At 32.9% G+C, this 71,468-nt stretch overlaps 6 protein-coding genes and 1 long non-coding RNA gene across 10 annotated transcripts; 4 read left to right on the top strand and 3 right to left on the bottom strand.

The window, feature by feature from the left end:
* Nucleotides 1-11,284: 11,284 nt before the first annotated feature.
* On the top strand, nt 11,285-15,268 carry LOC115710249 (FKBP12-interacting protein of 37 kDa). Its single transcript, XM_030638603.2, has 14 exons — nt 11,285-11,649; nt 11,744-11,795; nt 11,933-11,994; nt 12,472-12,539; nt 12,664-12,700; nt 12,789-12,876; nt 12,963-13,027; nt 13,173-13,250; nt 13,630-13,677; nt 13,809-13,862; nt 13,987-14,148; nt 14,600-14,669; nt 14,774-14,829; nt 14,995-15,268. The coding sequence occupies exons 1-14, from the start codon at nt 11,473-11,475 to the stop codon at nt 15,160-15,162; spliced, it is 1,185 nt and encodes a 394-aa protein (XP_030494463.2). The 5' UTR covers nt 11,285-11,472; the 3' UTR covers nt 15,163-15,268.
* A 3,386-nt stretch (nt 15,269-18,654) lies between these two features.
* Nucleotides 18,655-21,969, bottom strand: LOC115709426 (uncharacterized). 4 transcript variants are annotated; one of them, XM_030637527.2, is made up of 10 exons: nt 21,830-21,969; nt 21,630-21,741; nt 21,382-21,541; nt 20,945-21,002; nt 20,732-20,856; nt 20,549-20,641; nt 20,134-20,406; nt 19,748-19,971; nt 19,228-19,443; nt 18,655-19,050 (listed from the first exon to the last, which is right to left on the bottom strand). In XM_030637527.2, the coding sequence occupies exons 1-10, from the start codon at nt 21,913-21,915 to the stop codon at nt 18,937-18,939; spliced, it is 1,461 nt and encodes a 486-aa protein (XP_030493387.2). In that variant the 5' UTR covers nt 21,916-21,969; the 3' UTR covers nt 18,655-18,936. The 4 variants fall into 4 exon arrangements, with proteins under 4 accessions (XP_030493387.2, XP_030493388.2, XP_030493390.2 ...); XM_030637528.2 differs by having other exon boundaries at nt 21,630-21,738; XM_030637530.2 differs by lacking the exons at nt 21,630-21,741; nt 21,830-21,969 and having other exon boundaries at nt 20,945-21,027; nt 21,382-21,522.
* Nucleotides 21,970-22,002: 33 nt separating this feature from the next.
* On the top strand, nt 22,003-24,469 carry LOC115709425 (uncharacterized). Its single transcript, XM_030637526.2, has 3 exons — nt 22,003-22,347; nt 22,737-22,964; nt 23,085-24,469. Exons 1-3 carry the CDS (start codon nt 22,003-22,005, stop codon nt 24,288-24,290), a joined length of 1,779 nt encoding a protein of 592 aa, XP_030493386.2. The 3' UTR covers nt 24,291-24,469.
* Nucleotides 24,470-32,195: 7,726 nt separating this feature from the next.
* On the top strand, nt 32,196-33,026 carry LOC115710462 (uncharacterized mitochondrial protein AtMg00810-like). Its single transcript, XM_030638823.2, has 2 exons — nt 32,196-32,313; nt 32,701-33,026. Exons 1-2 carry the CDS (start codon nt 32,196-32,198, stop codon nt 33,024-33,026), a joined length of 444 nt encoding a protein of 147 aa, XP_030494683.2.
* A 2,805-nt stretch (nt 33,027-35,831) lies between these two features.
* LOC115711631 (tryptophan aminotransferase-related protein 2) lies at nt 35,832-41,516 on the top strand. The gene is made up of 5 exons (XM_030640008.2): nt 35,832-37,137; nt 39,117-39,420; nt 40,317-40,597; nt 40,680-40,987; nt 41,082-41,516. Exons 1-5 carry the CDS (start codon nt 36,860-36,862, stop codon nt 41,261-41,263), a joined length of 1,353 nt encoding a protein of 450 aa, XP_030495868.2. The 5' UTR covers nt 35,832-36,859; the 3' UTR covers nt 41,264-41,516.
* On the bottom strand, nt 40,849-45,568 carry LOC133035770 (uncharacterized). The gene is made up of 3 exons (XR_009686864.1): nt 44,195-45,568; nt 41,069-41,325; nt 40,849-40,984 (listed from the first exon to the last, which is right to left on the bottom strand). It is a non-coding gene; the product is annotated as an uncharacterized LOC133035770 (long non-coding RNA).
* Nucleotides 45,569-48,148: 2,580 nt separating this feature from the next.
* Nucleotides 48,149-52,663, bottom strand: LOC115710006 (AP-1 complex subunit mu-2). The gene is made up of 11 exons (XM_030638296.2): nt 52,280-52,663; nt 51,996-52,142; nt 51,820-51,882; nt 51,561-51,737; nt 51,363-51,466; nt 50,573-50,680; nt 50,315-50,411; nt 50,094-50,191; nt 49,614-49,755; nt 49,394-49,516; nt 48,149-48,471 (listed from the first exon to the last, which is right to left on the bottom strand). The coding sequence occupies exons 1-11, from the start codon at nt 52,406-52,408 to the stop codon at nt 48,373-48,375; spliced, it is 1,287 nt and encodes a 428-aa protein (XP_030494156.1). The 5' UTR covers nt 52,409-52,663; the 3' UTR covers nt 48,149-48,372.
* Nucleotides 52,664-71,468: the final 18,805 nt, after the last annotated feature.

Below are 71,468 nucleotides of genomic sequence, written 5' to 3'. Positions count from 1 at the left end.
AGAAAAAACAACTTAGTCTCGGTAGAGTTTAACTAAAGAAGTCAATTGCTTGGACATCTCATGTTGAACTTCTTCCATTGCTGCAAGGCGATTATGCACATTCTGAACTTCGGACTTGACTTCCAGGAGTTCTGCTGCAGCAGAACTTGAACTTGCAGCAGAAGTAGCAGCAGCAGCACCAGCCTTTGGCCGTTTTAGAAACACACCATCAAAGTACTCAGAGGGTTGGAATGTAGGTCCACTGATAGGAGGCTCAAGTGTTTCATGTGATTGGGCCACATTCTTCTGAGAAGATAAAACCTTATAGATTAGATTTGGAAACACAAGTTTAAAGGTTGGCTTTTTACCTCTTCGGAAGGAGACAATCTGGTTCAGAATGTGGGAGGCCAAATCAATTGAAGTTCCAGAAGTGATGCGGTATAAGAGTGAAGCCACATCTTGAGACACTACGGTCTTGTTTGAATTAGGAACCCAATTGCTTAAAGCAAACGCATAAGAGATGCATGAGCAAATGTGAGGTGAGTGATTCGAAGACTCTCCCCTGGTTTCAATTCTGAACGAGCACCAGTGAGTTCAGAGAGCATCAACTCACGATCCATGGACATCACTGCATTGGAGACATTCTCGGGCAATTGCAAAGCTTGAGCAATATCCTTTTCAGAAAAAGAGAACCAATGACCCCTAACATAAACTCTTCGATATAGTCTAGAATTCTCATCAAGGAAATCATCAGTGAGATTAGCATAAAAATCCTTAACAATGTTTGCAATGTATTCAATGAAACCAGTGAGAGTGTTTTCCCATTGATGAAATTGAATAAACTTTACAATACCATAAACACGATGAGCAAGCAAATCATAGTTCTTCTCACTTTCAAACTTACGGTTTGCATATAAATTCCAGTCACGTTCATTATCACGATAATAAAATCGAGGGCAACCAGCAGAGATGAAGGGACATTACCAGAAGAAGGTTCTTCCATAGGCTGCTTGCCTTTGGCAGTAGGAGAGGCCTTTGCTGCAGAAGCAGATTTTGATCGAGGAGGCTCTGGCTTGAGTTCTGTGTCCTCACTGTCCTTCTCAGAATGAAGAGACACTGATTTGTCTGAAGAGACTTCCATTGGATCCTCTTCTTCTGAACTTGAAGAGGCCGAGGGTGGATTAGTCTTGAGTTTCTTCTTGGCTGGAGGGACTGTCTTATCACGAGATTGAGAGGCTCGAAGTTCCTTCTCAGCAGAGGCTTGCTGGGCTCGTGTTTGAGTAGAAGGGCCTGTTGGAGTGGAGCCAGGAATTGATGCAGCAGGAGGGGGAACTGCCAACGGAGGAGGAGATTCCTTTGAAGATTCAGATGAAGAAGACCAGGTGCGAAGAGGTCTTACCGATTTGCGAACAACTTGCTTGGGTGGACGTTTTGGCTTCTCGGTTTGAGATTCATGCTGGGGAAGCGATGAATCTCCAGGTTTTGCAACAGCAGGAGGATGCTCTGAAGCAGCAGGGGGAGCATTGGAAGGAGTTGCAACGGTTTCTTCCAACTTTTTAGTGAGCCCTAGATTCTTGGTTCTCACCATTTTGGATCTGAAAGAGAAGATGAACAGAAACAACACAAGGAACAAGAAAGAGGGTTCGGGTAGGTGGTGAGTTAAATGACAAAGATTGATTTATATAAACTTGGAAGCAAGACAAGAAAAGGAAACCAATTTTGAAAGTTTAAATGGAAACCCCCAGCCCATGAACACATAAAAGGAAACCGCCCACTCCTCAACTCCTTTCCCTTTTTTTAAAAAAAAATAAAAATAAAAGGAAACTAGAATTGCCAATAATATTTCCAAAAATAAAGCAATCTTTCAAGAATAAAGACACATTACCATATAAAGATTAATCTTTAATTGGAAACATATCAAAATAAATCAAAGAAGAATAAATGTTGATACTTACCATTTAAGCACAAAATTTCCTTAGCCCATGAATCAAGCCACACGCCTCCCTCTCCTTTTTATTATTTTTTTTTATATATTTTTTATTTTTATTTTTTAAGAAACCGAAAATAAAATAAAATGTGTACAATAAATATATGAGATTTTATACAAGCAATGGAATCAAAAATTATTGAAAATTGACAAATTAAAATACATGTTATGCTTTTTAAAGAAAATAACTAATTAGTATCTCAGGAACAAATCATACTTAACTGATGTTGAGGAAAAAGATATGCATGTTACTAAAAATTATGAATCAGGATTATCAATTTACTTCAGTAGAGGAGACTTACAAATTTGAACACACTTGTCAGACATAAGTGTGTGCAGTGAAAATAGGATCATTGTCCTTGGCAAGATTTTTCATTTTTGCCTTTTTCAAATTGATCCCGCAACTGGATGCTATCACACCATACTGAAGGTAGCCCTTTTCTATGGTAGTGCATCCTCATCATAGTTGCTAATTACAATGTTCTAGCTTACTCAACAGATGGCTTTCACACCTCAGTATGGGTAGCTCTATTCCAGCAAGGGGCCTGACAAGACTGAAACAAAAATTGCTCAACTCTGTATAAGAACATTATTTAATCCTAGACACAAATAAAGAGTAACATGAACCTTTTAACACAACATCACAAAGTATGATACGAATGAGATCCTAACTAATTATAATCCAAAAGCATAAACATGATTTGTCAAAATACAATGAGAGAAGATTAAAAGCTATAAAAGAACCACATAACAATATTGTACAAAAATATGAACAAGAGAGATTTAAACAATGCAAACTCCCAAAGACTAACTGAGGGAGTCAAAGCGGCTTGCATCTAGGGCCTTTGTGAAAATATCAGCTAATTGTTTTTCAGTATCAACATATTCTAATTGCAATGATTTATTTTCAACAAGTTCCCTGATAAAGTGATGCCTTATATCAATGTGCTTTGTTCTAGAATGTTGAACAGGATTTTTGAAAATATTTATGGCACTAGTGTTATCACAAAAAATAGTCAAAACACCCAATTCAAATTCATAATCAATCAGCATTTGTTTCACCCATAACAATTGAGTACAACAACTGCCAGCAGCTATGTACTCAACTTCGGTAGTGGACAAGGAGATGGAATTTTGTTTCTTGCTATGCCAAGATACTAGATTATTCCCAAGAAAGAAACACCCTCCACTTGTGCTCTTTCGATCATCAGCATTGCCTGCCCAATCTGCATCACTAAAACAAGCAAGATTAGAATTAGTATCTTTCGAGTACCAAATTCCATAATCAGAAGTGCTATTAACATATCTAATAATCCTTTTTACAGCTGATACATGAGATTCCATAGGATTACTTTGATATCTAGCACACACTCCCACACTGTAACAAATATCAGGACGACTAGCAGTTAAATACAAAAGACTTCCAATCATGCTACGCTACAGTGTAGTGTCTACCTTTACTCCATTCTCATCTTTTGTCAATTTTAATGTGGTGCTCATTGGAGTACTTACCTGCTTAGCCGATTCAAGGCCAAATTTCTTGACAAGGTTCTTAGCATACTTACTTTGAGATACAAATGTACCTCCTTCCATTTGTCTCACTTGAAGACCCAAAAAGAAAGTAAGCTCACCAACCATGCTCATTTCAAATTCACTTTTTATTTGATCAACAAATACCTGCACTTCATGGTTAGATGTAGAACCAAAAACTATATCATCAACATAAATTTGAGCAATGATAAAATCAGATTTTATATGCTTGATGAAAAGAGTTTTATCCACACTACCTCTTTGATAGTCATGAGAAAGTAAAAATTGAGTCAACCTTTCATACCAAGCTCGAGGAGCTTGTTTTAGACCATACAAAGCTTTTTCAAGTTTGTACACATGGTCTGGAAATTGAGGATCTTCAAATCCTTTTGGTTGCTCAACATAAACTTCCTCATTCAACATACCATTTAGGAAGGCAGATTTCACATCCATTTGAAATAATTTAATATTCAAAATACAAGCAATAGACAAAAGTAAACGAATTGATTCTAATCTTGCAAGAGGAGCAAAAGTTTCATCAAAATCAATACCTTCTACCTGTGTGTATCCTTGTGCCACCAAACGAGCCTTGTTTCTCACAATTGTACCGAACTCATCACTTTTATTTTTAAATAACCACTTTGTTCCAATTACATTTATACCTTTTGGTCTTCGGACCAAAATCCATACCTTGTTGCGAACAAATTGGTTGAGTTCCTCTTGCATTGCATTGAGCCATTTCTCAAAGGTCATGGCTTCCTTCACATTTTTCGGTTCATATTGAGACACGAAACAAAGAAAGTTGATTAAATTAACATACCTTCTGCGAGTTACCATGCTTTCTTCAGGATTTCCAAGAATGAGATCTTTTGGATGATTCAATTTGACTCTGGTGCTTGGTTCTTTCTGAATAGAATCAGTGATGATGTTTGGATGAGTCAAGATTCGTCATTTGCAGCATCAAAAATGGGTTCTGCTGCATCAGGATCTGCTTTTGCTGCTTCTGGAGGAGCATCCATGAGACTTTCTATCTTGGCTTCTGTGGAAAACTCTGAAAAATCTTTAAAATCATCAACAACCACATTAGCTGATTCCAAAACAGTTTGAGTTCTCATGTTGTAAACACGATAAGCTCTACTGTTTAAGGAATATCCAATAAACACACCAACATCACTTTTAGCATCAAATTTACCAATATGTTCATGATCTCTATAAACATAACACACACAACCAAAAACATGAAAATGACTTACATTGGGGCGCTTACCTTTCCAGATTTCATAAGATGTTTTTGAGGTACCTGGATGAATAAACACTCTGTTTATTATATAGCAAGCTGTGTTAATAGCTTCAGCCCATAAGCGCTTTGTCAACTTCTTGCTATTTAACATCACTCTTGCCATTTCCTGTAATGTTCGATTCTTCCTCTTATCAACTCCATTTTGTTGAGGAGTTTTGGGAGCTAAAAATTCATGAGTTATACCTGTAGACTTGCAAAAATCATCATACACAGAATTTTCAAACTCCTTACCATGATCACTTCGAATTCGAACAATTTTTCCAATATTACAACCTTTCTCAACTCTTAATCTCAAACAAAGAGTTTTAAATGCATCAAAAGTGTCAGACTTTTCTCTTAAGAAATCTACCCAAGTAAAACGAGAGAAATCATCAACACAAACAAAGATATATCGTTTACCATTCAAACTTTCAACTTGGATTGGACCCATAAGATCCATGTGAAGCAATTCCAATACTTTTGAGGTATTGATATCAGACACAGGTTTGTGAGTGATTTTTAATTACTTCCCAAGTTGACACGGTTCACACTTACCAACACATTCCTTACCAAGCTTGGGAAGTCCTCGAACAATACCTGCATTTGACAATTTTTTCAGGTTTTTATAATTAATATGCCCAAGCTTGGCATGCCACAGATCTGTGGTATTGTTGATAGCTGAATGACAAGTAAACACAGGGGTTAGAGTGTAACAGTTATCATTGGATCGAAATCCCTGCAAGATACATTCATTATCATTATTCAGAACATAGAAATGATCACTATCAAATGAAACAGTAAACCCTTGGTCACAAATTTGACTAATGCTAAGTAAATTAGCCCTCAATCCTTCAACTAACATCACATTTTTCAGTCTAGGTAACCCTTCAAAATTTAGAGTTCCCATACCAACAACTTTTCCAGATAAGCCATTACCAAAGGTGACTTCTCCACATTGCATAGGCCGAATGTTAGTCAAAAAGTCCTTGTCACGTGTCATATGTCTAGAAAAACCACTGTCAAAATACCACATTTGAGATGCAGCAGTTTTATCAGAAAAACCAGCTAGACAATTCTTTTTCACCCATATTTGTTTCAAACCTTTATGTTTCTTTTGAGATTTTTCCAAGTTATTAAAATAATTTGTTTTAAACAGATTTTTCAACGTGAAACATTTAGGTCTGATATGTCATTTTCTACCACAAAAATGACAAGTGGGAACAAATCTTTTTACCTGAGATCTTACTCTTTTCGAAAATCCTGGAGATTTTGCAGCATCAGAAACGACTCTTCTTTGCTGCAACAGGCTGTGAAACTGTTACAGCAGACTTTGTAGCCTCAGAGTGGTTCATTGGAACACTAGATTTTACAAACTTCGTGACTCCAGAACTTTCCATTCCATTTGAACCAAGACCTGCGAAACCTCTTTGACCTGCATTCTGAGCTTTTTCAAAAATAGAAGATCCAGGGTTAAGCATTTGAACATTTTTCTTAAAATTTTCAAGTTCCTTGTTTAAGAGAGTGATTTTTTCATCTTTATCACAAACACTTGTCTCATACTCTTTTATTTTCAATTCACACAATTCAATTTGATGAGACAATTTTTTATTCAATTTATTCAACTCTCTATTTTCAGAAGCAACCTGAATCCATTTTTCATACATGACTTTGTATGATTCAGCAAGAGACTCTTCACAGATTTCAGACTCATCTGAATCTGATTCCTCATGATCGGTGGTATTATTCAGACATACCAATTTAGCTTTCACCTGTGAAATACACACCACATTAGTCATAACAGAGGTTAGGGCAACATTTTCAGAATTATCTTCATCACTTTCGGTTTCATCATCACTCCAAGTGACATTGAAACTTTTCTTATTCTTTGTCAATGTGTTTGCACACTCAGCTTGAATATGCCCAAAACCTTCACATTCCCTGCACTGAATTCCCTTTTTATTAAAGACAGATGGTTTAATAAAAGTGTTACCTTTTGAACCTTTCGAAATATTCTTTTTATTTCCCATCTTTTTCATATATTTCTGAAAATTCTTAGTTAATAAAGAAATCTCATCGTCACATTCACTATCAGAATTTTCATTGTTAGCAACTTTTAAAGCAATACTTTTACCTTTATCAGCAATGGATTTGGGTTTGTCCTTTTGTTTAATCTGTTGATTTAATTCAAAAGTACGTAAGGAACCCATCAATTCTTCCACCTTCATAGTGCTAAAATCCTTAGCTTCCTCCATTGCCAAAAGTTTAGTATCAAACCTTTCTGGAAGTACTCTAACAATTTTTCTCACAAGAACAGAGTCATCAAGCTTTTCACCAAGAGCAAAATATTCATTAGCAATGTCAGATAATTTTTCATAAAATTCAGTTAAAGTTTCATTATCAGACATTCTAAGTTCATCAAATTTAGTTTGAAGCATGATAAATCTAGATCTTTTCACATCAGAAGTTCCTTCAAACTGAGTTTGAAGAATCTCCCAAGCTTCCTTAGCAGAAACACAAGATGATATAATTTTAATGTAACCCTCACCTACACCATTAAAGATAGCATGCAAGGCTTTGCTATTGTAGGCAGAAAGTTTATCATCTTCAATAGACCATTCCAGTTCAGATTTTATAGTAGTATTACCTGAAGAATCTGTCTCAACTGGAAGAGACCAACCTGATAGAACCATTCTCCAAGCTTTCTCATCTTGAGATTTGATGAAGGCCCTCATTCTAACTTTCCACTAAGGATAGTTAGAGTCATTAAGCAACGATGGTCTAGAAATAGAACTTCCTTCTGCAAAAAATGACATTTTAACACAAAAACGTTATAGGACCACACTAAGATTTTAGTATCCCGCTCTAATACCAATTGAAAAACTGCGTTTTTACAAATGTCAGTTGTATATAAGAAAATATTAAAACTGTAAACGTTTGCAGCAACAGAAAGTAATTACCTTTACAAAACGAACGTGCGAGAATATAAAATATTTGCAGAAAAATAAATAACTTGACACAAGAGATTTATACGTGGTATCAGTGTTCTCACGAACACTCCTAGTCCACGGGGCCACGCCCAGAGAATGAAATTAATTAATAAAGTATCAAAATTACAAAGACAATTGACTTAAACAAGTTTAGACTCCCTCTAAAGTATTGCCGCAATCCTTTATAATCCACTTTATGAATCTGACTTCTTAAAACACCTTCAAGCCCGAACTCCCTTCGTCTTTGAAGTGTGAGTGCTTACTTCCTCCCAAAGTAAGGCTTCAACAAGTCTTCTCTCGAAGACCAAGTGCTTACTTCCTCCCGAAGTAAGGCTTTATCAAGTCTTCTCCCGAAGACCAATCTCTTGTTCAGTCAAGTAGTTCTTCACAACCTCTAGGATAGAGTAAGAACAGAAATAGAACAACTAGAACCTAGATGAACAACTAGGCTCTCACAAAACAAAGATAACCACTCTTCTCTCAAAAAGTTAAGTGCAAAAAATGATTAATGGAAGAGCTGATTCAAATGGTTGCTCTCTAGGCTCTATTTATAGAACATAGAAACCAAAGAGGCAACCACAAGTTCGAATCTACAGCTGTACAAAAACTTTCCTAAGAAAACACGATCTGCAGCATCAGATTCGGATGCTGACGCAACAAATCTGACCAGAAATGGGAAACTTGCTATAATCGAGTCCGATCCTCTATTAATGCTTGATTCCTGCCAAAAACAGATTAGATATTCTGATTGTATCAAGATGCAATCGAAATCAATAAGGAAAAGGCAATAAACAAAGTTTCCTTAAAAAACACAACTTTCCAAAAGAGAATTGTTTCTCTTTCAAGAACTTTCCAAACAAAGGAAAGTTCAGCTGAAAAGTGCAACTTTCCTAACAATGAAAAGAGCAACTACAAACCGAATAAAAAAGGTAAGAATCAGAAAATGAATGCTCAACAATCTTACCATAAATAGAAAAATTATTTTGTCAACTAACTTGCCAAAAAAAGGACTTTACAAGATTGATGAAGAGCCTCGAACTCTTGAATATGCGACAATGATACATGATCATGAGGGCGACAAGAATGAGTATGTCGGGCGGTCCCTTCACTTTTTAAGGGACAACCCAAGGTCCATTATGATTAAGGGTGATATCCTACGCATGCGACATCAATATGAGATTCATTATTCCATTTCAAAGCGACTTCCAACTATCGCTGAGTGTCCCGATTGGGATACTGGCGATTGGGTTTGTATGCATGAATTTCCTTTTAGGATTGGCTTTTGATTCCCTTTCCCTCCATTTGTATAAGAAGTGTTGGACTATTATGGGGTAGCTCCTAGCTAACTCATGCCAAATGCTTGGAGGTTATTATTGGGCATAGAAGTCATAGTTAGAATGAAAGGGAATAGTGTTGACCTTGTAGATTTCAAGTCAAGTTATTATCTTAAACAACACGATACAGATAAATGTCGATATCTATTCACTCTTAGAGCAAACAAAAAAGCTTGGTAACAGAGTTGGTTGCTAGCAACAAGAGGGGTTGGAGGAAGAAATATTGTTTTGTCAAAGGTGACCTATTTGGAATGAGTGATTATGTGGTTCCTACTTCATGGAGAACCTTAAGTGAGTGAAGAGTGTTGACCTCTTTGTCGTTTTTTTTTTTATTTGATACTTGATTTGTCTATGAATACTAAGTATTTATCTTTGTCATTGTAGGTAAGGGGCTCACTCGATGTCCTCGTAGGGGGTGTTGGTTTGAAGCTCGAGTTAACGACTTGCTCTCTATTCCTTTCGAACATAGAACCCATAACAAGATTCTTGTTTTGAATAAATCTTGTGTTGGAAAGTTGTGGAGAGGTGTGCAACGTCAAGAAGGTAGTATTTTTTCACTCAACGTTGTCAAGCGCACCCACATCCTTTTGTTGACATGAGCTTTAGAGAAGGTTAAGGGTCCATTCTCTTTGATTTGTCATCTAATAATTCTAAAATTGTAATTCTAAAATTAGACTATGTCTTATTTATGAATTTTCACTAAGCAAGGACTTAATTGTGAGACAAAGAGGTTTTGGGGTTTATTTGTTAATTAAGAGACTTTGTATGGTCTAATTAATAAATAATATAAATGATAATTTTATTTGATAACTAATTATAATTATTAAATAAATAGTTTTGGTATTTATAGGATTGAAATTGAAAAAAATATGATATTATTAAAAGAAGAATAAGTGGTTAAAATAAAGTGGCAAAATTGTAACTAATAAAAGGTCCTTTAGTGGCCGGCCACTATGTGTAATATTTGCCCATTATTTTATTCTTTTTTAATCCATATAATTTAATCCTAAGCCCTAATTCAAACACTATAAAAGGAACATGATGCTCTCATCTCATCCAACTGAACTATACACATTCTATAGTGATTTCGAGCCTCCTTCATTGCTCTTCATACTTGAGCCTTAGTGATAGAGTGCCATGCCCACGCATAGCAAGTCAAGTACTCAATCATAGTGTGGAAGACGGTGGTAACCAAACCCGAAGGAGAGAAAGAGATCCAGGCTCAGATCTTGATAATACTCTGCGACATAAAGGAACAAGGGTTAGAGATTTGAGTGGAAGGAGTCATATTATTCTGTTGCAATCAATGTAAGGTTTTCTAAACTCTTATGTGTTTAATTTCATCATATTAGAGATATTCATATTTAGGATGTTAATTCAATATACTTGTTAGTAAATCTAGATCTTGGTAAAATAAATTCTAACAGGATTTAGCATCTTTGCATTTAGTTACAGAATACAAAATTTAATATTTGAATGAGTTAATCTCACGAAATTCTCTAATTTCCCCTGATTCTCGCAATCCCTTAATTATAGGTGTGTTGATTGACCTATTTTCCAGGAAATAAGTTGTTAAGATGAATCTGAACATTTACCTCTACGAACTCTCTGGTCGGGCATCTTGTCTGTGAGATGGCTCTTTGGTTGCTCAGAATGCTGGCCAGTATACTCCGTCTAGCACATGCCTGATGTTGGACGACTCTATCTGGTCTATACTGTCGACCAACATCTTCTAGAGAACCTTATCAAGGGTCTCACTTCCATTAGACCTCTTCTATACCTGCCACATGTCACATCATCTTATGCCACATCATTAAGGTAATTTTTGAGATAATACAACTTATTTCACACTCGTATAAAATTAAAGAGTCGCGAGTGTAATAAACTGTTTAAAGCCTATTTTCGGTGTGTTAATTTTTTTTTAAAATTTTGCAGAATATTTTAAATAATTACAACATACACGACTATGAAAAAAATTTAAAATTAAAAAATTTCTTGGATAATAAAATAGATAGAGAATGTATCGGTGCATCATCTGTTCCAGTCGTCGCTGTAGCGTTATAAACATTATTGTTACTCTTGCCTCCGTCGGGATAATTCTGGGGGATATTTTAAGAAATGAACGTATTTCTTAGTAGCGTGGTTCGGGAAAAGAATAGAAAATGTGATGTTACTATATTTTTAACGAGGAACGAGACTTATGACAAGAATATTTTTTGGTGGTTCTCTGTGAATTTTTCCAAAACAATTTTATGACTTTTCTTATTATTTGGTTATTTTACTTTTCCTTTCCCTTCACAAATATTTTGATTTGCTCTACCCAAGCATATTGTTAGTTAGTGAGGCCCATAATAAATATAAATAGGAAATGGGAGCATGGTAACGGATACAGGTGATTCCCCAAAGGAGGTCGTCTGTGTTCCTCACAACTCTTTTGCTTCCTATTTCTCTTCTCTGCTACACTTTCTTACTCTACAGTCTCCGGCGGACCTAAATCCTAACCCATTTCCGCTTCCACTTCAATCAATGGCTTCCCACAACCATTTGGATGACGTAAGTCCTTCTATCCTTTACCTACTTCTCTTGTGTTTTAACATTAAAATTTCACGTTTTTAGGGTTTTTCTTGTTCCCCATTGTGATATTTAGGATGATGATTTTGGAGGGGATTTCCCTGGACCTCAAACCACCAGGCGTTCAGGTTAGTTTTCCCTTTCTTGTAACCATAATCTCGTCTGTTTTTTTTTTTTAATATATATTGATTTATAAAATTTGTAGTTGTTTATGTGATAATTCGTTGTTGTGCATCTATTTTCTTAATTTTATTTGTAAATTTAGGAAGCAAGAGAAACTTTGGGGATCTTGAGGACGATGAAGACGATTTTTTTGGCTCCAAGAAGGTATGTCAGTATAGCAATCTGTTTGGCAATATACAAATCTCAATCGGTGTTCTCTTTCAATTTGTTTGAAGTGAGTTATTCTTCTGCATATTTCTGTTCGTATTTATAGGACTGGGTTTTTCTGTTACTTTAACATTGTTGTAAAAATTGGAAACAAACAATGTTAAAACCACAAGCCTATTTCATTCCTTTTTTTATTTCTTTGTATACTGCCGTACTGATATTAAGAGGGCTTGAAGTCGATTAACGGTGTATGGGGAATGTTCTTTTGTTTCAACGTGATTGTAATATAGTTGAGACTTGAGTGATGACAATAGAGGAAGGAAAATCTTACTTGTGTTAAGGGATATGAGTAATGTATGTTTTTAAAACATGCTAATGAGAGATAGTTGAATTCTGGATGTGCACTTGTGAGTGAATATGCTCATATGCTTTTCTTCTTCTTCTTTTTTTTTTTTTTTTTTTTTTCGCGTGCAGGCTAACTCAGCAGTTGAAGAGACTGCCCCTGGTGTTGCAACAGGAATGATTTTGGCTCTTCGTGAAAGGTATTAGACTTTTTAGAAATTCTGGATGGCCATACATAACAGTGATAAAACAATTGCTAGGTACTTTGTGGTTTATTTCTTTGAATCTGATGTTTATACACGTTCTTTTATCTTCTATGTGCAGTCTTCAAACTTGTAAAGATACACTTGCAACATACCAAGTATGTACTAGTATTTGGAATAATCGTTGCTGGTCATTTCGATTTGCCTGGATTAGGATTTAATTATTTGTAATTCCTTAATTTGCAGACGGAACTTGAAGCTGCTAAAACTGAGATTCAAAAGTGGCATTCCTCTTTTCAGAATGAGTCCTTTATACCTATGGGGACTACTCCTGGTTCGTGGCATATTATTGTGTACTTCACATATACATTATTCAAAACCTACAAATGTTGATTCCAGTTTTTTTTTTTCTTTTGGTAGAACCTAGACAAGTGATCAATTACCTTCAGACATTGAAGAATTCTGAGGAGTCATTGAGGGAACAGGTATAATTCTAGAATCCTCTCTCTCTCTCTATGTACATATACATGTGTGTGTGTGCGTGTACATATACTTTCCCTTCTGTTTAACAAAAGATTTGACATTTTCATGAACAATTCCTTACATTAATATTTTTTCTTTAATTATCAGTTAGAAAAAGCAAAAAAGAAGGAAGGTGCATTTATAGTGACATTTGCAAAACGAGAGCAGGAGATAGCAGAGCTGAAGGTGAGCTTTTCTCTTTTATTGGAAATGATATCTGCACTTGATATGATACGCTGCATATTCACTTGATAGAACTTAGAATGTGTTTTGACTCTTTATCTATCTATTTACTGGTAAGAATTTTCTATTTAAAGCAAAAGAATGAATGTGGTTATTTCCTTAAGTAGCAAGAACATTAATTATGCATATGCTAGACAGAGTGGGTGAAACTAGATATTCTCTAAAAACAGTTTGTAGCATATTAGAGAAGAATGAGACTTGAAGTTTACTCTAATTTAGGAATTACGAATAGGAATATTTGATTCAGCTTGGTTGTTGAATGGTATGTTACTTGCTCAAAAGACATTGTTCTGTGTTTGTTTAATGGCAATTGAATAAACAGTCTGCAGTTCGAGATTTGAAATCACAGCTCAAGCCACCATCAATGCAAGTAAGTTTTATTTCTGTAGTAAAATCACACAGTTAATTTCATGTGTTTACCATTTTAGTTTTGAAGTTTTTAAACCTTCTAGAATTATGGCAGACTCACTAGTAATTTATTGTGGTGGTTAATTTTTATAGGCAAGGAGACTATTACTAGATCCAGCAATCCATGAAGAGTTCACACGTTTAAAGGTATACAGTTCTAGTTGCATGCCTTGACTTGGACTTCCGGTGATATTTAAACTGTTATATTCCTTAAATCTGCTTCTAAATAATTCTGAATTCTGAATGTACTTGTGTAACATAATGGTGCTAGAATTTGGTCGAGGAGAAAGACAAAAAGGTGAAGGAATTGCAGGATAATATTGCAGCTGTCCAATTTACTCCCCAGAGCAAGATGGGAAAGATGCTGATGGCTAAATGCCGAACTTTGCAAGAGGAAAATGAAGAGATTGGAAATCAAGCTGCTGAGGGAAAGGTGCTGTGATTGATTTTCCTTTGTATATGTAATGAGTATTCTTTGTTATACTCTCTCAACCTTTTGACCCCTTCATTGCTATTTTTTTTTCGTGTCACAAAAGATGTTGAGAAGATTTATGCACATATATTCATTTTCAGGCTTTCAATAAATAGAGTTTAGCTTTCAATAAATAGAGTTTACTCTATTTACTCTGTCGTGTTAGATGTATTATGTATACATATGAACATTCCTACATATCTCTACTTGATGTACTTATTAGGTAAAGAAACTTCTTTAGCTAGTGGATGGTAAGGTTGAGAAAGATTATGAGTTATTGGGTATCGATAATACAATTTTCTGTTGTGTAAGGAATGTTGTTTCTGTATTCTAACAACCAATTTTCTGATTACCGTGTGAGTTTTAGAGCAGTCATTTGATTAATTTTACATCTCATATTTTTGGTCTGCAGATGCATGAATTAGCAATGAAGCTTGCTTTGCAAAAATCCCAGAATGCAGAACTGAGAAGCCAATTTGAAGGTCAGAGATAATACAACTTTCTTATTATAATTTTAAAAATCTATCAGTGAGTTGGCAAGATCAAACACATTTTGAAACCTTGCATGATCTTATTTGTCTAACAGGACTGTACACTCAGATGGACGGGTTATCTAATGATGTGGAAAGATCAAATGAAATGGTATTATGCTTCTTTTCAACTTCTTTTTTTTGTTTCTTTTTCAATTCTAACATTTGCTAATTTGGTTTTGCAATAGCTCATCTAATTCTTAACTAGTTATTTATTGTATGAACATTGTAGATTATGATTTGGTTTCAGTTCAGACTAATAATATTTCCATGGCAGGTGGTTGTATTGGAAGAGAAGCTAGAAGAGAAAGACGTAGAGATCCAAAGGCTGAAACAAGAGCTGCTGCAGCAGCAGAAAAGTTCGATAGAGGAGAAAACTACTGATTCACCAACTTCTAATAAAAAAAGTAGCACTGAAATGAGTCCGGGCCAAGATGACAACTGAAATGAAACTTTTGATTCGATCAAATTTTGTAGAATATTATTCTTTTATCTCCTTGTTTGTACATTTAACATTTATTTTAAATTTCATAGCACTCTTTTCTTTTTTACTTTTCAATAAATGATTCTTAATGTGATCAAATCTATAACACCATAAGGTAGGTATAGGATAGAATGCCTCATCTCTTTTGAGCAGGTGGTATTGGTAATGGTAGATCATGTGCCGTGCAGTTACTGTTCATCCACATAGTTTAGATATGGGCATTGGGCAGCTGTCCGGAAATCTACCCTGAAATTTAAAATTTTGCATTTCATTTTAATTTTTTTAACACATTTTATTTTAATATTTGATATATTGGTTTTAGTGATAAATTATTAGGGTTTTTACACTACATATTAAATTTTTTTTTTTAAAAAAAATTCTTTTTTATTATGGGGTAATTTTTTTTCAAAATTATTGTGTAAGTTTCATACTGTGTACTGTGTTAAGTTTTTACTGTTGTTTTACGGTTGTTTTTTAGTTGTTCTACTGTTGTTTATAATTGTTCTGTTTTGTTGTTTTACGTTTATTTTAGGTTGTTTTAAATTACTCCCCTCATTTCAAAAATTCACTGAAATTTCCATGTCTTCTCTCTTTCCCTCTCATTGGTTCTCACCAAATAACACCATCGAAACCACCGTCCAACCTCTGAGACCACTAGCCACGACCCTCGCTCTTGTCTCGTCCCACCCACTACCCATTTTGGGTATGGAGACCCACAAACAAATGGAGAGAGTATCACGAGCTATTTCTAAGTTTTGAGCACACCCAGAAACCCTAAACCCCACAGAACAAATGTCAAGGGTAAGTTTTTTATTATTTTCATTTTTTTTATGTGTTGATTGATTTAAGAATTTGGTTAATTTCTTAGGAATAAAATTAGTGAATGTTATGGTATATAAAATGTGTGATTGGATTTGTGAATGATTTGATTAGCGATCCCTTTGGTTAAATTTAGTATCGTCTGCAAAATTTTGTTTTTTTAGGGAGAAGGAGGGGTTCAACTGAGCCCGATAGTGACCGATATAGGCCTAATATATGTCTAATAGAAACATGTATATATAAAGAATTTGAAGTTGAAAATAATCACCCGATAGTGGTACGATAAGTATCTAATAGGGTTCATAACTTGTTATGAAACGATGGATTGTAATATAGTTAGTGTTTGATATTGGTTTGATAGGTATGTGATGACTTCTTATGTGTTATGTAGTATACTATAGTGTGACACATGTACGATAGTTGTTCGATATCAGATGTTAATCAATTTTTTTGATAGTATTTTTCATTCCCATATCTGACGGGGGTACAATAGTGTACAATGTGTGGCCCAATTTTTAATAATTTTTTTTAAATTTGTGTTTGATAGTAGTACGATATTAGTACAATGTATGCTTGATGTGTGTATGTAAAATGCCGATTTTTTTTTTCAAAACTCAAGACCAATGCTTTTATGTTCCGTCACCTGTAAGGGCCCGTTTGGCACAACTTTTGGAAAAGCTAAAAGCTGCTTTTCAAAAAAGCTGTGACAAAAAGGTGTTTGGTAAACAGTTAAAAAACAGCTTATTAAAGAATTTATGGAAAATCTACAGCTAAAAGCTAAAGCTGGTACAACCCAACTTTTAGAAAAAGCTATTTTGATTAAAAAACTTTATAATAAATTATTTTTACTAAAAATTTATATAATTATCTATTATATATTATAAAAAATAAAAATATTTTTTGAATGAAAAAATATTTAAAAATAATTAATATTTAAATTTTTTAATTTTTTATTTTAAAAAATATTTTATATTTATATTTTTATTATTAACAAACAATATCAATTTATGTTTCTTATAAACTACAATTTTATCTTTTACAAGTAATAAAAATATAATTTAAAAATATTAAATATTATTTTTATCAAATGCATATAAATTTATACTATAGAAAAAAAAATAATTAAAAATATTTAAAAAATAAAAATTTTATATAACATACATTTTTTATATATATTTGTGCTTATAATTAACTAGATTAAAATATTATCGTTATTATAATAGAATCTTAACAAGTCGCAGCACTTTAAAAATTATAATTTACCAAACATTCAGCTCAACTTTTTTCCACAGTTCTGCTACAGCTGCTTTTTCTCACAGCACAGCTACAACTGTTTTTTCCCACAGCACAGCTGTGCCAAACTGGCCCTAAGTAAGTTATATTCTTATCAATCTCTAATGTCAAATTTCCTGCTCCATTAAAAATTCAATCTCTATTTTCACGCTTCCAAATACTATAATACATCAAGTACGCAAACACAGTTGATACTGTCATGTCAAAAAGAATTAGAAAAAAAAAAAGCTAATAACTACAAATAAATTTTGAATTTACAAAATTTTAGATAATTATCACACATATCGGGCTAAGTCGTGCTCAAGCTCATTTTGAATAAAACTATGAATATTGGGTATATGTCAAAAAACCATAAAAAAAATATCACACCTCTAGATGTGATAATTTTGAGTAAAACTATCAAATCAAGAGCATGTTTAGTATTGTTTTCTGTTTTTTGTTTTCAATTTTTTTTTTTTAAAAAATGAGAACAAAAAATAGTTTTTGAAGTTTTAAAAAACAAATCATGTTTGGTTAGTGTTTTTTAAAAACAATATTGATCAAAAGTGAATTGGTTTTTAAAATAAAAAACAACATTTTGTTGTTTTCAAAATTCTTGTTTTTTGTAACTTTGTTTTCTAAAAACTGTTTTAAAAAAACAAGCCCAAACAAACCAAATTGTTTTCGAAAAACAATTTTCTGCTTTTAAAAACAAATAACAGTTTTTTAGTTATGATGCTAAACATGTGCATCGAGGAACCATTGATCTATATCGTCCTACTTACTATGCTACAAAATATCAAGCTGGTATCAGACAACTATCGGTCTATATCGTCCTACTGAATATGCTACAAAATAGCAGGCCGGCATCGGACAGCTGTCAGAACTTTATCCCTAATCTTAAAATAATTTAACTCTCAGAACCCCATCATACCACCATTATCAACTATCAGGCCAAATAAAAACCAGAAAGCCCAAAAAATACAAATTTTTTCCAAACTCAAATTTCCAGCAAAGAAATACTAACAAACCACATATCCAACATCCAAAAAACATTTTCAATCATCAACAGCAACAGTAGAGACAAAAATCACGTACCAATTTATTTTCAAACAAAATGAGACAATGCTCCTCGAGTCACAAGCCACCAATTTGGAGTTCTTCAAATCAAAGTTTTTATTACAAGATTTTAGTGAAAAAATCTTGTACAATTATTGATTTGTTTAGAGAGAAAAGGAAGAAAAAAAATAGAACTCATTTGGACGTGGGAATGAGGAGGAAAGAGAGAAGGAAGAGTAATGCTTTTTTTTTTTTTTTATATGCGAGGGGCATTTTTGAAACCAAGAGAAAAATAATTCTACATTTCATAGAGTATCTAACTTTTGGTTTATTTTTTTTTAGTTTTGGCCTAATGTCCGCATGATTAATCAAATTTTCCAAATAAAATAGATAACAGCTAGCAAAGCTTTTTTTTTTTTTTGCCAATACTATTGACTTTGACGCACTTTACTTCACTTTCTCTTCCTTTGAAAAAATTACAGCATAACACATCCTCTAGTTAACAGAAGCATCAAGTGAAATGCAGGAAAAAGAAAAAAAGTGTCAACAAAGAGTGGTAATGGTGGGCTGGGGATTGTGATCAAATCAATGCTTAGTTCTTCTTCTTACCCTAGGATACCCCAATCCAGCGCTCCCAATATTTCCTTCTGCTTGTATAGGTTCAACTAAGCCTTTCATGGTTTTCCCTAGTGTCTCCCCCTGCAAAATGAGAGATTACAAGATGGGAATCGCCAAAATAATAACTACAAAAAATGGTGCAAAATATACAAGATGCTTCATACTATCCCATCATCAAGTAACAATATTCTTCCAAGGGACATTAACGAGGCTTTTATTATAGTCATGTCACTAAATTGCAAAGTAGGATTTATTTACCTCTTTCCAACCCATGTTTTCTAGAATTTTTCTGGCGTAACTTCCGGCTCCAAATGTCATGTTCAATGCCTCGGCTGCAGCTTCCTCTGTAGAGTCCGAAACAGGTGAGGATGGCATATCACCAACCATTGTATTCTTTTGTCCTGGACCCACACCGAATCCTCCATGCAAGGCTCTTCTCTCAGCAGCTCTGTCTCTATATGCACAGCTTCTATTCTGGTAGTTCAACAAGTGTTACCAAAGAATTAAATAGGCAAAAATATAACTGACAGAAATTATTAATTCGGACATACATAAGCAGCAGTTAGACATGACATGTAACTACATAAGTACTTGGGATACAATTTGAACCTCCAAGCACAATGTAGGAACTTGGTCAAAGTTCAAAAGTGCAGACATCTAACTCGTAATAATTGGACGAGACAGGGGTGCACTGAATGTTAAACTCAAAAGTTGTAATAGTAATAAAGAAGAAGTTTAGATCTCAGACTCCAATTATTATGTTGAATATCACATTTACCTTGTCCAAAGATGGAACCTGATCTTGGCATGGAGGGAAATCATTGCCAACTAAACCATCAGCAGTTTTTGATTCAATCTTCTCCGTGGATTTAGAATAAGGACGGGGTTGCTCTTGAAAGGACAGTTCAGGAAATCCCCAGTCTTTGGTTGGGTTAGAAGAATCAAACGTCAACAGGGAACCTAAGAATTTTGCACTCGGATTCCGTAACTTATATATTTGTCCTGGCACAGGAGAAAAAAAAATATAAGCATCCAAATGTATTAACGTTACAATGAATAAACATGAACAAGCAGATGATGTTGAAGAATCAATAAATTTTAACTTATGTTACATTAAACCAAAACCGTAATAGAAGCTTTACAAACGAAAGAAGAAAGGCAAACCTGTTTTTACTCGTACCAGATCAAGATGCACTTCACATATTGGTGCAGTCTTCAGAAGACCGCCACCAGTAGGCATAGAGGGATGGAGCTTCGCAGATCTCTTCATCAGTCTCCCAACAAGCCTTGAAATCTCACCTTTACCATCTTTTCTAGACCCCCTAACCATAGACCAGTCCCATAAATCAACGGCAGGGACCTCTGGAATAGTCTCTTCGGAAGGTTGAATGACTTGACCATACTGAGCTCTCCAATTCTCTTCATCCCAAGAAGCACCTGTGCCACAGGTTTGTTTGCATAAAGCCAGAGCAGTAGATGGACCAATATTTTCACAATCACTGGAGAGTGACAAAAAATTATACATATTACTACTTAAAAGAGTGTTCTCTAGCAAGCGATCTATAGCCAGTAGCAATACCTTCATTTGATATGTTTTCACATGATTGAGTTACATCAAAATCGTCTTCAGGAATCCACTCACCCTCTTCTAACTCGTAATCATCAACATTCACTGGTATCCAACCAAACACCCCATTTTAGGTAAACTAGGGCCATAGAATAGCAATACATATGCAAGAATGAACAAGAAAACAGAACAGACCATCAGCTTGAAATTCAATGTTATCAGTCTCCTTGGTTGCCAATTTCAGATCATCATCATCACCAGCATTCACTGCTTGGTTTGAATAGCCCGATAAGTAAAGATCAATGAGTGTCTCTTCTAACCTGAAAAACCAACAACTACGGTTTGGAAAAACAATTCCAACAAAGATAAAAGAAAAAAAAATGTGGAAAGACCATATTAATAACATACCATTCTGATGGAGGAGGTGGGTTTTCAGGAGAATAACTGCTTCTACAATCTGCGTTCACTGCAAGTGAAATGGTTTGCTGATTCTAGATTAAAGAAAAATCCAGATCAAATAGAATAAAACTGGAATTTCCATATTTTAAATCACCTAGGAAGGACATTTATCTAGCAAATTTTACAAAAAACAATTGAAAATTAATCCATTTGTCACTCTATCCTTTGCCTTCTTAATTTTATGATTCTTTAAACATTTAAAATCAGATTAAAATGCAATGTGAAACTATACCAAACACCTTTACAAGTATAGAAATTTCATTTCATTTGAACAATATTCAAAGATTAGAGAGTAAATATAGATCAAATATTCAATTCAAGTCCTTGGTGGGGTCCTAATCCATCAAAAATTCCCAAATACATATAACATCAAAAATAAATCTTACCAGGATTTGATAAATCAGCTTCATAATCATCACCATGAAAGAATGAGCCATTCTCGTTTTGAGCACCACAACATTCATCTTTTGTACATGGTTCATGTTCATCTTGAACTGAATTTTCATGAACAGTTACTTCATTTTGAGGCATATCAATGTTATCAGCCTGCTAAGAAACAGCCGTTATAGCTAATTATTCCGAAAAAAAATGGTATAAAATAAAAAACAAAGAGAAAAAGCTCAAATTTAAGTACCGTCTCCGCATCAGAATGAAGGAGCACATAATTTCCATTCTCGAATTTGTAGTAAAGACCATCATTAGTACTATAGTACCAGCCAGCGTTTGGGTCGTGGTAAAATCCACTACTGCCATTCCATTAAAATCCATAAATTAATACATAAACTTGAAAGATAAAAACATATCAAAATCTAGGAGGGAGGAGAGAGAGAAAACCTGGCATGGAAGTAAAGCTTAGAGCTTTCATCCCAAACAAATACTGAATCGGTGTTGTGAGAATCGGATTCTGCAGAATCCGCCATTTTTGCTTCTCTCGCCGATCATATGCGCGCCAGGGGCCAAGAATTGGCCGTCGGCCTCTTATTACATGAACTGGGCCGCTGACAATTATGGGCTCTTATTGGGCTGGGCTACTATATTTAAATATATATATATCGACGGCTGCTTTAGACACGTGTCATTTGATTCGACTGCATCCGTTGTCGAGCTCTTTTTTTCAACTGAACCATTTTCCGTTTTGGTTTCTTTCTCGGAAAGAGGTGGAAAATCTGATGAAATTCGCGGGTGAAAATATGAAGTCGTCCGATTTTATGGACAAGCGGATTATGGAACTTCCTCGATCCGATTCTGATGAATTCTCATACGACATAGGCAAGGACGATTTCGATTCCAGCTTCGAATTCCACTCTATACGACGTGTCGTTCCACCATGCTCACGCGATTCCAGTTTCCAGGTTTGGTTTGAATTTCATCGATATACTTTCGCTTGAGTTTTGATCGATAGAATCGCTTTCATGTTTTGGAATTCGGAATTGGAAATTTGCGAGTTTAAGTAAAATTGTTGAATTGGGAGTCAATCCTAGGTATTGGAGACAGTGAAGAGTCATCTGAGCTTGACTTAGTCTATGAAAATATGATATTACGATTTATACTTTGAGCTTGACTAATACAGAAATGGAGGAACTTGTTCACTTAATTTGATTTCCTTCTTAAACTCACATTCAAGTTGTTACAACTTACATCTATGTTTCCTTCATTTGCAAGTAATTGCTATACTTATTTCTTAATGAATCACTGTTTTATGGGTTTATCTTGATTTTTTGTGAAATCTGGATTTATAAAGGTTGAGACTTCTACTGATGGAGTGCTACTATCTGTGATCGATCTCAAAATGGAGGCGCATTTTAAGAATTTAATACATGTTGTGGAAGGTATTAGTGTTCGAATGTGTCAACTAGAGAATAGAACAAGAAAAATAGAGTATTCTGTTGAGGAATTGAAAGGATCATCTGAGTTTAACCAGGGAAAATCTGGAGCAAAGTTGAGGGAGCTAGAGAATATTCTCAATGAGGCATTGTTTCTTTGTACTGTTTCTTTACATCCTTTTGTTTTCATTAATTTGACCAAAATTAAGGCTACCTTGCTCCATTCTCAACACAATTCTTCTGAATCGTGGGGTATACTTGCACAGGTTCAAGGTGGTATTCAAGACTTAAGAGATAAACAAGAGATATCACTAGTGCAACTGCAATTGGGAAAGCTTCAAATGTTAAAAGATCAACAACAATCACAAAACCAGAAGACCAAAATTCACACTAGTTCATGTCAAGGTCTGGTATCATCTATTCAGCAGCATAGTAACCAACCAAATATCACTTCTGTAACTCCTCCACAACAATTTCCTGTGCTGTCATCTATTCAACAACATAGTAACCAATCTAACCAAATTATTGTTACTTTTCCGCAACATTTTCCTCCTGATCATCTCAATGTTCCTCCTCCTCAAATTCAATCCCATCAAAATTTGCCTCCTATGCCAACAGCAGAGCATTTTCTAGCCCAAGCATATCATAACCAAAACATTTCTGTTTCACAGGCAGAATCTAATTACTCGTTGCCACCGCCTATGTTTAATCCAGAATCTACACAACAGCATCACTGTATGCCCCCAATTCAGCAACCACAATCAACATCTACAGCACCATATCAACCTTACCAGCAAGCCCCACAATTTCCGTTGGCCTCACAATTGCAGCCATCTCCTCTACTAAGCCCTTCTCATGATGTTGAACCACAAACCTATCATCCTTCATTGGCTCACAATTTTAAAGAGATCTCTTACATGCCACCTCAAAGCTACAACACAAACACTCATGAGACCTATAATGCACCTGCCTATGCTCCTCCCACGAAACAAATGTATTTTAGTTCAAAACAGAACATAGGTTATAATCAACCTTCAAAAACTACAGGGTACTACTATCCTGAGCATGCTCAACCAAGCAGAGATTCTAGTTTCAATGACGTTTTTTCACGTTCTGGTTTTCCTTCCCAGTACAGCAAATCAATAATGAATTCCTCAGAACCTGCACCATTTCTTTTGGCCCGTGGTAGTGAAGACAGATTCTCACAGCCACCAGCTTCCAATTCATTACCTCATGCATTGCCAATGGCCTCTGAGGTTGATAGTGAATCAGGTTCTAGTGAGGCTGGAGACAGCATTCCCATTGAAGATGTTATTAATAATATTGTAGGAATGGGATTTCGGAGAGATATGGTGAGAGCGACAGTGAAGAAAATGACTGAGAATGGGCAGTCAGTAGACCTTAATGTCGTTCTGGATAAGCTCATGAATAATAGAGAAGTCCCGAATGAGATTCATAAATTTGGTCTGTAGTAATATTGATACCGATACTTGGATTGGATATACTTGTACAGAGTATATATATTTACATATACTTGTTTTACCAATTACTTTAGGCTTTTTGGAAGATGTTTTGATGTAATATGGAACCAGTGTATTACATATTTAACAGCTAGTAACAATGAGTGTAAAGGTCGAGCTTGTTGGTTTAACTTTTACGAACAATGGCAAAGCACTATACATCATAAGTTAACTACAATGACTATGGCTCAAAAACTTGTCAAACAATAAAAACCATTAAGCCATTTTAGTGTCAGTTTACTCAGTATGGACCATTAAAACCTTGTCCTGCGACTTGAGAAAGACCCATCATTACACTTGGCCCAATAAATCATTCCTCATAGTTAATAGCATTTTCAGGACATGAAATGAAATGCCCCCTTTTCGTTTTTCAATTCCACGCTCACAGATACAGGACCACTGGCTTTCGTCGATGGCAGATGGTGACCTTGCTGCTGTGTTGAAACGCAGAAAAAGTGAGACGTAGAACCATGTGAGCTACAAAGGGTTAGGATTGAGAGGGTATAAATTCACTGGAGGAGATTATTATGACTGACCTCTCAATATCATTTAATACATAATATAGGTCCCAGTTGTTTCAAAGGCCCAAATTTGTTTTTGTTCAGCACTGCTGGATTTTGTGGACCCTCAATGATCAGTAAGAGGTCCAGGCCTTTTTGAACTATGGGAATGTAGTTGTTTCATCCCTTTCACATATTTATTTCATGCAATTTGTTTACACAGATTAGACTTATTGTGTTTGCCAATTTTTGAGGCCATCAAATTTTAAGTCGATCCGAAAAAAAGAAAGAAAGAAAAAATATCACATCTTTTTTTCTTTTCATTTACCTATATGCATACTCAGTTTGCTAGCTGACCCCTTGAAGCACAATAAAATGTAAAATACTTATGATTGATGTACAAAATAATTCAAATTAAACATATGTAAAATTGATCTTTAGAACCAAAGATATTTACAACTCATTACAATAAAAATAGAAAATGTTATATATTTATATGAAATCATAATCAGAAATATGTTAGGTAAGTGGTGCCTAAATGGTTCGCTGAATTCAGACCATTTTCTTTATAGGCCTTTATCAATATGGCTGAATATTGACTAATAATGACCAACACGATCATGGATAATAATCTCTATTAAAGTTTTATGTTGCTTATAGTAATATTTTTAACAAGTGGAAAAATTAGGTCAAATGCTTACTTGGCTTAATTTCTCCAAAAATCATTCAACTTTCTCATCTCAATTATCATTTTCTTTTGTGTCTAATTAGGTTTCCATGTTGATTTTGCAATATCCAATACGTGGCTCAATTTGTAAGAACCTATGGTGCCTTTGTTTTCACTTTTACATTTTAAAGTTTCTTCTTAATCAAACTCGAAATGATGTTTAAGTTATGTTAATACTATAATTAACCATATAATCACAACACGTATGCTCTAGTTTAATTAAATACTAGTAATGCCTTTTTTTTTAAAATAATAAAAAAAAATTAAAAGACAAATCTATCCTAGAAAACACTATTTCGATCTAGTAAAAAATAATTGAAATTGAGAAGACAAATCTATCATAGAAAGCACTATTTCATCTAATAAACAAAAAAATAATTACAATTTTTAGGAGCTGCAATTCAGTTAATTTAAAATATTTTGATTACTTTTCTTAATTACATAAATATTTAATGATTCTAATTTCTATTTTTCTCAGCTTAATGTACAATATAAATTGAATAATGATTTTGATCATTTTATATTTTATTCTCATTTCTATTTTTTTATTAATTTATATAAATTTGGATTATAATTTAATAAAAGTATTATTATCTTATCCATGGCACCCACCGACCAATATTTTTTCTTCCGAGAAACCAATGATAATATCATGGGAAATGATAGTAAATGGTCTTAAATCATATGATTATGTTAGTAAATGTTCTTATTTTAAAATTTGTAAGAAAATGATCATTTTAGACTATTTATTATTTATATTGTCTTTTATCACATAAAAAATCAATAATTTTTTTTTCATATGTTTTTTAGAATTAGAAGCAAATTACTTAAAGATTATGGTATATCTATATTAGTTTTGTTAAAATATTTTTTATTTGAAAGTTATGTCGCTTTTTTTTTTTTTTCATTTTTCGTGAGTTGTTGTGGGTTGTTGGTACATAAATTTAGTTGTACAATATATTTCTGTTTTATTGTATGATATATTATTATTCTAGATGATATTTATTTTTTATTTTACTATGTATAATAGTGGTATATAATTTTGTTAGCATAATATAAATATTTTAATGTATGTATATAATTTTATTGGCATGTTACATATATTTAATTATTATTTTTATATATTTTAATTGTATGATACATTATTTATTTTAAATAATATTTAATTAGTTTCTATATTATTATATACAATGGTGGTATATAATTTTATTGTCATGGTATATTATTTTGTCTATGTATTTTTTGTTATACGATATATTATTTTTTTTAAAATAATATTTAAGTTATATTTTCTATTGTACTTTTGTTAACATGATATATAATTTTATTAGCATCCTATATATTTTATTTTTATTTGTTATTATATATTTTTATTGTAAGGTATATATTTTTTGCTATATGGTATATAAGTTTTATTGTATAGTATATCATTTTATTTTAGATCATGCATATTTAGTTTTTATTTTATTATATATAGAAGTGGTATATAATTTTGTTAATATAGTATATATAATTTTTTTAATAATATTATATTATATTATTTTATTTTATTTTTTATTGTAGGTATGTATGTTTTGTTTTATAGTATATAATTTTTGTTGTCTATAATATATTATTTATTTAAAATGATATTTAGTTTCTATTTTATTATACATAAATTTTTTTATATATATACATATTTTAATAGTAGTATATATAGTTTTGTTAACATTGTATATATTTTGAGTATTAATCTAGTATAGTTATAGTTTCTTTATAATATGTAATTTTATTATTACGGTATATTAATTTTTAGTAATATGATATATTAAATACTGTTGTATATATTTAATGATCTAATATATTTATTCGTTTTTGTTACAATATAATAATATGCAATACTAAAATTATTAAATAACTTAATTTAATTATTATATATTTTTTAAAAAATAATATATAGTAAATGTATTTTTATAATTTTTATTAGCTAATTTATTATATTTGATCATTTTTTAATTTTTTTTAAAAAATAGACATTTACTAACTTAGTTTCCAAATTTAGAATTATTTTGCATTTCATCCCTAATATCATCCAGGTCTTCATGCCACACCCTGAAAAATTCTCCAACTCTTTAATTATAATAATCCCATAAACATGAAAAATTAGTAATTAATTAATATTGTAGCAACTTATAGAATAATAAGTGAATTTAGAAATGAAGACCTGTTATTAGAATATAGACAAATACGATATTAACACTCAATTATAGAGATTTTACAAAATTATGCCTGCGACATATGTATTTAATATGTTTAGGAGCTGTAACAGTGGAAACTCAACGAACTAGCAAAACTGTCACAGTGGTATACTTTAGTATTTTAGAGGTACTGTAAATTTTTATGGAAAATTAAAAACTATGTGTTATGCGGGTTATTAGGGAAATAAATCTTATCACTTGGAGTTCCTCTTCTCCTTTTCAGCTTTCTCCCTCTCACCATCTCTTGCGCGAACTTCTCCCTCTCCTCCTTCTGTTGAAGGGCTAATTGTAGGGATGTCAACTTCTGAACGACCTCAACTTTTGCCTTCTTAGCGGGTCTGTCAACATTTTCTACTGACCTCTTCAACAGAAAGACTAGCCCATTCACACCCTCATCATCATCACCACCCCTCGGGATCACAAGTTGATCCCAGATGGGTGCCGCTGAGGCTAGCAAAATCTAGTTCAGCGGAGCTACCAGGATAGTCAAAGTAGTGAAACTGGCCAGTGCATTAGCCGCAACAGTGGCATCCACCACGTTGGCAGGGGATGTAATTGATTTGATTCGTGGTCTAGAACTGAAAGCTCTGCCTTTCCCCTTTGATGGCCTAGCTGCCTCCTGCATCTCGTCAGCTTGAGTGTCCACATGGTTGATGAAAGTCTTGAGAATGCTCATTCGTAATGTCTGTGGGCCCTATGCAAAAGAAAGTGAAGTAATGTCAGATGTACAGAAAAATTAGGGCTTTGGATGAAATTTTCTCTCTCAGAAAAATTGGAGCTAAAAATTCAAAATGGCAAAAAGTGGTAAACTTTCAACCTTGAATATATTTATATATAAATTGGGGATTTGTGTGCTTAACATCCAACAACCAATATCGCACTCCAAAAAAACACAATATGATCCAACAGTCAGGGCATCTGAAGGGATTTCATTTAATGCCTTAATGTAGGATCAAGGCAAAACAATGATTATATTCACCTCGAGAAACTTGCTAGTGTGGTCATTCGTCATCTCATAAACTCAGAAGTCTCACACACTTTCCAAGATGTGTATATTTCAAAGACCAAGAAGTCAATACCATGTGTATTCCATTCATGGAAAACACAAAGTTTATCAGTATCCATGACCTGATGCTCTTCCTAAAGAATAAAATTATACGTGGTTTCATCTACCACACAAAATTCAGAAGTAAAGTTGCAAGCCTCAACGACTCATGAGCCCCAAAGGCTTTTGGGATAAATATTATTCGTGTTTTTGGTAGGGTGATACGTGTACCTCCAAGATTCATCTCACTTTAGGAAGGCCCATTCTCGGGCCCAAATGGGTGTGTCAGCCCACTAAGGAAGTTAGTTTGTGGCTCGGTGTTCGATAACATATTGAACTCATCCAATACAAGGTCAAACCGTCCAAGTTTGGGAATGGTTCTTGGTCAGAAGAAAAAAGGTTCAATATGGCATATTCTAATATCCTCATGGGGTATTCTCGGAAGGACTGTCTAAAAGACATCTAGAAACAAAGGCTTATGTGGAGATACCTCAGATACAGGATCCCACTAAATTAGGGATTGATTCACCTATCCTCTAGCATTTATTGTATAGATTTAGCAATGTATAATAATTGTCATCATTAAATGGACCCCGTAAATGTGGATGATAGTTATCTTTTAAATCAGGTCTTTCCTAATTGGCCCAAAGTCAATATTAAATATATTTGCTATTGGTTTTGTAGTATTAAATCAAGTTTGTAGCAGAATAATAGTTTCTAATTATCTTCGTACCACATCTTCAAGATTACCATATGTGTATATATATTAAATCTAAAATAAATAGATGAAAGAAAATTTATCTCTTGAAGCTTATCAGGGCATCTTTATTTCTTTTCGTAAGTTGTATCCTTAGATGATGATGAAGAACTCACACAGTAGTCTTTCGAATCTTCCATCACACACAAGGAATAATGTGGGCTATCAGGATATGTATTGTATATTGTGTTCTTGTTTGTTCTCAACACATGAATAAGAACTCTTAGAAGTGATGATGGAAAAAAGTGTAATTAGATTAATTACTTTTAGGCTTCCTAAAAATAATGCGTATATGTTTTTAAGTCTATACGGTATATATATATATTAAAACCAATAAAAAATTTATTTAAATATATATATATTTTTTAATTTAAAATAATAAATTGAATCACATTTAATTATTTGAATAAATATTTATAACCGAATCTGTTATAGATATTTAAGATCGAATTAAATATTCAATGACCAATTGAGGGAATCTCTCAACCACTTGGAGAGAATCTCTTAACTACTTTAAGAGAATATCATACGGTCTTGATGCACTTTTCCTCCACACCATTAACTTATGTAATATAAGTCTTATCAAAAGAGAAAATGTAGAATTCAATTGCTAACTTCCATATTAACATTGTGGACCTAACTATGTCATCCACATGTTGTATGATATTAGCCGAAATGATATCGTACAACAATAATGGTGTAAAGCATAGCTCAAGGAGAAGAGGTTAGGATAGCCTCAAATAGAGAAAAGAGACAAGTAAGGCACAACTAGGACCAAAGTGGCATATCTAGAATAATTTCATGGCACGACAAGAACCATACGAGTTTTTGAGAAGTGTTGGGATTATGAAATATTCAAGCAACATAAAAGGCATAAAGTACGTAAATGATACTACAATCCACTCCTAATTTGCTTTATGGATAATAGTATAAGTATGTTCAAGTGATCAATTAACAGGGAAAAAACTTACAAGTGTTAATTTTGGTCAAGAGAGGTGGTATTTCTAGGTTATATATTATTGGAGGATAGAATGACATCAGATCTGTCAAAAGTTAATGTAACGCCCTATTTCAAGGAATGCCACATGTCGTGATTACATTATGCTAATTCTTTTAATCGGGATCTATTAACCAAGTAAATTAATAATGAAATAACTTATATATCAAAATAGCTTGTAATAATCTTAATTCAAAATAAAATAATATTATTACAAATCTAGGATCTTGTAAAATTCTTTTCAAAATATTACAAGTTGTTACATGTAAGTCGACCTAAGCAGTAAAATGAGATTTCTATACAATCTTCTTGTAGGGCCTAACCCTTGCGGTCTATCTTGGCTGAAACATGTACAATTCATCATTAAGCCCTCGAGATGGAAAAGTCAAGTGGAAAAACAATTTAACTTGCCAATTATATATGTTCAAGATGATTGGGGGGAGTATATGCCATTTAAAAGATTCTTAGAAGATCAAGGTATCTATTTACAACACCCTTGTCCTTATACTCATGAACAAAATAGGAGGGCAGAGAGAAAACACATGCATATTAATGAGACTGGTCTCACCATTTTAGCTCAATCTGGTCTGGACCTTACTTACTGGTGGTATGCATTCAGTTTTGTTGTGTTCAATTAACAGGTTACCTACTAAAGTGTTAAAGTTTCTGTCTCCATATGCAGTGTTGTTTGATAGCAAACCAAAATATGCCATCTTTAAACTTTTTGGATGTGCATCCTATCCACATTTAAGGCCATACAACAAGCATAAGCTTGATTACAGATCCAAGAAATGCCTATTTTGGGGTATTCATCTCATCACAAAGGCTACATTTGTGAGAACTCAGAAGGAAGAATCTATATGGCTAGGAATGTGGTGTTCAATGAGAAGCTATTCCCAGCGAAAGCTACTGGTCACACGGTAACCTCAACACTAACATAGGTACATTCTTCCTCACCTGTTCCAAATGCAACTTTTGGCACTAAACCTGTTACAACACATGCTAATGATTTTTTCTTTGCTGATAATACTGAGCTTCACATCTCAGTACCAACAACTCAGGTTGCCAATACTACCCCACAACTACACACTTCTCCCATCCCAACTGCTCCTACATAAGAAATAATTGAACCACCACAACAGGCCAATGAACCACAACCTAACCTTACTCCCATCTCCATACAGTAACACACTAAACCTCCACTTCCATCTGCACCATCACCTTACACCATGCCACCAGCCACCAATCCAGCCTCAATTAAACCACAACATATACCTACAAAAAACTCTCCTGCTGCCCCAGCCCTATTTTTACAACAACAATTACCATCTCAACCAAATCCACATGTCCTAACAAAACAAACATCACCATCTGTATTTGAACCATCCCTACCTGTTTTTAATGATCCCTCACTATAACCTGCATTTGGAACACAATAGCCCCAAGAGTTCATTCTATGAGAACAAGGTCTCAAAGTGGTATTAGTAAACCAAAGGCTTACTTGGCAACAAAACATCCTCTACAAGAATCTCTTCTGCCCAATAAACCTAGAAATTTAAAGGAAGCTCTCAACAATCCTCACTAGTTTACAACAATGTCAGTAGAGTTTCATGCTCTTACTAAACAAGGTACTTGGACTCTTGTTCCATATGCTCCACACATGAATGTGATTGACAATAAGTGGGTACATAAAGTGAAGCTAAATGTTGACGGTTCATTAGGCGAATTCAAATCAAGATTAGTTGCAAAAGGCTATCTCTAAACACCAGGAATAGATTATGAAGATACATTCAGTCATCTTGTTAAACCAACCATAGTGAGAATTGTCTTAAGTTTTGTCGTTAGTGCTCATTGGCCTGTGAAGAAACTCGATGTTAGCAATGCCTTTCTCCATGGCACTCTACAAGAGATTGTCTATATGAAATAACCTAAAGGCTTCATTGATCCAACAAAGCCTACTCATGTGTGTCTATTGCACAAAGCAATGTATGGATTAAAACAAGCTCCAAGGGCCTGGAATGAGAAGTTTAAACACACACTGTTTTAGTGGAGATTTCAACTGTCTAAGTCAGATAATTCTCTGTTTGTTCATGGAACAGGTGCATCCCTAGTTTACTTGTTAGTATATGTTGATGATATACTTATCAATGTATCAAATACAAGACTCATCTCTAATTTGAACAAAGTTTTTTCTCTTAAAGACTTGGGGCCAATTCATTATTTTCTTGGTGTGGAAATCTATTGTGATACAACAGGAATGTACTTAACTCAAACAAAGAACATCACTGACCTCCTACCAAGGTTACATATGGAGGGGGCAAAGAGTTGTCCTAATCCTACAAGCTCAACAACTAAACTAAGTCTTACCAATGGTGAGCCATTTCCAGATATAACACTGTATAGAAGCACTTTAGGTGCACTTTAAATTCTGAGTTGGACAAGACCTGATGTGGCTTTCATCATAAATAATTTCAGTTAGTTCATTCATGCACCTACTAATACACGCTAGGAGGCTTGTAAGAGGTTACTAAGGTATCCAAAGGGAACTATCCATGATGGCTTGTGGCTATGTCCAATAGATTCTCTATGTTTACATGGATATAGTGATGCTGATTGGGCCAATTATGTTGTTAATAGGAGATCAACATGTGGTTATGTCATGTTCTTAGGCTGTAATCTCATCTCCTAGTCTATAAAAAAAGTAACAGGGTGTTGTAAGATCAAACACTAAAAGTGAATTTCAAGCACTAACAAATGCTACTGCTGAAATTCGATGGCTTACATCTATGCTAGGAGAACTACAAGTCCTTGTTGTTCAAACTCCTATGCTTTAGGTTGACAACCAATCTGCAACATCTCTAGCAACTAATCCAGCGTTTCATGCTCGTTGCAAACACATAGATTTTGATCTTCATTTTATTCGAGATCAAATATTAGCTCACCAACTTGCAGGTTGATATGTTCCCTTTTTAAATCAAGTTGCAGATGCTTTAACTAAGTCATTAACTACTGACAGATTTAACTATCTCAAGAGCAAACTTCAAATGGCTTCTTCACCATTTCGTTTGAGGGAGGATGTAAAATACAATACTAAATCAGTTAGTTAGTTATATCGGTTTTAGCTCTAGTGTTCAATTATTTTTTACAACTTGTATTTAGCTTCTTTAGTGAATATAAATAACAGATCAAGCTAACCATTTCTGGTTAAGCTTTCTTGGCGTTCTCTGTTTCTCTTTCTTTTTTTCTCCCTGGTTTCTACCTCTGGCTTAGTACCTTGCTTTGTTTTGCCATAACTAAGCTTCTACATAGTGATATAGCAAATATTTGACTTTGAGTTTAAAGTAAATTGTATTTGAGTTTTTTAAATATTTTTATTTAAATAAATATAGAAAATGGAGAAAAAAAATTAAAGTAGAATGAAATTAATTTAAATTGTTATGTCACCGCCTTACATCTTAGCTTTATATATATATATAGATTTGCTTCATATTCTTTTTTCCTACAAGTAAAAATAATATTATCATTAATCCTATAAATATAAATAATCATATTAATAATAATAAATAAATTCTTTAAAAACGTGGAGGAAAAGAAATGAAATAGAATGAAAAAAAAAATAATAGTTAAATTAATGGTGCGTTTAGTTACCCTTAACTGGAATAGTTAAGAATCATCAAACTGATTATGAATCAAATTTATGCTCAATCGGATTAGAATAAGTTGTTTACTTAGTTTGTAGGAATCCAAATCAGTATGTGTTTACATAATTACTTTGTAATCGGAGTAAATTATTTTAAGTTACAAAAATACCCTTTATAAAAAAATTATTTGGATTTTTTTTTTTTTAATTTTCTTCAATTGAAACAGAATAAAAATGATAATTTATAATTTTAAAAGAAATTGGACTAAAAATTTCACCAACCTCGTGAGATTGTCAATCCCATTCCTAAATCATAAATTAATTTAAAATTCTCATTCTTTAATAAAATTAAAAAAGTATTCATTCTTCATCAAGAACAAATTACTAAGATGACGTTTGATTGGTGTTAGAGAATCCCACATTGCCAATGTGTGGAAAGATAATAGAATATATAAGAGGAATGTGCTACTCCTCCCATGGCCAATTGGTCTTGAGATGGAACCCCATTCACTTTATCCCAAATTCTAACATGGTATCAGAGCAAAACAAAAAAAAAAATCTCTAGCGACTATCCAAGCCCAAAAAATAAACCGATCGAAGTAGAGCCGGAAAAAAAAGAGCCACCAAAAATCCAAAAAAAATTGATCCAAGAGCCAAAGTCAAAAAAAGCCACTTGTGATTCGGGGATATAGTGAGCCAAAAATAAAAAAGAGCCACCAAAAATCCAAAAATACCAATCTGAAAAGTAGAGCAAAAAGAGCCACTTGTGATCAGGGATAATGAGCTAGGAAAGAGCCGATTATGATCGAGTTGTTCAAGATGGTGAGCAAGTAAAATAGCTACCATCTTGAGGGGGGTGTTAGAGAATCGCACATTGCCAATGTGTGGAAAGATAATAGAATATATAAGAGGAATGAGCTACTCTTCCCATTGTTAATTGGTTTTGAGATGGAACCCCATTCACCTTATCCCAAATTCTAACAATTGGGAGGAATGAAAATATAAGAATAAGAATGGAAATGAGAATGAGAATAAAATTTAAAATGTATAAAAAATTATTAAATTTTTTCTCATCATGTATTGGAATAATTTTTTCTTCCATTTCAAAATGGAATTGCCATTCTACTAAAATAGTGAAAAGGTTATTCTAACATTTTAATATGCAATCCAATCAAACAAATGAATGAAATGAAAAATTGTTTCGTTTCTTTTTTATTCCATTTCATTACCTCCAACCAAACGCCACCTAAATACTTAAAAAAAAAAAAATGAAATCTGTAAAATTATTTAGTTAAATGTTTGCTTTTATAAATAGATTACCTCCGTGCAAACTGCAAACATCTTGATTCAAAATTTTCACTTATTAGCTTGATCGAAATTTTGTTGTTTTTCCACTTATCGAAGAGGAAATTACAAATATGTCCCTATCAGCCAATGGAGAGTTACTCAAAGAACAATGTCTCTCTCAGATAACAGGGTATACCAAGTTACCAACCAAGTATGTTTAAAGTTCTAAAAATATTAAATCATCAAATACTATTTAATCATTCAAAATAAATAAATAAATAAATAATATTTAAAAAGTAGAAGTATCATATAATTTTTTTTAAAAAAAATAAACCCAAACAAACACAAAAAATAAAATAATAAAGGAGACAGACCATGTAGCTTGAGCAGCTTTCTTTTATTTATTATATTGATATAGATATATAGATATAGAATGGAGTGTTGTATTTACACGATTTTTCTTGTATCATTGTGTTATATTATATTATAAAACATAACATGGAACTTTAAATTTACGGCTAAATAGAAGAAGTGGGTCTATTCTGTTTTCGAGATACAGCATCGGAAAACAGCGTTTTTCCGGGATAATCTCACTGGGATTTATCTTTTTCCCGAGAAAATCCCATGTAGGAGGTGTATCTCTCTCGCTCTGAGAGTGTGCTCTGTTTCTACTCCAACCACTCTCTCTCATTCTTTCTGTGCATGTTTTTTTTTTCTTCTTGTTTTTGATTATAAAATAGTACAAAATGTATTGTTACATTAGGATTAGAGTCAATCAAAGTTTGTGTTACTATTATTGTTTTTGCTTCAAAACCTCAAATCAGAGCTTTCATCCTAATTAATGTCATAGTTTTTTTTTTGTAGCTAGATTTTCCCAAATAAGTTTTGTGCTGAATTTCAAAATAGAAGAAGAGTCTTAGAGCTCAAATTCAATAACACAAAACAATTAGCTGAAGATTGAACCTAAATAAAAGAAGAAAAATAAAATAAAATTTATGTGTATGGAGGTGAAGTGAAGAGGTAAGTAACGTTTGTTGTTCGTGTCATGTTGTTCCATTTAAAGTTTTCTTTTTCTGGTTTGACTGAATATTCAAAAAAGGTTTAAGACTCGTAACGCTTCCTTTAAACATTTTTGCATGTCATTGATTTGAGCCGTTCATCTGTCATTCCATAGTTTATCTTTTTTGTTCTCATCTATGTAATTTTCGTTATAAAATCTGACCTTCTCTGCTTCATTTCTTCACCTCTCAACACTGTTTTCTCATCTAAAACAAACTGTTTACTTTCTCTCTCCCTCTCTGTTTTTTTATTTTTATTTTTTCTCGAGAGAAATGGCTAAAATTCCAAGCTTTTTCTCACTGAAGCACTTGCTTGTGCTGTCACTTGCTTTGAATGTGAGTTTGATCATGAGGGTCGTGTTTGAAGATGAAAGACAAGGCCCTCTTTTTGGCTTTTCTCTGATAAAGCCAAGAGGGTCTTCAATGGCGGACACTGAAGCTAGCCAGAGGACACTATTGGCTACATCATCATCATCATCAATTTCTTCTTCGGCCAAAACTAGTATTGCAGAAGTTGAAGATAGCGGGGAAAAACTAGTCAACCTTGATCAGTAAGTTTGACTTACTCACTCTTAAATATATATTTTTTGTCGTTTTATTATTTTTAATTTGAATAAATAAATATATACTTCGTTGAAGTTGCTCTGGAAGTATCAAATGACCTCACATGAGCTCGTTCGGTGTTATCATCGTCAGAACAGAGCACAGGTTTTTCCTTTTTTTTTTTTGGGTTACAGTTTACTCTAAAACCAGGGGTATTTTGGTATTTTCAAACTGGCTTTTGAAAATGAAAACTCAAGCATGCTCTCTCTTGAGTTGAAGTAAAAAAAAAATAAAAGAAATAAAAAAAATTGATAAGGGAGTGTCCTAAAAAGTTATAGAGCAATCTCCATCTTGGTGTCAATATGAAATTTTAGTTGAAAATGTGTATGTAAAGTCACCATTTATTTATTGTTGTTATTAAAGTGTTCGCTTTGCCGACTCTATTTGGTCTGGTATTTACTGAATCTCCTAACGTGCGCAATGGGGTTACGTTCACTCAGTTCTAGGCTCTGTTGCATTTATAGTAGTAATAATGATAGGGTAATTCCACTATACACTTCTTAAAATGTCATTTCACTACAGTTATGGTAATTTCTCTAATTCTACAATACACTTTCCCTAAACAGTTTTACAATAATATGTTAATTTTTTAAAAAATTGACAACAATTTCAAGTAATATATTAGTTGCACGCACAATTATTTTTATTATATAAGAAGTAAATAATTATTTAAATTTATTTTTGACAAAGTAAATTTTTGAAAACTTCCATGTGGTGTTAAAATATTTGACTAAAAATCTATATTGAAACAATATTTTGCAGAGTGTGTACTATAAATTTTTCATGATAATAATTGTATTATTAAATGTTAATAATTATAAGGGTATAGATTAGATAGAGAGAGGACAGGTCCTTGGTCCTTGGGGTTGTATAATGGCTTAAAACTCGAAATTCGGAAAAGCCCAATTCTATGTTTTATTGTTTTTTTCTTTTGTCATTTCTCTGTTTCCAAGTTCAGAGTGTGTTACAATGGTGATTTTTTTTTTTTTTTTTAATTTTAAAAAATCTCCAAACTTTGCCACTATGGAAAGTGCTCATTGACGTATTATTGGACCAACACAAGAATCATTGTGTTGTTGAGTCAAAACTCAGCTTCAAAGACAATGGTGGAGAAGACAGTTTCAAGCCCAATAGTTGGAGATCCCTCTAAGTGGCTATGGTGCATGTTAGCACAAGGCACTATAGTAAAGAAACCTTAGGAAAAAAATTTTTTAAAAAAATTCTGCTGCTTTTGTCAAGAGAATAGAAACCCATTGTTTTTTTTTTTTTTGGTTCTTTTAACAAAAAAGAAGAAGCTTTTTAGAAAGATGTAAGAGACTAATGAAGTGCTCTTATGGGTTGTCCAACAAAAAAAAATAAAAACTTTTGGCCGCCCCTCCACAATAAGTTGTAAAAACTAAAATACTAGAATCTTTTCATTCTTTTTTAATCTCTAATTTATGGTTGTGTATTAAATAAAAAAGAAAAGTAAGTTGGGGTGGTCTGGATCTACCACTTGAGTGGGTCCTAAAAAGATATGAATGAACAAAAGGTCTTTAGGTCTCTTTACCACTTACTAATAACACATGTTGAGAACCTTTCCTTTCCTCTTGTGTAAGATTTTTTCATTTCAATCTAATCATTGATGATTGATCCCTTATAGGGGAAAAAGAGTATATGATTTGGACCCATCCTCCTTTCCCATCCCATACCTACTTCCATCTCCATGCAATTTAATCAAAGATAAATAACCCCATATGCCTTGTGTCAGATTTTCTTTTATATATTCCTTTCGTTTCTTTCTTTTGGTTTTTCTCTTTAATTGCTATATGTGTTATAGGGTGGGACATTTGTTTGCATTGTATATACTATATAATATATCATATATGTGAGCGAGCGAGTCGTTTGGAAACTTTTCAATGTCGTTTTTGTTTTTCCTTTGTTACAGTGGTGACCCCACAATGTATGAAAACTATTGGGAGAAAATTGGTGAGAAGACCACAATTGTGATCAGGGGATGGGATTCCATGAGCTATTTCTCAGATTTGAAGAGCATTTGTTGGTTTTTAGAGCCTGAGTTTGCCAAACAAGTTGTACGGCTTCACAAAATTGTGGGAAATGCTGAGACTGAAGGTCGCCATGTTGTGGTTGGTACAGGCTCTTCTCAGCTATACTTAGCAGCTTTGTTTGCTCTTTCTCCTAAAGAATCAACTCAACCCATCCATGTCGTTTCTGCTGCTCCGTACTATTCTGTAAGTGTTTTTTTTTTAATATATTATACATATAAAATATTATGTAGTGCTTTGAATGAGATTAAAAAACTTTGCATAATACTTGCTACCAAATCCAAGCTAAGTCAAATCCCATTATTAATTAGTACTAATTAACTAACCATATGGTTTGTTTAAATTAATAATGAACATGCTATGCCTTTGGCTTTAACAAAGTTGTCTACTTTTTTTTTCTTTCGTTTTGTCTTTGTTATATAATAATATTAATTAATGTGATATTATGTGGCGTCATTCTTTTCACTAATTGACTTCTCATGTATACATACAGTTTTTTTTCTTTTAGTGGCGGTTTTGTGGTTTGGATTTTAATATTTGGAACAACTTTTACTAAGTATATAATTAGTGCTTTAAAGATGATGTTAACTAGCATAAACTCTATTATAGGCTTATCACTTGATTTTTTTAGACCGTATTATTAGTTTATGTTCTTTATTGTAAACTTATTCTAATAACTTCCAAAAACTTGACTTTGGCATCTTACTACTATGCTTGTTTGTTTATGTATTAATTCCAACTTTAAATTTTCACTAAAATCGTTTGACTCCTTTGTCTTTTAATATCACCGTCATTCATTCATGTCCACTCAAACCATATTATATTTCATTTGAATTCTCTTTTACTTTTTTCAATCCATAAAATATGCACTTAAAAGAGTAGGAAGTCAACATAAGAATATGATTTCTTTTCTTCCTTTTTCATTCCAATATTTTGTAAAATATATTACATTTACATTACATGTACTCTAATTGACTTTGAATCGTAGTATCTTACATACGCAACAATAACATACACATACCATTTTAATATGTGTCCACAGTGACCATTACATATCTTTTTAATATGGTATGTTTTTGCAGTCATACCCATCTATGACTGACTACCAAAAGTCAGGGCTTCATAAATGGGCAGGTGATGCTAACAACTTCACCGAAATGGGGCCATACATAGAGTTGATCACTTCACCAAACAACCCAGATGGGTTTGTGAGACACTCTTGCGTGAACAAGACTGGTGGAGCAATGATATACGATCTTGCTTATTACTGGCCCCAGTACACCCCCATATCTTCCCCTGCTGACAACGACTTATCGTTGTTCACAGTCTCCAAGAGCACCGGACACGCTGGCATTCGAATTGGGTGAGAACAACAACAACATTAATCCAAATATGCTCTTATGCTCATGTTGGTACTCATTTTTCTACCCTCATGTTTTTTGCAGTTGGGCTCTGGTGAAAGACCCTGAGGTAGCCAGACGAATGACCAAATTCGTGGAGCTCAACACGATTGGTGTGTCTAAGGACTCCCAGATTCGAGCTGCCAAGATACTCGAAGTTGTAGCAGACAGCTGCGAGCAATCAGGCAGCTCGGATTTTGAAGAGTCCTTCTTTGAGTTCAGTTACCATCTCATGGAAAAGAGATGGCAACAACTCAGAGAGACTGTGAGTAAGAGCGGAGGCATCTTTAGCTTGCCTCAGTTTTCTCCTGCCTTCTGCCATTTCCACAGTAAAGTCCTGCAGCCTCATCCTGGTAATGAAACAATCAAAAAGTGTTATAATGATCCAATACTAATTTTGCATGAATTAACATTTATTTAATGATAATGCATACTTAACATATGCAGCTTTTGCGTGGCTAAGATGTAAAGATGGCATTGAGGACTGCGAAAGCTTCCTTAAAGGCCACAAAATATTGACACGAGGAGGGCGGCATTTTGGCGCGAGCTCGAGTTATGTTCGGGTTAGCATGTTGGATAGGGATGATACCTACAAAATGTTTCTTAAAAGACTGTCCTCTATCCGCTGATCATGGCGCCGGATGCCGTGTTTTCCTCCTCATGTGGAGCAAGAGAAGTGTCTGAGCTGCAACTGCAATGCAATGGGGGAAGAAATAAGGTGTCAAGAAAATAAAATATGAGGAAAATGTAAAAGAAAAAAAAAATTATTTATTTGTAGAGTAAAAGAAATTAAATATAGTTTTTAGTGTTTGTGTTATGTGTATTAGAGTTTGTAATAGTTGATATTTCTTAATGAAATTTTGTAGTTCAAATTAAATATTATCAGTTTTCGATGTATGTTCTTATTACTGTATTTTCATTTTGAATCATTTTTTAAAAAGAATACTAGGGAGAGGATCATAATAAAAAGTACAAAGAACAGAAACAGAACAATGAAAAATTCAATAAGGCCAATATTTATGTTGTTATTCAATGAATTCATTTATTAATCTAATATATGTTTTAAAAGAAAAGGCTAAACATATTTAACTCAAATGCATAAATTCATTCTTAAATTATTAAAAGAAAAAATTGTTAGAAAAACTAATAATGACAAGATACTAGGTTGTATATAATTTAAAATACAATAGTAATATATAATAATTATGTATAGGAATGATTTATAACAATTATCGTAATTTGATAGTACAATACTATCAATTAAGTTTTCCTTCCTAAATTAAAAGTAATTTTATACATCTAATTATCAAAAGTATACAATTGTAATGAGAAAATATGCATTTATAGAGTTACTAATGAGAGTTAGCTACATAATTTTAGTTAGATTGAGTCTACTCATTAAAGACTTCTGTTTCAACTTTATACACATAGATGATGTTAAACCCATTAACTATTTATTAATCACTAATAATATGGATTAACACAACAAAATACTATCCAATCAACCCAAATTTAAATAGAGAAAATTACACTTACTATGAGATTTTTAAAGTTTTTATGTTAAATATGACACTTTTAAATTTGACCAATTTATATAATATTTTTTAGGTCTTTTTATAGTATTTGATTTGTCATATATATGTAAATTAGGTTTTCAAATCTCATATTTAATATTTTTATTTGTTTAGGTAGTTTTATTTGTTACTGGTGCCCAAAAAGTTGCCAGAGTTTGCTATTGGTACCGAAAAAATCATTGAAGTAGCTGTCGGTGCCGGAAAAGTTGTTGGAGTTGTTGCCGACGCTGAAAAATTTGTCAGAATTGGCATTGTCGCTAAAAAATACCAAGAAACTAATTTCTTGATGAAGAAATGAAGAAACCACTTTTATTGGTGAGTTTTTTGGTGACATTACCAATTCTGACGACTTTTCTGACACTGGCAGCTACTCTGGCGACTTTTCCGGTACCGACAGCAAAAATTCATCGAAATTAGCATAGTCACCGAAAAAATTACCAAGAAACCAGTTTCTTAGTAATTTTTCTGGTGATTTTTTGGTAATTTTTCCGATAATTTTTCTGACGATAATGTCAATTGTGACGACTTTTAAGGCATCGACAGCAACTCCGACGACTTTTTCGACACTGACAGCTACTCCGACGACTTTTTCGGTACCAACAGCAAACTCTGGAAAATTCGTCGGAATTGGCATTGTCACCGGAAAAATCACCAAGATATTTTTCGGTGATTTTTTCTGGCGATAATGCCAATTTCGATGACTTTTTCGGCGCCAGCAGCAACTTCGATAATTTTTTTGGCACCGACAGCAAACTCCGGTGCTTTTTCCGGCACCGATTACAACTCCAGCGATCATTGTAATTTCATTTGTTTTATTCTTTTAAAAAAAAATATGAAGAGAATTTTAATATATTTTATGGTAGTTCAATTCCATATATGTCAAGTTTTTATTTTAATTACTATATTTTTTCTTATTAAATTTCTTTACCATATTTATCTAAACTATCTTTATTTTTCCTATATTTATGGAATTACCCCATTTTAATAAAATCAATAAAAATTAATGTGAGCCCAAATAAAAAGTATAACAAATATTACACACTAATTCTATCTAATCAAATAAGATACCATAAAAAATTCAAGTGAAGGAAAAAATTGCAAAACGAATATAATGAGGGTAAATACCATTTTGGATCCTGTATTTTGTAAAAGTTATCGATTAGACCATCTGTTTTGTTGAATGATAAAATGGAACCTATATTTTTCAAAATGGTAAAAATAGGACCCTAAGCTCAATTTTCAATAATTTAATTTTTTAATATAACAAACTTTAAGACAATTTTTATAACAAATAGATACGGAAAATGTAACTAATTTTGTCATAACATTTCTAAATCAAATTATTATTAAGTTTTATTTTGACAAAAAATCAGTTCAGGGTTCTATTTGTACAATTTTAAAAAATATAGAGTCTAGTTTGTCATTTAACAAAAGAGAAAGTTCAATTTATAACTTTTACGAAATAGAGGGTTCAAAATAATATTTACTCTAATAAAAACATTTACCACCACCACTATTATTATTATTATTATTATTATTATTATTATTATTATTATTATTATTATTATGTTTTTCTGGAAGTTGTAAGCTATGCATGGATTGCGAGTTATTGTAGATGAAAACGCTTAAGAATAACAAAGAAACAGAAAAAAATCTACCAAAATTTAGTAGTAGAGCTCCAAGGAAAGTTAAAAAAAATTGTGAATCATTATCCAAAGAAAAAAAAAATTCTAGTATCATAAAAGCATATTATTTTAAAGAAGAGGAATTATGTGTGTAATAAAGTTTGTATAGGACATTAAGAATATCAATAAATACATGACAAACATCCGATTATTATTTGGTGAAAACTTTGATTTAGCTGCAACTTCTTCAAATCATAAAATTATTAACGAGATTTAGTGTTATATAATAGAAACTAGACCAGATATATAACTAACAAATTAAATTCAATGATGAATTACTCAAAAATTTATATAACAGTACCTGACTGATAGTTGAAGAAAATTTTAGAAGCTCTGTTTTATTTTCCCATGCCACTCATTTCTAAAGCTCCAAAATTAGTCTTTTTTTGGAGATGGAAAAAATTCTAAAATCAAGAATACTTTTTTCTACCATTTTTATTTTTGTGAAGTTTTGGATTTCTTACAGGTAGAAAGGAAAAAGTTAAACTCTATATTTTTCTTGAGAAGTGAAGTTATATTTATAGAGTTTATTCGATAAGACCGATGATGAGATTGATGATGTGGTTATAGATAAATTAAAATCGATAAAAATGACGGTAAAATATAATTTTGAATGGAAAATTTTATGTAATTCACACATGTAAGATAGTCATATCGGTTATAAAGTAAAACCGCTAAAAGAAAAACGGTAAATTCATATAATTTTATTGTAAAATTAAACCGACAAAAAGGTTAAATATTTATGGGTAAATACTATTTTGGACCCTCTATTTTACAAAAGTTACTAATTGGACCCTGTGTTTTGTTAAATGACAAAATGGACCCTGTATTTTCTAAAATAGTACAAATAAGACCCTGAATTGATTTTTTGTCCAAATAAAGTTTAATTATAATCCGATCTAAAAGTGCTATATGACAAAACTGTTTACATTTTTTGTGTCTGTTCGTATTAAGTATTGTCTTCAAGTTAGTTGTATTAAAAAAAAAGTTATCAAAAATTAAGCTCAGGGTCCTATTTTTACTATTTTAGAAAATACAGGGTCCATTTTGTCATTTAACAAAACACAGGGTCTAATCTGTAACTTTTGCAAAACACAGGACCCAATATTTATTATTTAAATTAGATAGACACTTTCATGTGATTCATGTACATGGTATGATACAGTTATATATGTTATAAAGTGAAATAGCTCAAAGAAAAATAGTAGATTCATGTAATTTAGTGTAACTGCCAAATCAAGCTGACGAAAAGATAAATATTTTAAGAAAAATTATTTCATATATTGTTTTTTTAATTTTTTTTTTTCTAAATTTACTGTTTGGGTTTCTAAAGTGGTTGTCTTATATGGTATTAGTTTCCATACAATTGTTCACTAAATTTTAAAAAGGGAGAAAGTAGTGAGGCCTACAAAAATTAGGGAGAAAATAAAGGAAATGTTCTCCACCTATTTTAATAGGGGATGTTTTTCCTTTGAGTAGTTATATTTGCACCCCATAAAATTATAAATACACCTTATTATTAAAAAAAATATAAACTTAAATAATTTTTAAAAATTACTCTTAATATTTTTTTAAATTTTTTTCCTCACATTATTTTATGTTAATTTTAATACTTATTTTGATTTCATTTTCATAATTTTTTCTAACTCATGTATATATTTTTTTTTATTTTTTTCTAAGAAAATTTCATATAATTTTTCATTTTAATTTTTTTGTGATAATTTTTAAAATATAATTTAATTTTGTTTGATCGGTATATTTTTTAAAAATTTAAATTGAAAGAAAAAAAATTAAAAATACTTAGTACAATTAAAGATATAAATTTTATATAAAATAAAAATTATTAAAATGGGATATACTTAGAAATTTTTGGGGTGTAAATAAAATTTCCCTTTTCCTTTTTCTAACTTATTTTATTTTAATTTTAATTTTGTTAATTAAAAATAAAAAGGACAAATTGTCCTTTAAAAATCTATAAATAAAAAATAATTACATGTTCTAATAATGATAATTTTGTCAAATTAAAACATTTTGATTACCTTTCTTAGTTATGTAAACAAAAATAATATGATTGTGGTTTTCTTTCCATACAGTTTAGTAAAGAGCATATCAAAATAATATTTCCGATTATTTACTATTTTAAACTGATTCATTTCTCCAATTAATTATTCTGGTTCTAATAACAATATGTATCATTAATGTTGTAAAATTATTTATTGACATAATTGATAAAATAGACAAATATAATATTTTTTTTGTATTTTGAAAATGGTTTTGTATTTATATTTATTAATTTAAAAAATATATACTCTTTTCTTAGTATGAAAAGTCTTTCAAATCAAATTCCTTGTTTATTTGGTGAATAAAAATAAGTTTTCCTTATTGGTTATTTGATATTATCTTTGTATTTTTAAGAAATTTTTTTATTATATTTATTTGATTCTTATCTAATTTCTTAGCCAAAAAATTGTATATAGTTGTGTGTGTAAAGATTGTTAAAGTTTCCTTATTTGTTTATAGAAATTTTGTTAAAAAATTATCTAGTTTCTATGTACCTGTTTGAAAAGAGTAACTATCTGTTTAAACAGATTTTGACTCACATGATTGGGAAGATTTTCCATTTATTAACCTGATTTTTTCTTGATTATTTGACCACGACCTAGAAGGATTCTAAAGTGTATAAATACACCCTTGTCGTTGGTTTTCTCTATCTCTCTTGTTGTATCATTTCTAAAATTACTTTCAAATTTAGAGAGAGTTTTTTTGTTGTGTGAAGAGCTTGAGTTCAACAAGTTCTTAATTTTATTATTGTGTTATTCTATATTGTTTCTTGTGAATGTTGAACTTGTGCAGGTTGAACACATTGGATATTGTTCATCAAGTTTTGGGAGAAGAATTGTTCGTGAGACACTTTTCGGAAGGAAAAGTGCAAGTTAAACACTCTTCAAGAGGAAGATTGCAAGTAAGTCACTCTTCGAAAAGAAGTGTGCAAGTGTTACGATTTGAAAGGAGTTAAAGGTCTAGGCACTTCAAAAATTTGATTAGAATGATAGATTACAACCGTTGCGGTAAATTCAAAGAGAGAATATATATAATATATATAAGTCAATTTGGTTTTGTAATCACTTGAGATTCATATAATAAATTTTATTCTCTGGGCATAGCCCCATAAACTAAGAGCGATTCGAAAGGATTGCTGATACCACGTATAAAATATTGTCATTTTATTTTTTTTATTTTTACTTTTTGCAGCATATTTTTGTTCCATCAAATTCTATGTCTGATAGAGTAGTTAAATTTTGTTCGAACAATTTTTATTACAATTCTACATTATTTAAATTGTTTAATAATTTCACTTAGTAATCATAAAAACAAAATTTTAATTGGTATTAAAGTGATTCACTAACTCTTAGTGAGATCTTATATTTAATTTCAGTTTAATTTGTTTCTTATATAAAATATCTTTCTTTGTAGAAAGAAGTTCGGTATCTCATCCTCTACTACTCAATGACTCAAATTATCTCTACTAGAAAGTGAAGATGAGAACTTTCATTAAAGCCGAAAATAATAGTACAAAAGTAAAATTTGAACTTTTGTGGAATATAGAAGAATTTAAAAATATTAACAATCTAACAAAAAAATTGTAGGTTCATAAAGTGCCATTGGAAAGAATAAAGTAATTAAGTGTAATAATCTACTCACATCAATGGTAATCAAATTAACTATTACTAAATTAAAATATACACTTTATGTGATTTCACACATTTGGCATGATATAACACGTATTAGTTATAAAATAATGCCAGACCAAAAAGAAAAATTCTGTATAAAAAAAATTAATGTGTTCCTAATTATTAATTGGTGTAATTATTAAATAGATAAAAGAAAAAATTATTTTTTATTTTAATTTTTTAAAATAATATGAAAAATTTATGTGCTCAACCAAACAATAAAATTCAATTAATAAAAATATAATTACATAGTACTCTATAAAACCGAACACAATATACACGTTTCCTTACAACTATATTCTTCTTCATAATATTTTCTATAATCAAATTATTTCAAAAATGTAATGTAACTAATGCAATCAAATTAAAATGACAATAAGAATAAATATTCATTATTTAAATTAGAAAGCTTTTTCGGGTAATTAACTCATTCATATCTCATTATACTCTAAAAAGAAACTAGGAATTCATATAAAAGTGTGAGGGTTTATCAATATTCAACATAAAAGTGAACAAGAGTGGTGTTGAATGAATTCTTGCTTCTGAATTATATCAATACTCACAAAATTTGAAAAAGAAAATATTTAGTTCTTTGGTATAACACTTGCATCATTACAAACAGCTCATACAATTTGAACAAAAATTTCGAGTATTGGAAGATCACAAGGAAGGAGAATTATCACTATTACCAAAATTATGGAAAGAAACTTCTCAGAGTAACAGCAAAATATACACATTCGAGTAGCCTTTAAATGAGTCTTAATTCATACTCACCAGCCATTGTTATGTATCTCACCCATGGAAGAGCTTGGTATCCACTTTTTTCAATAATCTTTAGATAGCGAACCTACAAAGTCCCAATTTTAAATGTTCGTATTAATCAAAACATCATAATACAAATTAACCATAATTCATTTTATATAAACATAGTTTGTTCCTTGCCAAAGAACAATAAAGGAAGGTGGGATTGTGCATGCATGATTAGACTGCTGACTGGTTAAGCCCAACTCATTTTGGTTTTTATTTTTAAACTAAACTCCTGCCTAATCCAATGATATTTTAGGAAAACTATAGCAATTACTGTGTAGGTAGCTACCCACAAAGGACTTGAGCCTCAAATCTTGTGGGAGAAAACCACATATCTGACCTTTTGAGCAACCCCTCATGAGTCTCTCTCATTTTGAATTTTGGTGTACATGAAATAAACCTTTAATCATGTTCAATACCTGACATTCTTTTCATTATACACAAAGGTTTAAAACCATTTGTGGCGCTACACCCACAAGCTCAAACATATTGACGATATAACTTAATACTAATAAGACATTTCTCGAGAGAAGATAGAAAACAACTAATAATTATCAAACAGAGTTGAAAACATGGCAACATTTTATATTACAAGCCGCCTCTATATATTTTATCTACCATCCCTCAAACATGGCATCTCCATTATACTTCCACCACGCGTTGTTATAATACCATGCATTCCATATCATTCATAGAGTTGCATATGATAAAAAAAAAAAACAATATCATGTGTAAGAACATAGAAACCCTGCTCACTAGCAAACTCAAGATATATTTCAACTCTAATTCTACTACATCAATATATTCAGCAAATTTAGCTTCAGCTTGAACTTAGCCAACCTATTTCTTTTCTGGTGCAAGTATTTATGATTCTGATTTCAAATTCCAATTCTAGTTTGAGACTGTAATAAAGCAAATTTTAAGGCTCCATTGGGCCATATAACAATGCTCAGAAAACATACCTGAATTCCTGAGACGGTAAAATAAGGTATCTCAAACTTTACACGGATGGGAGCTTTTCTTTCAGGAGCTGCATCTTCAGCAGTTATACTAGGAAGAGTGAACTCAGCCCTTAACATATATTCCTACAGAATCAATGCACAAACTTAACGATTTTATAATAATCAAATATACAGTATATCAAATGGTATGTGAGTCAACGCTTGATGTGAGCATGCCTACCTTATTACCAGGAAAAGATTTTATTTTCCAGACCAATGCATCACTCTCGGGAGCGTAAGCAGCACTCCCCATTGATGTTCGGACATTAGGATTTGTAGCATCAGAAGTGATAGGTAATTCAATTTCGACATTTGTTGCAGTGCTGTACCACATAGTTCGTAGTGATTGAAATCAGAAACTTCTCACTCACATCCCTCACAAATGTAACAAGGACTAAAAGAATAAATTAAATTGGATTCTAAGGCTATCAAAGTAGCCCTTAAATCCGAAATCCATTATAGGCTAAACAAAAGAAAATCTACAACTAAAGAGTGTCATTTTGCAATTTGTAGGAAGTATGGCCATTAACCATTGGAAAGGAAACATTGACATGAGAAACTTCTGAAAACTTGATGCTACTCAGTCAATATTAAGAAAATTTTGAATCAACTTATGTATGTGTGTATGTATAAATTATAAGAAACACATAGTAAAAGCTACCTGCGCTCCTTAAATTGGCTCCTTGCTTTTACCATAATTTCAATACGACTTCTAGAATGCCTTTCAACTTGTGCTTCCACCCAAATTAGAGGTTTTACCTGAAGGGGAAAAACAGAGTCACACACAAAACATAATAATAATTTTTATTAAAACTAAATAAATAAATAACAAAAAAATAAACAATATTATACAATTAAAAGTTCACTACATGTGAAATGAACCTGAGTGCTGAGTCTATACGTCATGAGATCAAAAGCTCCATCTGGGGGTATGAAGGATATGGTTCGGTCATTTTCAAATCGAGCCAAACGTACACACCTAACAGGTTGAACGAACGAAAAGGAATGTTATGGGAAAAGAAAGGAGCAATCATACAGAATGTCTGACTTGAAACACATAAACAGTCTGCAATAGTTTAACAGAACTTGAAGGGAGTCCGAAAATCAAGAGAAAAACAAAGTTGGTAAGGGGAAACATACTGATGAAACTTAATATCATCCAAATCAATAGCTTTTCCTTTTGTTGTTCGACCTTGAGCTTCCAGTAACACTCTATCATTAAGGCCTAACTTACACTCTGGCATACCACTGCAAGAGTTCAACCAAGTAAGCTGGATTAATCAACAAAAGGTTGAATGTATAGAAGAATTTTAAAAGCGTTGAGAGAAGAAAAAAAAAAATGAGCCCTCAGTGTATAAATCACATAAACCTTCTTGAGATCATGACACAGCACAGAAGTTGGGCAATACTAAAAGGCCCAAAACAAGAAAAGATTGACTAATGGGAAAAAGTGTCCTTCAAAATAAATTAGAAGTTTTCCCTCGGTATTGCTCATAAAAATAAATAAATAAATCACATTATTTATAATACCAATCACAGTGAAGGCTCTAATGATTAGAAAGATAACTAAAAAAAGAATGAACACCCATGCTTTGAATGCCAAGTCCGAAATGTTTGAGGTAAGTAACTGCAAGTCTGCAACCAAGCACAAGGGTGAAGAACATGGCTGCAAACAAATGCAACTACAACGTGCTCCAACTCAAATTGCATTGCATAAATGAGATACAAACTTGGAAGTTGGAAGAAGTAAATCAAATTGAATAAATGTAGGGCAACAACATATCAAGGTTAACATTACTTAATATTTTTACTTGGAAATAAATAGTAGTTGAAAAAACATTCTAAGAAATTCATACAATTGGACACTATGAAGCCTACTTGTTTTAAAGCATAATTACAATCAATACCTGGGGAGAAAAAAATCTAGTACCTCAAATATGTCCTCATCTTTAATGCCCCAACTACATCTGAGCGTATTATTTGGCCATTGCTGTTCACAAGTATGTTTACACTTTCGACCACATCTAAGAAAACCTGAAATAAAAAGGAAAAAAAAGGTCACACATCACGGCTACTCCAATCAGCATAAAAAACAATAAGATGCAATCACCGAAAACAATAAACCTACTTCATTCTTCTTGTATCGAATGCCTTCACTTCGCCAAGAAACTGCATTCGTGACAGCCATAGGAGGTCGCTGAGTAACTTCCATCCTATAAGCATCAGTCTTGATAAACTCGCTAAGAATTTTAGCTTCCGTGAATTGAGGGAAACCAAAGTCCATTATTTCATCAAGCAACTCATACTGTGAAATCACAAGTACAAAATTATATTATACAGAAAAACAATAATCCATATGAATTGAGTGATGCAAAGAATATCCATACCACTACAACAAAGTTGTCCCTCAAGGACTCCTCTTCTAACTCTTCGAAATAGTGCTTAAACACCTACGTTAAGAAAAAAGCAAATTAACACCTCAATAGAATAACTTCATCAATCAAATCAGCAATTCCATATCTTAAACCAATAGAAATAAAAATAAAAAAGATTGATGACATACATCAACGAGGCGGTGAAGAAAGAGCAGAATGCTAGCAGCATTGCAGTTCTGCCGTGAAGCAGCCATTAAGTAAATATTGTTATGTTGAATAAACATGTATGTAACGCCATTATCGTATACTACCGGATCCTGAGACTGTGGGTCTCCCTGTAAGTGTAACCACATATCATATCATATCCAACAATGCCCAAAATCATAAAATCGAAAGCCATCAATGGTCTAACTTAAAATTTCGTAATTCATTAACTCCAATTGGTATAAGAAAGAGAGAAATAAGCAAAAACCTCCTTATCGATGAGCTTGGTGAAGAATCGCTCGGCCTGAACAGAAGTAACATCGCCTCGGTAGTCACGCCAGATCAGAACCCTGCCTTTGATATCTAACAGGAAGAGCGCCGAGGCGGCGCCAGCCATGCCGATGAGGCCGAGAGCTTACGGTGACGATGATCGGTGAGTTTAGTGAATTTCGATTCTCCTGGATCAGTATTTTTGGTAATTAAAAAACAAAACAAATCGGATATGTTTGTAGCTAAAGATACGAAGAATCGAAACTCGGGAATGGTGTGTAATTATATATGAGATCTCGTTTGTTCAAGCTTTTCTGGTTTAGGGGAAGAAATGAATTGAAGAAATGTTTGTTCTTCTGCCAAGCGAAGCACGTGCTGGTGTGCTCCAGCCTCCACCTCCACATTAGTCTCTCTCTCCCTCCACGCACGTGCTGAAGATACGACAATCGAAAGTTTAAAACGACATAGTTTTCTCATTTGTAATTTTTCTTTTTGAACAATGTGAAAGTCTTAATTATTCAAGCTAAGTAATTGAATTTATGTATTAGTCTTGACCATTAAAGCTAGAAAAATAAATCTCAACATAAAAAATTTACAAGTTCTCTCTACATTGGAAATACATTCCGACTGAATAATGTTTGGGTCCCTAAAAACTAGATAAAGTAATATCCACGGTAAAATCATTCAAAATATATTCACCAATTTTGATTTACAAATCAACAACACAAACTGATATTGCCTTTGGTAATATTTTTATTTTTAAATTTTTAATCACAAAAATAAAAAAGTAAAATTTTTATTTTAAAATTTTGATTTTGAAAAATAAAAATATATGTTATAACCACTTTTGTTTTTCAATTTTAAAAATCAAAAATAAAAGTGTGTTCTGTAAATTTTATTCTCATTTATATTTGTTGATTTTATTTATGTTGGGTTCAAGGACAAAGCTGGGATCGGGGGCCGAATCCGGGTTTGGAGTTGGGGCCAGGGTCCGTCAGTGTTCCAAGATTTAGGTTCGAGTCAGAAAGTGATTTTTTTGTTTTCAAAATTTTAAAATTTTGATCCTCAATTAAAAAATTAAAAAGTGAAAATAATTTTATAGAACATGATTTCAGAAAATATATTCACTTTTTTAAATCAAAAATAAAAAACTGATTAAAAAAGTGTTACCTAAAATGATTTTACACAAAAGTTACCGATACACTTGAATACAATCAAGTTCTAAGATCTAAGATTCCTTAGATCTGAGAAGACAAGATCCACTTGTGCTTCGATCAAGTTGAACTCCTTCTAGCAGATCAGTCTGAACTCCATTTAAACATTGCAACACTCCTTCAACCCTTAAAGATCCAACAAATTACAATTTGTAATTGCAAGTATAGTGTCTTTTGTCCTAACAATTTTTGTCTTGACAAATCTTGTCTTAACAATTTTTATATATTTTTCTATTTCATTAATTTGAAAAACTTATTTATTTATTACAAAAATAAATAATTACTATTTTGCTAATTCAAAATAGATTTTTCTGAACATCTTTATACAACTCTTTATTCCGACCAAGTTTCAACACTCAGAAATTTGTCTTTTTGGGTTAATTAATTTAATTAGGTAAATATTTAATTTGAAAAGTGGTTATACATATTTCAAGGTTGTTGAGAGATTCCTTCATAAATATTAGTAACCGAATTTGGTTATAAATATTTATTTATTTAAAAAATTAAACAATAATTTAATTAAAGAGATTTTAAACTATAAATAAGAGCCTAATTTGAGAAATCAAAAAAATTCCTTTACACTACAAAATTCAAAATATATAGAAAGAAAAGGAAATCGATTTTTCTCTCTATTGTCCTTGCTCATGTGCTGAGAACTCAGTAAGAACAAAAGTTATACACTTTATCCTAATAGCCCACACTATTCCTTGTGTGTGGTAGAACAATTTAGAAGACACTGGTGTGCATTCAAATTGCACTATCTAGATTAAGGATACAACATATAAGAAGTTTCGAAGATACTCTGATAGTCATCAAGAGGTATATAATCTAAACTTGTATTTTATTGTTTTAATTTAATGTACACACATCTTGAGATTTAATGCGATATGGTACAATGATAATAAGATAAAACGAAATCATTTTGCTACGTACCTAATTTAGTACCATAAAACTAACAATTAGTATCAAGAGTAGTTCTATGAATGTGTATACATTAAATCTTGGGTGGGTTTTATGTATTATTATATATGTGATATGTATGTAAATGGATGGTAATTTTATTGTAAATTTAAGAGAGGTGATGAATCGTTAATTATATGGTATAATTGGATGTAGGTTTTGTTATTATTTTTTTTAGAAAATAATGTAAACTAATTTGGGGCATATGAATTTTTATGTAATTTATTTATTTTTAAAATTAAATTTTTACGTAAAAATTATACATTATAATTTTCATAGCGTGTGAGCTTGTTATCTAATTTTGAAATCCGACCATGCATGTGAGCTCGAATTCATGGAGGAACCCTAACCATTCTTCTTCTCAAGTTTCGTGCCCTCTGCCCCATAAAGGAGATGATCACATCAAGGGGTTGGGTTCCCTGAGATCAACATCATGTGACGAGGAGGAGGTGGTTTGACCACCGTAGCTCCTCTGTGAGCATTCCCAGCCACGGTCACATTGCATGCATGATGGCACATGCATCACGTCCCTAGTGCCATGAACATGACCATTGGAGATAGACCCATTAGGGTCTATTTGTTGGGTTTTATGCCTTAAATAAAACTCTATTTCAACGTAATCTCTATCTTTTAAATATCAATAAAGAAACAGAAGTATTTTTATCACTTATTGTGTCATTTGGTTCATGTTATCATTTATATGTTTATTTGATTTATAAATTCATCCAAATCCTTATCACATTTATATTCTTGTTTATTGTGTCGTCAGCACAGTGGAAAGTAATCAAGATTATGTGATTAAATATATATTTCTAGATTTATCAGTATACAGGGTTTAACTGATATGATAATCTACAACATAGTTTACTTGCACCTTGGATAAGTGCTATGTCCTTTCCAGGGCATTGGTTAAAGTAATGCTTGGGTTGGATGCATGGAGTATGCATCGGAAGGGACCGATATTGAACTTTGAATCAGATATGTTAAACTTACCGTAATATCTATTCAATTCAATATCACCTAGTTGATCCTAGATCAAATGATCTTAATCCTGACATGGTTAGGTTCGATCTCAAGAGTATTATACATGTTCTTTGATTTGTTAGTTAAGCCTACTTTTTGGTCAGGGTGATACGTACATTTTGGGAACATGGTAGTGCAATTGAGTGGGAGCGCTAAACATAGATATGAAATTTATAGCTTCTATCTAGCACATAGAAGTGAAATGATGATTTCCTTCGAACTTGGCTAAACAGAGATAAAAGGTTGAGTACTACTCATTTCAGTGATTATGTTTAGTTCACTGAAATATCATTTATAGATGGCTAAGTGTTTTAAGGATAAAATACATTGAAGGGTGTAACGGTAATTTAATCCCTATACAATGTAGATCATCTATAGAGGATCATTGATTATTGAGATTATAACAAATGGATAACTGATAGCGTATCTATATCGTGGAACATATAGAGCGTTTTATATAACTGAGAGTGCAATTCCAAGTTATATGGTGGATGCAACAAGGAATTAATAAGTCAGTGAATTTACTTAGTAAATTCTGGAGCTGCTTATTAGAAGCTCAGATATATAGGCCCATGGTCCTCATACTAGTTGAGACAATACTACTTGTAAGACTCAGTTAATTGATTTTAATTAATCAATTATAATTCTAAAATTGGACTATGTCTAGTTTATAAATTTTCACTAAGCAATGGCTTAATTGTGAAGAAAGAGTTTCTAGGGTTTACTTGTTAATTAAGAGACTTTGATTAGTCTAATTAATAAGTATATTAAATGACAATATTATTTAATAATTAAGTGGTTAAATTGGAAAATGAGAAAATAAGATGGGAAAATGAGAAAATGGCAAAATTGCAAAGTGGGGCCCAATCCAATTCATGTGGCCGACCACTACACAAGATATTGCCACTTTATTTTTTCCATTATTTTAATGCTAATTAAATCTAACCTAACCCTAGGTGGTTTCCTGTAAATAGGTAGTGATGGCTTTAGGGAAAAGATGATCAGATAAAATTTGAGCCTCCTTCACTAACCCTAGCTGAAACCTCTCTCTCTCTCTCTCTCTCTCTCTCTCTCTCTCTCTCTCTCTCTCTCTCTCTCTCTCTCTCTCTCTCTCTTTCTATCTCTCTCTCTCTTCTAAACCGAAGCCACATAGTGAAAAGAGTGAGTGCCCACACACATCAAGTAGTACTCAATCATAGTGTGTAAGGCTGTGAAGAATCCAGTTTCAAGAGAAGGAGATTCAGACTCAGATCTTGGTGATACTCTACTACAGAAAGGATACAAGGGTTAGAGATCTGAGTGGAAGGAGACATTATATTCCGCTGCAACCACTGTAAAGGTTTCTTATACTTTATATGTGTTTATTTCATATCGTTTTTTAAGTTCATATTTAGGATGTTAAATAACATACTTGTTAGTAAATCTAAGATCCTGGTAAAATAATTCCAACACTATTCAGGTCGTACGAGACTTGATTGATGGTTGCTCCTCCCTGTGCGGTCGTGCGAGCTCCTCTCCTTGTGTATCCATGGCCACCGCTGGCCTAGTGGCTGTCAAGCCACTAGCCACAACAATCAATGGTGGTGGTCGACCCCCTTTTTCATTAATACCCAAAAATCATATATATATTTTGAATATATAGTATATATATTATGTATATATAATATAATGTATATAGTATATACACTATAAATTATCTATTAATTATTTAATGTAAATAATTAAGATTGTTTTAGGATATTTATTTGAATTTAGATTTTAAATAAATATCATGATTATTATTTCAATTCTAAATTCAAATAATAACTATCTTAATTATTAACTAATAAATAATAAAATAGTTTTATTATTTTTTTAATAATTATACTAAAATATCAAAGTGTATATGGATATTTATTTATTAAAATTTATATTTAAATTAAATAAATATAATTGATTTTAGATTTAAAATTTAAATTCAAACTTAAAATCAAATTAAGACAAAAATTATCTTAACCCAAAATAAATAATAAATGTTATTATTTTAAGACTGCTGAAACCCATTTATTAAGAAATTAGGATACCAATTCCCTCCCTTTTTATCCTCATGAGCACACACATTATTCATGTTGCCCATTACGCACCAAGGTAAGCTTAAGTTAGCAGCCAAGGAGCGCAAAAGATTCCAAGTTGTCATACGAAGCCCTCTATTTGGTTCCCCATACAGCCCCGTAAACCTCCATTCCGCCATACCCTCAATTGAAACTCTTACATCAATATAATTAAGTCAGAATCCCAGGACCGAAACCTCCTCTTCAACCTTCTGAAGTAACGCAATACCTCCACTTCTTCCTTGCACATCCACCACCATCATTCCTTCAAACCCTAAGGAAACCCGAACCCTCTCAAGCTGAGCCCGATTACTGAGAGTTTCACATAGGAAAATTAAACTGGGTTGCTTTTGGATCACAAGATCCTTAAGGAATTGAACAGCCCATGGATTCCCAAGCCCATGACAATTCCATGATAAGATTTTTATAATGGGCAGTGGGCTTGGATACCAACACCCACCAAGCATGTGTTATATGAACCCTCCTCAACTTGGTTCATATCCACCTCATCCCCCACTTCATTCGGCCTATCTATTAAGCCCAACTCCATTCTCCTTCTTTTTAAATCAACCACCAATAAACAATCCTCTTCATTTTGAGTATTTATTTCATGATTTAAATCAGTCAACATATCCCTCTCCACGTTTATAGGGATATTTCTAGTAATCATTGATCTTTCTAACTGTCCACATTTATCTCCTTGTTGACCCATGTTTTCCTCCATAATCATAGGGATTTTTATGCCGCCACCTGTAGCCGATTCTTCCCTTGCCTTTGAACGATGAACCAATCCGACAGCCATGGTAGCATCATTACCAGTATCATCTTCCATAGCCACCATGAATTACTTCAGCCACTTAGCTCCAATTGTATGATTCTTACGTACTGGCTTGACCCTCATCCATTCCCCATATGGTTTAACAATCCTTCCATCTGGGACATCAAAGCGTCGAGGGCATAATTTATCCGAATGGCCCATTATAAAAAGAATGTAGGAGGTGTTCATACTTGAAGTTCACCCAAAATTGGATACCCTCTGTGTTTCGCAACTTCATACGCCTCTTAAGTGGCCTCATAACATTGATGGTAACATGAACACGTAAATAATCTCTCCATAACCCCCAAGAAGTTCTTCTCATCCGATTCAACAAACTTACCAATATAATTTGCAATATCCGTGACTATTTTTGCCGTTTTAAATCCCGATCGAAGATCATGTAGCTGTACCCACATATCAACCTCATTCAACTCTATCATTCTCGGATCTTCTCCTTTCCTCAGCCTTTTAAAAATCAGCAAGAACTTGTTGAACGTCCACGGGCTACGATCAATCATGCTTTGAATATCTAACTCATGGTAGAATTGAAACAAGTATCGATTAGTATCCAATTCTTTAACAATCATTCCTTTACCCGATTGCCAAAGAGATGCCATCAAATGTTGCATAACATCAAAATCAATGGATCTTTCTATCAAGAACCTTCCAACAATGCACCATCGATCATCATAATCATTCCCCGTAGTATCACTAGCATCGTAGGACAAGACCGCCTCTTCTTCATCGTCGATACGCGCCATATTCTCCGCTACCTCCATTCGTTGATAACTGCTCGACGCCATGGACAACTGAACAAACCCAGAATCAAGAACCAATAACTAACGCCAGAAACCAAAAAACAAAACCGATGAGAGAAACTATAGAACCATGTCAAAAGACAAGACTTTTATATGAAAACCCTTAGTTTAATAATTAATTCTGCATTAGCAGAAACAAAATCAGTAAATTGCCTCCCTAAAATTGTCATCCGTCCACCGTCCTCTGTCGAGCGCCTAAACGAGCAGGGAAGAAACTCCATCCTCTGTCGTCGTCCAACATGGATAGCAGTAGCAAGAAACCAACGTCCGTCATCGACTGCGAGCAGAGGAGAAACCAACGTCCATCTGTCGTCACCAACGAGCAGAGCCTACAATCGCCGTGAACCCTCCAGAGACGATTGAGTTGTACTCCCTGAATCGGCGACCTGCGAGAGAAAGAAAACCCTACCCCTTCGTATACGCAAGAGAGAGAGAGAAACCCATAAGCTTCGTATACAATCTATCTATATATATATATATGAAGGAGAAATATGAGGCGGTGACATGTCACCCCGAAATCACTCTAAAAGCCTCTATCTATTCTCTTCTTTATTTTCTCATTTTTTATTAGCTTTATTAATATTGATGATTGATATTTAATAATTTTTTATTCATACTTTTTAAAAACTGTTAATTAATAATAATTTAAAAAATTAAAAAAAAAAATCTAAATCATACTTTCTCTAAGAAATTAGGTATGGTGTTATGTTTTTTATATTTAATTTAAAAAAACTAAAATATCTAATCCTAAACTTTCTCTAATTTTCTTTTATTTTATTTTATGCAAATTAATCTACTCCCTTTTCTATAAATTAAGACTACCATAACAAAATTCTACCTAAAAATATATTTCTACCTCTCTCTCAATCGCTCTCCCATATTCTATTTTTTTTTTTTGTAAATTGATCTATTTGATGGTGTATACATATCTCTCTCCCAACAACTCTCTCATCTTTTACTGTTCTCCTTTATTTTTATGCAAATTGATTTATTTAATTGTATATATACAATTATAAATTACAATCTTAGTTATTTCTTTGTTTTCAAAAAGTTATGATTATTTCTCTTACTTTTAAGTGTGTTTATTTTTTCTTCTAATTCCTTTCTTATTGGTCAATATTTGAATTATCTTTATTTGTTTTCTTTTTTTATTTATTTTGTAGATGGGATTGCTCGACCTTTCTGATACTTGAAAGCTTTTGTATGTGGTGAGAATTGAGTGAATCAAGGTAAATAGTCGTAAAGCCAACGTGAAAGTTCATGTTCAGTGCGGCAAGACTATGAGAGTTAAGAAGGATATTGTTAAGTTATAAAACATTTTTTTAAGACGCTTCTTATTGATTTCTTAGTCTTTACTTATTTTCATACCATTTTGTATTATAATTAGTGGAGTGATTGTAGATGTTGATATAATTATACTGCACTTTATAATTATGATATAATGATAAAATCTTAATTCAATTGCTATAATCATAAAATCTTAATTAAGTGTCATCTATGTATTTTGTTTTTTTTCTTTTCAATTTATTTAGTTTCTTTTTATTTAATATTGAAATTAATTATTCAAACAATACCTATATTTTTCATTTGAAGCATGTTTATATATATTTTTTTTCAACGGAATATAAATCCAAATATTAAATTTGGTGGCTTTAGAATAGTTTATAATAATTACATGCACATATAAATTTCCACAATTTTGCATATCTATTTATTTATTTTTTTAAAATTTTTTTAATCATTTTTTAATATTAATTATCTTTCAAAAATTTTAAATATAAAGATTTTTAATTTAAAGATTTAAATCGATTTCAAAAATAAATGAAGAAATAATATATAAAAAATAAAAAATTATTCGAATTAACTAAATTTAACAAATATTAATTTAAAATCTTACGATATATAATTTGAATTCAATAACAATGACTACAAGTGAGATACGGTGATAACACCAGCTTTAAATGTAATAGTAATTATAAGTCAATTACAGTAACAACAACGGTTTTAAAATCAAATGAAAGTATTATATAGATTTATTTTATTATTTTTTTCCTATAGATCTCTATTTTGTGTGAGAATTCTGTTCTAATATTCTTTTTTCACTATAACTTTAAAGAAATATAATTTTGTGCTTTTTTTGTTGATAAGAAATAGTACGATAATTATATATATATTTATATATGAAACACTTCTTAATGAGTATTACTCATTGATCGGTACTAAATAAATTTAACTATAAATATTAATTTTAAAAATATTAAATCATTAGATTTTGATTTGACGACAAATAATAATAGAGAAATTTGAATTTCTATGTTTAATTTAGTTACTTAATTAAAAATATATCAAAAAGTACCTCTTTTTACACTATATAATATATATAAAATATTTAAGTCAAACTCATCTTTTTTTATCTTTTTTTTTTGTGAAAGAATTTATTTTATTATTTTTTTTTTCAACCGATGGAATAACCTCAGTCCATATAATGTAAAAATGAGAGAATTTCTAAGTAAATATAAAAATTAAGCATAAAAACTCAAATTTTCCTAATATTACCTATGAATGGGTAATACCCATTAAGAGTGCACCCATATATATATTTCTATAAACTCCTCTGTAGATTTATCTTTTTTTTTTAATACTTGATTTTTTATTATAACCTTTAAGAATGCTGATAAATTAATATATTGTAAAAGAAATAATATATAGACTAATTATGATTTTTGCCTTTTGAAATTTGACTTGTACCAAATCATGTCTCATGAACTTTCCAGGTCGTTAAAAATTCCTCCTGAACTATTGAGATTGTTGTATTTAAGGATTTGTAACTAATTTCATTCAATTTTGGTAATGTGTCGATTATCCTTATACTAAATTGTACCCCTTGAACTTTGATATCTACTAAATCATGCACTGGAACATTAACATGTAACAAATTATGCTCCTAAATTTTCATTCACGTCAGATTTTTTTTAGTAAAATTAGACAAAAGTTCTTAAATCCAACGATTTCAATAGTTTGAGGAGACTTTTTATCGACTTTAAAAGTTCACGAGCCATGATTTGGTACATATCAAAGTTCAGAGAGCAAAAATCTAAACTAGCCTAATATATAATTCTTTATAAAATTTTAAAAGTAAGAAAAAAAAATTAATAAGGATTACAATGAAGTGATGATATGTTGATGTGTTTCACTTATTATTTATTATTGAATTTTCATTAATATTATTAGTAAAAAAATTCAAAGAACCGCTTGCGAAGCGCGACATGTTTCCTAGTATATATATAAAGGAGAAGTATTAGGCGGTGACGTGACAGTCTAAAATTACTTGTAAGTATTAAATGATTAATTAATTTAAAATATTAATCTATAAATTACTCTACGTTATTTTCTTGAAATCACTTTAAATATATATTTTATTAGGTTTATTAGGTTTATAAGTATTAAATGATTAAGTAATTTAAAATATTAATCTATAAATTACTATAGGTTATTTTCTTGAAATCACTTTAAATACATATTTTTAATATTCTATATATTTTTTTTTATTAATTCTCTTATTTTTTTAATTATTCTAATTAAAAAAATCGTATACACTCATTTGTTTTTTTTTAAAAAAAAATAAGTCGTATACACTCATTTTTTTTTAAAACGGTAGACATGCTAATACAACTAACAATAAACATATAACTTTCTCTCTTTTTATTTAATATTATTATATTTTTTTAAAATTATTTAATATTATTTTATTGCTCAATTAATATTTATATATAATTTAAAAATTAATAAAATAAACTATTCACATATCTCTTAAAAATATCTCTAACTAAACCTAATAAAAATCTCATAAAATTTTTCTAAAAAATATCCTAAGTGAAATATAATAGTAATTTTTCTAAAAAATATGAAATATAATAGTGATTACAAGTGAAATACGGTAATGACAACAATGACTTTGAATATAATGATGACTATAAGAGATGAGATATGATGATAACGGTTTTAAATGTAAATATCGACTGCAAGACGATGATTACATCAATTTTAAAATATATGATTTTTTTTTTATAAGATTTCTATTTTATTTAAGGATTTTTTTTTAAATTTTTACTCTCTTTTTCTCTATATAACAATTGAAAATATATCTTTTTTCATTTTTTTTTATTAGATAAGAAATTGTATGCTTGCTTTTTTTTTACAATATTTATTAATTTGTCTTAATTAAAAAAGTGAAAGTTTATATTATTAAAAAAATATATATAAAATATCAAAATTTAAAATTTAATATTTATTACTAAATAAAATATACAACTGCACGTGAAGCGAATTAAACAGTATTAAAAAAGTAGTCATTTTAAGTGGAAAAAAATAAAATAACAAATAACATTAATTAAAAATTTATACTCAACTTAAATATATTAATAATTAAATAATATATATGAAAAAATTAAATTCTAATAATAAAAATTATAATTTACACAAAATTATCAAGTTGAAAAAAATTTATAAGAAGACGCCAGCATAAAGACCCTATGGCCGTCGTCGCCAAAACTGAAGCTGTAAGTCCAAAAATAAAAAAAAAAACTGCCTCTATAATTTTGCGAGCACTTTTATTTTAGATTATATACATGCAAAATATACCAAAAACTACAGAAAAAAGTCCTTCGCTGGTGACTTTGCCAGAAACGACATTATAATAGACGGCATACGACACGAGCAATAATTAATCTATGCACATAAAATTTGTGCCAATACATTGCACAGTCAAATCTTCTATATGTTATTAGGATTTAGACAGAGGAAAATTGATTTGATTTTATTCAATTTGAGAATTAATGAAATGGGATACAATGACCTACTATATATAGCAGTAAAATAAAAGGGTTGTTTGGTAAAACAACATGAATAACAAAGAGTAACTAACATCCTTAACAGTCCTAACTCACTAACTAATCTTGAATTTAATAGTCCCCCTCAAGATGAGCTGTAGAAGTTGGTTAAGTTCATCTTGGATACAAGCTGGTGGAACTGAGATGGTAGTAGTGGCTTGGTAAGGATGTCGGCAATATTTGAGTTTGAAGAGACATGATTCATTTTGATGGTGCCATTGTTGATCTTTTCCCGAATGAGATGACAGTCGATTTCCACATGTTTGGTGCGCTCATGGTAGACAGGATTTTCAGAGATATGTATTGTTGCAGCATTGTCACAAAACAGGGTAGAGGGTAGTTTGTTGTGGATTCCAAAGTCATGAAGAATGGAGTGAAGCCAAGTAATTTCACAAGCAGCGTTTGCCATGGATCGATATTCTGCTTCAGCTGATGATCGTGATACAGTAGGCTGCTTTTTAGATTTCCATGATATGAGTGATTTGCCAAGGAAAACACAATATCCTGAAATTGAACGTCTAGTGTCAATGCAGGCAGCCCAATCAGCATCAGCGAATGCTTGTAAATGAATAGGTTCGGGAGTGGAAGCATGAAAGAAGAGTCCTTGACCAGGAGTGCTTTTTAAGTACTGAAGAATTCTGGTAGCTGCATGAAGGTGAGGTTCCCTTGGATTTTGAAGATATTGGCTTAATTTGTTGACTGAAAAAGATATGTCTGGCCGTGTAATAGTGAGGTAGATAAGTTTGCCAATTAGACTTCGGTATTGTGTGGGATTGGTAAGCAATTTGCCAGTTTCATTATTGAGTTTGATGTTGGTCTCCATAGGAGTGGAAACTGGTTTGATAGCAAGACAGCCAGCTTCTTGTAATAATTGAAGTGTGAAGGGTCTTTGGGATACAGAAATGCCTTTGTTGCATCTTGCAATTTCAAGGCCAAGAAAAAAGTGTAATGGGCCAAGGTCTTTGAGTTTAAAATGTGAGTCAAGAGTTGTGGTAAAGTGATGGAGTTCATCAAGACTATTGGTGGCTACCACTATGTCATCTACATAGATGAGTAAGGCAAGGAAAATGCCAGTTTTGGTTCGAATGAATAGACTGTGGTCATTTTTGGATTGTTTGAAGTTTTGTTGGAGTAGTGTTTGACTGAGTTTGGCATACCATTGCCTTGAAGCTTGTTTGAGTCCGTATAGGCTCTTTTGCAATTTGCAGACTGCATTTTTGGGAATGGATTCTTTAGGAGTGTATCCTTGTGTAATGTCATATAGACATCTTCATGGAGATCACCATGAAGGAAGGCATTGTTGATATCCATATGGTGGAGATGCCAATTTTTTATTGCTGCAAGGGCAAATAATAGTTTGAGGGTATTGAATTTGGCTACAGGAGCGTAAGTTTCAAAATAGTCAACTCCAGGTTGTTGAGTGTAGCCTTTGGCGACAAGACGAGCTTTGCATCTTTCAACAGAGCCATCTGGGTTATATTTGATTCGATATACCCATTTATTGCTAATGACATGTTGTCCAGGAGGTAGAGGAACTACAATCCAAGTATTGTTTGCTTCTAAAGCATCAATCTCAGTATCCATTGCTTGGTTCCATATCTTGTCTTTGCAAGCTTGTTTATATGTTTTTGGTTCGAATAAATGGGCAGCAAGGATTGCTGTTTTGAATTTTTTTGAAAGCTTGTCATAGTTGATATAGTTAGTTATAGGATAGGTGGTGTTGGATGCATTTATGGTGCATGTGTAGTCTTGAAGGTATGTAGGTTTTTTGATGGTTCTACCTCTTTTTGTTTGGATGGGAGGATCTAGTGGTTTATTGCCAGTGTTATTAGAGTTTGGTATAGCTGTTATGTCAGTGGGATTGGCTACAGAATTTTTTGATGCAGCAGGAGGTGCTGTCGTGGTAGCAGTGGGAATGGCTGCTGAATTTTTGGTAGCAGGAGAAGCTACTTTTGAGGAAGCAGGGAATGATACTGCTATGTTTTTAGTGGCAGCAGGTGCTGCAGGTGTTAAAGCAGTGGGTGGTACTGCTGTAGAGGTAGGAACAACCTGACTTGGTTGTGATGTTGCAGTTGGAAAAACTGCTGGTATGTGCGTGAGGTTGGTATGTTCTGCACTAGATGGGATATTAGTATTGTCTGCAGAAAATTTGGTAGGAAAAATATTATGAATGGTGTTGTGATTGTTGGATGATTGATTAACAAGAGGGTAAATGGATTCATAGAAAATAACATCTCGAGAGTGAAAGATGTAGTTAGTTTGGATATCAAGGAGAGTGTAGGCTTTCATATGATCGGGATATCCTATGAAAATGCATGCTCGAGCTCTTGGAGAGAATTTGGTTGGTGTGGAGACATGAGAGGCATATGCTAGACAACCAAAATTTCTGAGGTGAGAATATTGTGGTGGTTTTTTGTGGAGGAGTTCATATGGTGTTTTATCTTTTAAAAGGATTGATGGTGTTCTATTTATGAGATAAATGGCTGTTTTTATCATGTGATTCCAGTATGAAATAGGTAAATTGGATTGGAAGGCCAAAGCTCGAGCAACATTTAGAATATGTTGATGTTTTCTTTCGACAACAGCATTTTGCTGAGGTCGAGCTACACATGAATGATAATTGATTGTGCCTTGACTAGCATAAAAAGTAGTGAGTGTTGATTCTTTAGCATTGTCAGTTCGGACAGCTTTGATTTTTGAGTGGAAATGAACATGAACATATGTAAAGAAATTTTGAATAATTGATTGGGCATCAGATTTAGCCTTGAGTAAATGTATCCATGTATATCTTGAATGATCATCCACAATTGTTAGAAAATATTTGTGTCCTTCTATAGATGGTAAGGGATATGGTCCCCATATATCCAAATGGATAAGATCAAAGATTGAGTTAGAGATGTTATTATTTGACAAAAAAGGTAATTTTTTTTGTTTGGAAAGGTGACAAGTAGGACAATTATGAACATTAGCAAGTGAAGTATTGAAATGCAACTGTTTATGTATTTTATTTGTAATGAGTACAGAAGGGTAACCTAGGCGAGTATGCCATTGGTCTTGAGATTGTACATTACAAGAAAAAAATGAAAAAACAGTGGGTGTTATTGGTTCTTGCTGAATGTAATATAGGTTGCCAAACTTCCTAGCTGTCCCAATCTTCAATATCAGTGAAGGGTCCTGCAAATAACATTGATTAGAAGTGAAAGTCATAGTTTTATTACTATCTTTGAGAAGGGCACTTATAGAAAGTAAGTTGAATTTAAATGTTGGAACATAAAGCACATTATGTAAGGTGATATGCTTATTTAATGTGACTGTACCAATTTTTTTAATGGTAACAGTGGTGCCATTTGGGAGAGTTACATGCTGGTTTGTTGAGATATTTGTAAAAGAGGAAAAATATTGATTGTAACAACAAACATGGTGCGTTGCACCGCTGTCAACGATCTAAGAATTAATTGAAAAAGGATTGAATTTACCAGAGATATTGTTCACTGCTGCAGCATCTGATGTAGAAGCATCAGTTGGTTGTAATTGTTGGCTAAGCATTGAGATGAGTTGCTGGCATTGAGCAGGTGTGAGAGTCTGATCATTGGTAGGGAGAGAGACCTGATGAGTTTGTGCAGTGGTTCGTGAAGTTGAACCAGATTCTTGCTTTCTGGTTTGCTGAGTTGTAGTGTCATTGTTTCTTGGTTTTCCATAGCTAGGAGGAAAGCCATGAAGAAAGTAGCACTTATCTTTATAGTGACCAGGTTTTTGGCAATGTGTGCAATGAGGCCGTGGCCTTTTGTTTTTGGAAGAGTGATTTGCTGCTGGATCAGAAACAGTGGGATTCGTGGTTGTTGATGCAGCAAGGGGTGGAATGGTTCTATTGCCTAAAGTCCTTTGTCTTTCTTGATGAATAACCATAGAAAAAACCTTGTTTAATGGAGGACAAGGATCAATTAACAAGATCTGATCTCGAATGGCATGATATGAATCATTGAGGCCTTTAAGAAATTGAAGGACTTCGTCATGATTTAAGTGATCTTGATTTTGTGGAGCAGCTGGACAGGTGCAAGGGATTCGGGGTCTGAGTTGATTAATCTCATCCCATATTGCCGTGAGCTTAGTGAAATAAGCACTCACAGATTCAGATCCTTGGTTAAGGTATGTGAGAGTTTCATTTAACTCAAAGATTCGTGGTCCGTTTCCTTGATTGAAACTGTTGACCGAGGTTTTCGGCAACTATTAAAATATAATCATACTAATGAGCTGTAAGGAAGTGAGATGAAGACTTTTTACGTGGTTGGGGCGTTAATGAGCCTTAGTCCACGAGCCACTGCTATTAATGGATGTATTTAATACAGATTCTACACTATTGAGAGAATGTTTTTCTCTTAAATACAGAGAATGTTCTTGGTGAGTTTTTGCTCTTCTTGCTCTTTTGCAACCAAGATTCTCCGACCCCATTAAATGAGCTTTGAGGGGGTATTTATAGTGTTTTGGTGGGGTAATCCCTAGAATTGTTCTTACACATGTATCTGTAAGTATCCATAAAGTTGGGCATTTCCGATGAATATACCATGGGTGATGCATGGTCAAATCCCTAGGTGCTGTAGGGTTTTTATGGAGAATGTCCTTTTTGTCTTATGATTGACGTGACTCTTCGCAGGGTAGCCGTCGCTAGACTTAAATGATCATTACTGTAGCGCTGCTGTTCGGGGGTTGTGCCGTCAGACTTTATTGCGTGTTACAGTCCCAACACGCTTCCTCCCATGCAGCATTAAATGCGACTTGATTTCTCGGGAGAAACCTGACACATCCCGGAGGGCCTTCACGCTATACTAGCTCCCAGGAGTAACTTGTACTCCGGGTGTTTCCTCCGGGACCCATGCTAATAGCGCTTCCTGGTGGCATAAAAAGACTTAGCAAATCTTTCCAAGTTATCTGATCCACGTGTCCCCTCTTGACTGGTCCACGTATTTTGGGCGAATTTTGGAGCAACATTTACCCCCCAAGCCTTGTTTACTTAGTAAAAATAAACCAAGGCTTGTTCAAGTGTCTCCGGTTGACCCCTCGTTTCCCTAGCTCGAGCCTCGAGCGCGTGGGGGCACATTAAATGATGTCATTTAATGCAGCAATATGCTTGTTTGCAGGAATGTTTCCAGCCGCCTCCTCGGTCTTCTGATACGACTTGGGGGCGCGTGAAGGTGTGTCTAATAATGGCATTAAATGCGGCGATTCACTTTTGCAGAGGTCGATTCGTTTCACGCCCCATGATTGATGCGGCGCATTGATGGTGTCAGACGGATACTCAAACGTTTCCACCGCCTTAATGGTAGATTGATCTGGTCCGTTGATCCTTTGGGAATTCGAATCGTGCGTTTCCCCCACCGTACGATTGGTAGGTGAAGACGCCTGTTCCTCATGCATTTTTGCCTATAAAAGCCACCATCTTTCCTTCATTTCGGTTACTTTCCATTCCTTGCCATTTCTGCTCGAATTTCTCAGAGAGAAAATTCCTCAAAGTAGCTCAAACTGCTTTAACACTTAAACACTTCTTTTAATTTTCCAGTGTTCGATTTTACCAGTGCTTCTCAACCCTCACTCAATCACGCTCAGTACCCCCAGTTCAACAATCAACTGTAAGTTTCTTGCATCTTTAGCTAATAACAGGCTTACATTTACTTCGTTTGTTTTCTGGGTTCGCACTTAGAGGCTTCTGGGTGTGTGAGTGTTTAAGTTCTTCGAGTTCTGCTTTATGTTTACTGTGTTAGTTGTAGAGTCGCCATTGTCATGCCTCTGTTGTAGGCATACAGCTTTGTTTGAAGAAGGCCACGTGTTCTTCGTTTAGCAATTGCTTAGGGCATAGGAAGGCTTTTTCTCTTTACTTTTCCTTTTTGCAAAACCACTTTTCTGCGATTTTACTGCACCCGACACTTGTTCAGGGATTCTCTCCTGAGTTTCCCAGGTGACACGTGTCCGGAGGGGGCCTCTTTCCAGCGGTTAGGGGACCCCCACTCCCTTTTTCCTGATTTATGGTTTGGTATGGGGCCTAACTGCTGGGTTTTTTTTTTCTTTTTGTTTTTCTCAGAACATAAAATGTCTGCTTCTGGCTCGAAATCTTCGAAGAAGAAAGGGAAAAACATAGCCACCTTGGAGGAGGTTTCTCTGGGACCTGTTGCCCAGGAAGGGTACAAATCCCGCGCCACTGGTTGGGAAGCGGCCGAGCTTCGATCGACCCTGACTTGCCCTCACCAGCTGGAGAACATCATTAATGTGGCTGGGATCAAACCCTCTACCTCAGGGACTTTCCACCGGCCTCCTCGTGACTCGGAGACGCCTAATCACAACTATGACGGCTTCGGGGCTTGGAGTCAGACCCACTTGATGGCCGGTGCCATGCTCCCGCTCCAAGATTACTTTGTGAATTTTCTTGTATTTGTCGGCCTTGCGCCATACCAACTTATTCCTCAAGCTTACCGCCTGCTCTCAGGCTTATTTATTTTTTACACCGCCCGCGGCTGGGGGTCTCCCAGCTCGGCGGAAATTTTATATTTTTATGAACTTGTATCCGTCCCCAAGAAAGGGGACAAACTTAAGGATGGTTTTTATGGGTTCCGGATCCACCCTGCTAACGAGGGGATGGTTCCATATAATAGGCAGACTCATGTTAAGGAGTACCGCCACCGATTTTTCTTCTCGTCCGGGTTCAGGGCCGTGGACCACCCGGAGCTTCTCACGGAGTGGGTGCGGATCCCACCTTATCAGCGGACGCTCCCCACTCAGGCTTTCCTTCGAAGGGCCCAAGCCTTCGCCTCCTACGACCATGCCGATCTTAATGTCGGGGGCCTGGTCACCGCGGGCTGACTGAGCTGCCGTATTATTGACCCAGATTCTACCCGTCCTTCTTATAACCTTTTTTTTTTTGTTTGTACATATTTGCTGCTGCCTTAGAACAATTTACATATAGGCGGCAGCTTTTATTTGAAGGGGAGACGATTATATCTTAAGGCCTGTCCCCGGGCCATTTACATGTGTATGACCTACCCTTCGGGCTAGGATATATTTTTTTTCTATTTATATATATATGTGATCTCTTTTTTTTTTTTTACACTTATATATTTCAACCTGTCCTTTGGCTCAGGGTTTTTATACTTACGCTCTTTATTTTTGCGCATATTTTTTGACCTGCCCTTTGGGTCAGGATATTTTACTTAGATTGACCTGCCCTTTGGGTCAGGATATTTTACTTAGATTGTTTTTGTTTGTCCGTGCGGTATGCCCTAGTACCCCCCTGAGTGGCATAGAAACTTTGTTTTTAAGGCACTCGGTTTTATTTAATATAGAGGAGGCATACATTTGGACGGTACAAACCCTTTGAACAAAATCTAAGT

This window comes from Cannabis sativa, chromosome 3 (genome assembly GCF_029168945.1).
Source record: "Cannabis sativa cultivar Pink pepper isolate KNU-18-1 chromosome 3, ASM2916894v1, whole genome shotgun sequence".
Taxonomy (NCBI): Eukaryota; Viridiplantae; Streptophyta; class Magnoliopsida; order Rosales; family Cannabaceae; genus Cannabis; species Cannabis sativa.
Note: the sequence above shows the minus strand (reverse complement) of the source record. Positions and strands in the feature narration are given on the sequence as shown.

What these genes read in the sequence shown, in the direction of transcription:
- LOC115710006 (XM_030638296.2), bottom strand. Translation starts at nt 52,408, where the DNA reads ATGGCTGGCGCCGCCTCGGCGCTCTTCCTGTTAGATATCAAAGGCAGG. An exon ending in GGGACAACTTTGTTGTAGTG is followed by an intron (nt 51,738 to 51,819) that starts GTATGGATATTC and finishes GTGATTTCACAG; the next exon opens with TATGAGTTGCTTGATGAAAT. An exon ending in GATGATATTAAGTTTCATCA is followed by an intron (nt 50,412 to 50,572) that starts GTATGTTTCCCC and finishes TCAACCTGTTAG; the next exon opens with GTGTGTACGTTTGGCTCGAT.
- LOC115710462 (XM_030638823.2), top strand. Translation starts at nt 32,196, where the DNA reads ATGTCAGTAGAGTTTCATGCTCTTACTAAACAAGGTACTTGGACTCTT. An exon ending in AGTGAAGCTAAATGTTGACG is followed by an intron (nt 32,314 to 32,700) that starts GTTCATTAGGCG and finishes TTCATGGAACAG; the next exon opens with GTGCATCCCTAGTTTACTTG.
- LOC115709425 (XM_030637526.2), top strand. Translation starts at nt 22,003, where the DNA reads ATGGGCTCTTATTGGGCTGGGCTACTATATTTAAATATATATATATCG. An exon ending in CACGCGATTCCAGTTTCCAG is followed by an intron (nt 22,348 to 22,736) that starts GTTTGGTTTGAA and finishes GGATTTATAAAG; the next exon opens with GTTGAGACTTCTACTGATGG. An exon ending in TAGAGAATATTCTCAATGAG is followed by an intron (nt 22,965 to 23,084) that starts GCATTGTTTCTT and finishes ATACTTGCACAG; the next exon opens with GTTCAAGGTGGTATTCAAGA.
- LOC115710249 (XM_030638603.2), top strand. Translation starts at nt 11,473, where the DNA reads ATGGTAACGGATACAGGTGATTCCCCAAAGGAGGTCGTCTGTGTTCCT. An exon ending in ATACACTTGCAACATACCAA is followed by an intron (nt 12,701 to 12,788) that starts GTATGTACTAGT and finishes CTTAATTTGCAG; the next exon opens with ACGGAACTTGAAGCTGCTAA. An exon ending in TGGAAAGATCAAATGAAATG is followed by an intron (nt 14,830 to 14,994) that starts GTATTATGCTTC and finishes TTTCCATGGCAG; the next exon opens with GTGGTTGTATTGGAAGAGAA.
- LOC115711631 (XM_030640008.2), top strand. Translation starts at nt 36,860, where the DNA reads ATGGCTAAAATTCCAAGCTTTTTCTCACTGAAGCACTTGCTTGTGCTG. An exon ending in CTGCTGCTCCGTACTATTCT is followed by an intron (nt 39,421 to 40,316) that starts GTAAGTGTTTTT and finishes ATGTTTTTGCAG; the next exon opens with TCATACCCATCTATGACTGA. An exon ending in AGTCCTGCAGCCTCATCCTG is followed by an intron (nt 40,988 to 41,081) that starts GTAATGAAACAA and finishes TAACATATGCAG; the next exon opens with CTTTTGCGTGGCTAAGATGT.
- LOC115709426 (XM_030637527.2), bottom strand. Translation starts at nt 21,915, where the DNA reads ATGGCGGATTCTGCAGAATCCGATTCTCACAACACCGATTCAGTATTT. An exon ending in AAGCTTTACTTCCATGCCAG is followed by an intron (nt 21,742 to 21,829) that starts GTTTTCTCTCTC and finishes ATGGAATGGCAG; the next exon opens with TAGTGGATTTTACCACGACC. An exon ending in TTCATTCTGATGCGGAGACG is followed by an intron (nt 21,542 to 21,629) that starts GTACTTAAATTT and finishes GTTTCTTAGCAG; the next exon opens with GCTGATAACATTGATATGCC.